General features: G+C 35.9%; 1 protein-coding gene across 2 annotated transcripts; it reads left to right on the top strand.

The window, feature by feature from the left end:
• The first annotated feature begins 12,095 nt into the window (after positions 1-12,095).
• On the top strand, positions 12,096-50,835 carry LOC145663090 (uncharacterized). 2 transcript variants are annotated; one of them, XM_081729357.1, is made up of 4 exons: positions 12,096-12,654; positions 17,069-17,286; positions 40,666-40,895; positions 49,667-50,835. In XM_081729357.1, the coding sequence occupies exons 2-4, from the start codon at positions 17,206-17,208 to the stop codon at positions 50,751-50,753; spliced, it is 1,398 nt and encodes a 465-aa protein (XP_081585483.1). In that variant the 5' UTR covers positions 12,096-12,654; positions 17,069-17,205; the 3' UTR covers positions 50,754-50,835. The 2 variants fall into 2 exon arrangements, with proteins under 2 accessions (XP_081585483.1, XP_081585484.1); XM_081729358.1 differs by having other exon boundaries at positions 12,096-12,637.
• Positions 50,836-72,089: the final 21,254 nt, after the last annotated feature.

Below are 72,089 nucleotides of genomic sequence, written 5' to 3' on the forward strand. Positions count from 1 at the left end.
CAATTTTCCCATGGACAGTTTTGGGTAAGTTACATGTAAAAATGTAACGCGTTACAAGTTACTTTACTTTTTCCTAAAATGTAACGCGTTACTTGCCCCCAAAAAGTAACTGTTACTTTACTTCGAAAGTAACGCGTTACTTTTAGGTCTGAAACTTAGAATATGTGAACAAATGTTATCACTTCAATTTTCCGTACTACTATTACTATCGCTTTTATTATTATTATTATTATTATTATTATTATTATTATTATTATTATTATTATTATTATTATTATTATTATTATTATTATTGCCCTTTCTGAATTGCTTTATGTAAATGCAAGGACACATTTTTACTTGACAGCTATAAGTTATGAATATTTTCATATAAGGTAACATTGGCTAAAATGCCATACTGCGTTACTCGTAGGGATGGGCTAGGGTAACCAGACGTATTGATTTTCGCAGTACAGTACTGTTTTTCAAAGAGCTGTCCTGCGTGTTGCGAAGATGTCAGTAGTAATGGGGTCACTTTGCCTCACTTTTTGGCCCCTGGGTCCCTGCCTCAGGACCCATGGTCCCTGGCTGGGGTCAATGACCTAGGGGTACATAGGACCACCCCCTCTAAATTTTGGCAGGGGTACCATGGCCCACCCCCTAAATTTTGGCAGGGGTACATAGGTGCACCCCCCTTAAATTTTGGAAATTGCCAAATCTAAAAATTTGGTATGGTAGCCTAGGACCATAGTACGTACCTCTATCAGTATTGGGTGTCTATGTCGTTCCCTTTCATGGGTAAAAAATTGCCAAAAAGTCAAATTTCGGGGGTTTTTTGACCTAATTTATCCCCTTGGATGAAGTGTTATTACCCTATATGGTTATATGGGCGTATACAGGGGTCCATTCCCTTTCATAAGACATGGGTATATTAATGCACCCCTTGAAAAATTTGGGAGGGGTACCTTGGCCCACCCCTTAAATTTTGGAAATTGCCAAATCTAAAAATTTGGTATGGTAGCCTAGGACCATAGTATGTACCTCTATCAGTATTGGGGGTCAATGTCGTTCCCTTTCATGGGTAAAAAATTGCCAAAAATTCACATTTCGGAGGTTTTTGACCTAATTTATCCCCTTGGATGAGGTGTTATTACCCTATATAGTTATATGGGCGTATACAGGGGTCCATTACCTTTCATAAGACATGGGTATATTAATGCACCCCTTGAAAAATTTGGGAAGGGTACCATGGCCCACCCCTTAAATTTTGGAAATTGACCAATTTAAACATTGGGTATTATAGTACAGGACCCTAATATCTATTATGATAAATTTGGGTGGTCCACCTCATTTCCTTCTAGGGGTACAAAATTGCCAAAATATAAACGTAAGCAATACGTAGTACCACGTGTTTGGTTTTGATCGATTTTATCCCCTTGGATGAGGTGTTATTACCTTATATAGTTATATGGTAATGTATAGGGGTCCATTCCCTTTCATAAGATATGGGTATATTTGTGCACTCCTTTAAAAATTTGGGAAAGGTACCTTGGCCCACCCCTTAAATTTTGGAAATTGCTCATTTTATATATATTTGGTATTATAGTATTGGACCCTAACATGTATTATAATAAATTTGGGTGGTCCACCTCGTTCCCTTTTAGAGGTACAAAATTGCCAAAATATAAACGTAAGCAAAACGTTATACCGTGTGTTTGGTTTTTGGTCGATTTTATCCCCTTTGATGAGGTGTTATTATCCTATTTAGTTATATGGTCATGTATAGGGGTCCATTACCTTTCATAAGATATGGGTATATTTGGGCACTCCTTTAAAAATTTGGGAGGGGTACTTTGGCCCACCCCTTAAATTTTGGAAATTGCTCATTTTATATATTTGGTATTATAGTATTGGACCCTAACATGTATTATAATAAATTTGGGTGGTCCACCTCGTTCCCTTCTAGGGCTACAAAATTGACAAAACTATAAACGTAAGCAAAACGTTATACCGTGTGTTTGGTTTTGACCTAATTTATCTCCTTGGATGAGGTCCTATTACCTTATATGATTATATGGTCATGTATAGGGGTCCATTACCTATCATAAGACATAGGTACATTTGTGCACCCCTTTAAATTTTTTGGAGGGGTACCTTGGCCCACCCCTTTAATTTTGGAAATTGCCCAATTTAAACATTTGGTATTATAGTATAGGACACTAATATAGATCACTATAAATTTGGGTGGTCCACCTCGTTCCCTTTTAGGGGCACAAAATTGCCAAAATTTTAGTACAACCACGTGTTTGGTATTTGGTACATTTTATCCCCCTTTGATGAGGTTCTATTACCTTATATGGTTATATGGTCATGTATAGGGGTTGATTATCTATCATAAGACATAGGTACATTGGTGCACCCCGGGAGGGGTACTTTGGCCCACCTTTTAAATTTTGGAAATTGCCCAATTTAAACATTTGGTATTATAGTACAAGACCCTAAATTATTATTATGATAAATTTGGGTGGTCCACCTCGTTCCCTTTTTAGGGGTACAAAATTGACAAAATATAAAGGTAAGCATTACGTTGTACCACGTGTTTTGGTTTTTGACCTAATTTATTCCTTTGGATGAGGTCCTATTACCTTATATGGTAATGTATAGGCTTTCATTCCCTATCATAAGACATAGGTACATTGATGCACCCCGGGAGGGGATTCGGTATCATAGTACATGACTCAACATGTATCATGATAAATTTGGGTGGTCCACATCGTTCTCTTTTAGGGGTACAAAATTGCTAAAATATAAACATAAGCAATATGTTGTACCATGTGTTTGGTTTTTGGCCCAATTTCTCCCCTTTGATGAGGTTTTATTACCTTATATGGTTATATGGTCATGTATATAGGTTCATTTCCTATCATAAGATATGGGTACATTGATGCATCCTTTAAAAATTTGGGAGGGGTATTTTGGCTCATCCACTCGGTTTTAGAAATTGTTTAATATAAGCATTTGGTGTCATAGTACAGGACTTCAATATGTACCACTATAAATTTGGATGGTCCACATCGTTCCCTTTTCATAGGTAAAGAACTACCAAAAATCAAATTTCGGAGGTTATTGACCCCTATTTAGCATGTTATATGGGTATGTACAGAGGTTTATTACCTTTATATGTTTATGTTCCCTTTTAAATTTGGGAATTATCAAATAACAAAATTCGGTAAACGTTTTCTAGGACCCATTGGTGTTCCTCTTATGGCCAAATATTCAAAATTTAAATGTTATTGACCGGCTTTATTATTGAATAAGTACAGGATTTATTACTTTTTTCATAAGACACAGGTGTATCTGTGTACCAATCTTAAATTTTGGAAGGGGTACATTTCTTATTGTCGTATCAATAATTGGTAATTGGATAGTATCTCATTCATTGGGTAAATCATTATGATCACGTGATCGGTTATTGACCTATGATGGGATTAGTAGTCCAGGACATTGGTACATTGAAACTTTGTAGGATAATTTGATAATGCGTCATTGGTTTTGATTATTCCCGCCAAATATAAACGTAAGCAAGACGTTGTACCACGTGATTGTCCTTGATGAGGTAGTGTACAGGGATTCATTTCCTTTGTTGTGGTACTTCTTAAGTTTGAGTACACACACACACTTCTAGAAAACAGTTGGTTCTACTCAGGTAAACAATTGACGGACATTATTGACCTTATTGAACATATAATGATATGATTAACTCTAAGACTTAGGTATATCAAGAGAAGTATTCTTTAAATTTGGGAATGATGATAAACAGAATTTTAACATAAGGTGCGAAATTTGAAACAATACATTGAACTTTAGTCACAGCTCATAGTCTAAGATCATTGGTGGTGATTGATTTGAAATCTGATAGCTAACCTTATTGAATCTTATGACTCATAGACGAAAGGCAATACATGCTACAACACTGGCAAAGTTATTGTTAATGCAATTTGATTGGTTGATCACTATCTTTCCTGCAATCTGATTGGTTGATCACTATCTTTCGTGCAATCTGATTGGTTGATGATTTTCAAATCTTTTTCTGCATTCAGTTTTGTTTTAACATTTAAAAAGTTTTTGAATTTTTTTTGTTTGAAACTTTGGTTTGAAATTTTTCGTTTTAAAATTTTTTCTTTGAAAATTTTCAAAATTTTGTTTGGGATTTTTTCGTTTGAAATTTTTGTTTGAAAATTTTTTTCGTTTGAAATTTTTTGTTTGAAAATTTTTGTTCGAAAATTTTGTTTAACATTTTTTTTGTTTGAAATTTTGTTTGAAATTTTTTTCGCTTCAAAATTTTGTTTGAATTTTTTCGTTTGAAATTTTTTGTTTGAATTTTTTTTCGTTTCAAAATTTTGTTTCAAAGATTTTTTGTTCTAAATTTTTGTTTCAAAGTTTGGTTTGACATTTTTAAAAGTTTGTGCACTCATTAGTAAAGAACCGGAACTGTTTAGAGCAAAAACCTCTGGCAACATTGTGGTGCAATAGTACTCGTCAGAACATGATAATGCAACGTCATCAGTTTTTTCATCATATATAAGTATCGTTCGAGTTAGTATTCATGATAACATCATCATGGCTACTTGTCTGCAGTTTCTAAACACGCGTGATGTGATGAAATCATTTACCAAGATTACTGATTTACAACAGAATGTACCTTATAGAATCTTAGCTAGCCAAATGATCCCTACAAAGTTTGGATTAAGAATCGTAGTGAAGCTTGAAAATGATAAGAATATAATTTTACCAGCAAGATATTTACCCATGGAAGCATCAAAACAAGGAGAACTGTTACGTTTCTTAAATACTGGATCTGTATCTTTATGTTACAAAGGATTCTTGGGTCGAAGTCATCAACTTGAATTTAGTACACAGCCAGATTCGTCAGCAAAATCATGAATTCAAACGTCAGCACGTCAGCTGTAGTTGTATGAATTTGGTTGGTCGGCATGACGTCAGCAACTGTGATGAAATCATGAATTCAAACGTCAGCACATTCCTTACCAATGACGTCAGCAATAACTATAAACCAGCAAATACAGTGTCATCCCACGAAATCATTTGAGCAAGTGCTTTTCAGGAGGAAAGATGTGTACTTCTAACGATAAAGAGTTCATCTTCGCAAGCTATTATCCAATAAATATATTTCAAACAAAACATGTGATGATTGGTATCAGTGCTAGAACATTTGAACCTGTGATTCGATTGGGCAAAGCAGAACAATTTGGTGTACAACTGACCTGTGAAGAATGGCAAATATTATGTTCACGAATCGACCAAATGAACGATTATTTTCATGATGAGCTAAATGTGACCATAGTCAAATCATTAGGCTCAAATCATGAAGTGGTGCTGCGTACAGTCCTCGAAGAGAAGATGGTGCTGTTACGTAAAAAGAGTACATTCCATGTCCCTCGCAATATGGTGTATCTAACGGAAACAGAATGGAACAAATTTATCAGCGTATTTCAGTGTGTGAAACATGCAGTGGAAGTGTGCAACAAAACAAGTATATTCCTGAAAAAGTACTATTTTGAAAAATGTGTTATGCATATTGTACAACAAGTATCTAGATATTGTGATGGTTGTCAACATCGTTCGTGGGTGCATACCTGTATTGATAAACAGTTTATTTCTGATCAAATGGACATTGAGTTTCCACCAATTGATATTGCATTAGACCTTAAAAGACTTCAATTGGAATTAAAATTATATGCTAAAGACAAACTAGTGCAAGAAGTTCAAAATACATTGTATCGACAATATCCAGAACCACTATCTGGTATGGATGTATGTGGAGTGTAATAAAATGATCCATTTCAATGAATTGTGTTTTTTCATTTCAAGTACAACCCCAGGTTCTGACGTGTACTATTGCACCACAATGTTGTCAAAGGTTTTTGTTCTAAACAGTTCCAGTTCTTTACTAATAAGTGCACAAACTTTTAAAATGTCAAACCAAACTTTGAAACAAAAATTTAGAACAAAAATCTTTGAAACAAAATTTTGAAACGAAAAAATTCAAACAAAAAAAATTTCAAACGAAAAAAATTCAAACAAAATTTTGAAGCGAAAAAAATTTCAAACAAAATTTTGAAACAAAAAATTTCAAACAAAAAATTTGGAAACGAAAAATTTTAAACAAAATTTTGAAACGAAAAAATTTCAAACGAAAAAATTTTGAAACAAAAAATTCAAACAAAAATTTGAAAGCAAGAATATTCAAACAAAAAGTTTCAAACAAAAAAAATTTCAAACTAAAAATTTTACGTTTCACGGTTAACCGTCAAACTTTATCCGGTTTTTAACTATTCGATTAACAAATAAACGGTTTTGATCATATTTATCAGTGAGTGCAAAATGTTGAACGAAACCAAGATTTTTAAATGTTAAACAAAACTTAAAACTGAATACAGCAAAGATTTGAAAATCATCAACCAATCAGATTGCACGAAAGATAGTGATCAACCAATCAGATTGCAGGAAAGATAGTGATCATCCAATCAAATTGCATTAACAATAACTTTGCTAGTGTCAGATTACATCACCTTATGATTAAATTTTAAACTGTTGTAGCATGTATTGCCTTTCGTCTATGAGTCATAAGATTCCATAAGGTTAGCTATCAGATTTCTAAAGCTCAAGGTCAAATCAATCACCACCAATGATCTTAGACTATGAGCTGTGACTAAAGTTCAATGTATTGTTTCAAATTTCGCACCTTATGTTAAAATTCTGTTTATCACCATTCCCAAATTTAAAGAATACTTCTCTTGATATACCTAAGTCTTAGAGTTAATCATATCATTATATGTTCAATAAGGTCAATAATGTCCGTCATTTGTTTACCTGAGTAGAACCAACTGTTTTCTAGAAGTGTGTGTGTACTCAAACTTAAGAAGTACCACAACAAAGGAAATGAATCCCTGTACACTACCTCATCAAGGACAATCACGTGGTACAACGTCTTGCTTACGTTTATATTTGGCAGGAATAATCAAAACCAATGACGCATTATCAAATTATCCTACAAAGTTTCAATGTACCAATGTCCTGGACTACTAATCCCATCATAGGTCAATAACCGATCACGTGATCATAATGATTTACCCAATGAATGAGATACTATCCAATTACCAATTATTGATATGACAATAAGAAATGTACCCCTTCCAAAATTTAAGATTGGTACACAGATACATCTGTGTCTTATGAAAAAAGTAATAAATCCTGTACTTATTCAATAATAAAGCCGGTCAATAACATTTAAATTTTGAATATTTGGCCATAAGAGGAACACCAATGGGTCCTAGAAAACGTTTACCGAATTTTGTTATTTGATAATTCCCAAATTTAAAAGGGAACATAAACATATAAAGGTAATAAACCTCTGTACATACCCATATAACATGCTAAATAGGGGTCAATAACCTCCGAAATTTGATTTTTGGTAGTTCTTTACCTATGAAAAGGGAACGATGTGGACCATCCAAATTTATAGTGGTACATATTGAAGTCCTGTACTATGACACCAAATGCTTATATTAAACAATTTCTAAAACCGAGTGGATGAGCCAAAATACCCCTCCCAAATTTTTAAAGGATGCATCAATGTACCCATATCTTATGATAGGAAATGAACCTATATACATGACCATATAACCATATAAGGTAATAAAACCTCATCAAAGGGGAGAAATTGGGCCAAAAACCAAACACATGGTACAACATATTGCTTATGTTTATATTTTAGCAATTTTGTACCCCTAAAAGAGAACGATGTGGACCACCCAAATTTATCATGATACATGTTGAGTCATGTACTATGATACCGAATCCCCTCCCGGGGTGCATCAATGTACCTATGTCTTATGATAGGGAATGAAAGCCTATACATTACCATATAAGGTAATAGGACCTCATCCAAAGGAATAAATTAGGTCAAAAACCAAAACACGTGGTACAACGTAATGCTTACGTTTATATTTTGTCAATTTTGTACCCCTAAAAAGGGAACGAGGTGGACCACCCAAATTTATCATAATAATATTAGGGTCTTGTACTATAATACCAAATGTTTAAATTGGGCAATTTCCAAAATTTAAAAGGTGGGCCAAAGTACCCCTCCCAAATTTTTAAAGGAGTGCACAAATATACCCATATCTTATGAAAGGTAATGGACCCCTATACATGACCATATAACTAAATAGGATAATAACACCTCATCAAAGGGGATAAAATCGACCAAAAACCAAACACACGGTATAACGTTTTGCTTACGTTTATATTTTGGCAATTTTGTACCTCTAAAAGGGAACGAGGTGGACCACCCAAATTTATTATAATACATGTTAGGGTCCAATACTATAATACCAAATATATAAAATGAGCAATTTCCAAAATTTAAGGGGTGGGCCAAAGTACCCCTCCCAAATTTTTAAAGGAGTGCACAAATATACCCATATCTTATGAAAGGTAATGGACCCCTATACATGACCATATAACTAAATAGGATAATAACACCTCATCAAAGGGGATAAAATCGACCAAAAACCAAACACACGGTATAACGTTTTGCTTACGTTTATATTTTGGCAATTTTGTAGCCCTAGAAGGGAACGAGGTGGACCACCCAAATTTATTATAATACATGTTAGGGTCCAATACTATAATACCAAATATATATAAAATGAGCAATTTCCAAAATTTAAGGGGTGGGCCAAAGTACCCCTCCCAAATTTTTAAAGGAGTGCACAAATATACCCATATCTTATGAAAGGGAATGGACCCCTATACATTACCATATAACTATATAAGGTAATAACACCTCATCCAAGGGGATAAAATCGATCAAAAACCAAACACGTGGTTGTACTAAAATTTGGCAATTTTGTACCCCTAGAAGGAAATGAGGTGGACCACCCAAATTTATCATAATAGATATTAGGGTCCTGTACTATAATACCCAATGTTTAAATTGGTCAATTTCCAAAATTTAAGGGGTGGGCCATGGTACCTCTCCCAAATTTTTCAAGGGGTGCATTAATATACCCATGTCTTATGAAAGGTAATGGACCCCTGTATACGCCCATATAACTATATAGGGTAATAACACCTCATCCAAGGGGATAAATTAGGTCAAAAACCTCCGAAATGTGAATTTTTGGCAATTTTTTACCCATGAAAGGGAACGACATTGACCCCCAATACTGATAGAGGTACATACTGTGGTCCTAGGCTACCATACCAAATTTTTAGATTTGGCAATTTCCAAAATTTAAGGGGTGGGCCAAGGTACCCCTCCCAAATTTTTCAAGGGGTGCATTAATATACCCATGTCTTATGAAAGGGAATGGACCCCTGTATACGCCCATATAACCATATAGGGTAATAACACCTCATCCAAGGGGATAAATTAGGTCAAAAACCCCGAAATTTGACTTTTTGGCAATTTTTTACCCATGAAAGGGAACGACATAGACACCCAATACTGATAGAGGTACATACTATGGTCCTAGGCTACCATACCAAATTTTTAGATTTGGCAATTTCCAAAATTTAAGGGGGGTGGTCCTATGTACCCCTGCCAAAATTTAGGGGGTGGGCCATGGTACCCCTGCCAAAATTTAGAGGGGGTGGTCCTATGTACCCCTAGGTCATTGACCCCGGGCCAAGGTCATTGACCTTTGACCTATGACGTCACAAAGGTCGGGGTCAAAGTCCAAAGTGAGGCAAAGTGACCCCATTACTACTATGTCTAGGAAATCGAGAAACATCCTTCTTCTTTAAAATGTCCTGCGAAATGTCCAGAGTTAATTTATTTGCAATATCTTAATGTTTCATTCTTTATTCACAATATTTTGAATCAAACACACTCTTTTCCTGAATGATGAACCGCTGTGTTTTTTAACACTCCTCAGAAGACTAGGGATGGAGAACAATCAACAAATCATTTTTTACAATACATCGCTTTTACTGAGAAGGCCTTGTTGAGATATCGGTAAAGTAGGAAAGGTTTCTTATTGAACTTATGACAGTGATGCTAACCAAGTTAAATAGAAGTTCCTTTGTGCCGGTCTAAATTTTCTTTCATTTCTTAAAATAATACCACGCTTCGAAATTTATTATTATTATTATTATTATTTAGCCAAACACGAACTTTGACTGTACGTTCATAAAATAAACCAATTTGTTATTCATCAAAGCATTTGGAGTTGTGTTTAATTCCTTTAATAATTTTGTTCAGTGCTTCTTCTTAACAAAAATGTTCATTAACTTAAGGTTAACATTAATTGAAATAATGATATGCGTATTGCTGACGCAGTAAGATATCATATACAGTACTATTATACTTGTGTCCTACTTTTCGATTGTTAGAATGTGGTCATCCTACGATGGGCACGAGTGAGTACGAGCGAGTATTCTTTGAAACTCGATTCGACTAAAAACAGACATCTTTGAACGCGATTCGAAAAATTTCCTCCAACTCGACTCGAATTCGGGTCGAGTCGAACCAAATCTGGTTTGTAGTTTCGAGTATTCTCTTCAAGTATCTTGCATAGACAATATAGGTTATCAATGATACTAGTACTACTACTAGTACAACTTTTATTATTAATAATAAATAATAATTATAATTATAATTATAACAACACTGTGTTTAAACATGAAAGAAACGCGGTCTGTGTTTGAATACTAAAAAACTAGTTGATTGCTAACCTCGGTAGTCGTGAATTCTAGGAGTCAAGGATATTGTTCACGAGCTTGTGAATTTGGGTTGAGGGTTTAGGGAGAGTATTCGGGCTCGAGCCAAACATTGTTAAAAGTTATAGGGCACTGGCCAAATATCTTCAAAACTGTTCGGCCCGGGTTTACAATTGTAAACAACTTGAGCAGCTGGGCTCACAGCTCACTCACTATGGACCCGAACCGAGAAGTGAGCCGAGCCAACAGCTCACCGAACCGTGTCAGCAAGAGCCTTCGGCCCAGGTGAGCCGAACCGAGCAGATGGTTCATCCAACCAAGCCAGCTCGAACCGATGGTTCACCCCAAGCGAGCCGGCTCGAGCCATCGGCTCAGTTATTACTTCCCAACTGAGCTTCTTATTAAAAAAGTCTCTTGTGGTCTCGATATCGAGACGAGAAGACATGCGAGCATGTTTCCTCTAGTGAGCAACATTAAAAGTATTCCATATTACTACTTAGCTTACATTTCTCATGGCTTTCGCTTTCTAGTGGAATCAGGCCATGATTTCAAAACGAGTTAAAACGTAATAATAATAATAATAATAATAATAATAATAATAATAATAATAATAATAATAATAATAATAATAATAATAATAATAATAATAATAATAATAATAAATATAAGTATTCCATACTTATAGAAATGCTTTTGACCAAGCACACAAGAAATTATATTTTGTTCATTTAGCACTATCATTCTTTTGTCACTCACAATTATTAATATTCATATAGTAAATATCTTATAATTCTTATATTTTAAAATCAATTGACAGGGCTCTGATTGCTTTTATGAGAAATAAATCTTTGGTTTTATAGATCCTACGCAGTGGCGATGATCGTGCGTCGTTTCGATCCTGTGCCGTTTCGTTCCTATGCCGTGTCGATCCTGTGCCGTTTCGGTCCTATGCCGTGTCGATCCTGTGCCGTTTCGGTCCTATGCCGTGTCGGCTCTATGCCGTTTCGATCGTACGTATTCTATGCATATAACTTGCACAGGCATAGAATCGACAGGAGTTTATAATTTGTAAGAGCAAAGATTAAACAGATAATAAAAATATTATTTTTTTAGGCACATGATTAAAAGTTAAATTATTTCAGAGCAGCGGCGTGAGAGCAAAACGGCACAGGATCGACACGGCATAGGATCGACACGGCATAGGACCGAAACGGCACAGGATCGACACGGCACAGGACCGAAACAGGTTTCTGAGCTGAATTGTCGGTCGTATGCCGTGTCGATCCTGTGCCGCATCCCCAAAAAGAGTACATAACCGGCCGGTAATCTGTGCAAGTACTTCTGGTGCGGTGAAATGTGTGGGGAGTTCTACAGTGGTTGTGATAGTGTGTTTCGTAGCTGGTTGTGCTCCAAGAGGACGGAGGTTAAGTGGGCCCAGTGATACACCTACACTACACTTACACTTTCAGTTCCATTTAAACGTACATACATTCCCTTCTTTTTATACTCTTTCTCTTTTCTATTTTCATTTTACACTTCCCACTTTCCTCTACTTTTTTGCCCTGTTCACCTTGGCTTTTCGCCCTCTTTCCCTGTCTGAACTTCTTTTCCGACTTTGACTTTGACTTTTTCCTGATTTTGACTTTTTTCCCGACTTGTGTCAATTCTTCCCGATTGTGTCCTGTATATTATTCTATTTTGTTTTCCAATCATAAATCCTCTGTTTGAGGTACACATTTGACCAATTAGCATTAGTAGCACATATGACTAGAATGCTGGTGCACCTAACTATTTGACTATAATACTTTATATACCTTGTGATAATAGTCTTATGAAGAAGAAGAAGAAAAAGAGTACATGGTTGAATCGCTTTGACTGTTAATTTCACGATCTAATATTTTTTAAATGAGTATGTATGAAAAATAAGTATGTATCTTTATCAAGTGGACGGTATAGATTTTCTTAAGTTATTTCTGTGCTGTTGATAATATAAGCAGTACCGGATTATTTCGAGATTTAGGTTAAGTTTGAATACTCTACATTTTGCTAAATTTACAGATCAGTATCACTCAGGTTAAGTTTAGGTACACTGCAGTTTACAAAATGTGTGGATTGATTTGGGTGCAGAGAGTTAACTTTACAATGTCCCTCCAGTTCGTGTCCTCACGCAGAAACGAGAAATTACACTGGGTTTAAACTTCCATAACCCAAGACTAACCAGACCCTACCTTTTGCTAATCCAACCTACCGTTTTAAAACGGCCCTACTTATCGATGCGCAACTAAAAAGTGTGGGTTTACTCGAGCAGACAGTTCTATCGAAAACAAAATTTATAGGTAAAATACGATGTGAAACACTTCGTAAAAGAAGAGTATTCGGAAAAGAAGTAATTTCGGTACTGGTGTAGTTTTGGCTCACCACATTTTGCAAGATTTACAGGTGAAATTGAATACTTTGTCTGAAAAAAGATGGCATTTATTCCGAAGTTGGGGGTCCGCTTTCGCTACGTTGTTTCGCTGTCATCTCCTTTCCCCATTTGGATGTAGTATACATGAAGTTGCATCAGTTTCCGAAGGAAGAGAACGCTCATACTTTTAGGGATTATTCATTGAGTATGTACGAACTTACAAAGGGGTAACAAAGTGACTTTTATTTATTTATCGACTGATATGAAAATAAAAAAACAACGTACCTGTACTTTATATCTGCATGTGTAGTACCCTTGTACTTTATCTATGACTATGTGTGAGTGGGGGGGGGATTTAATGCATATCGCATGTCTTGTGTACATGGATATTTCTTACTATTGCACTACGTAGAAAATTTATGGTATTTCATGTAGAAGTGGTAATAGAACACTGAAGAAACGCAGATCAGGGGGTTCTCATGTATACTATTACCCCACATTTTCTGCAATTTGTTATTAGGTTCATTAATCCGTGCTCTTCACAAACTTTTAAAAGATTTTGCGCGTTATCAACGTATTGCTTCAAAAGTGTTAAAACTGTTAGTTCATTGCCCTTGTACATTCACCATATTGATAACATAAATGCTCGTTACTTTCCCACAATGCAACTGTTTGGTTACCATGCGCCAAGTAATTCCCTCCGCTCGCCGTATAGTCCCATGTTTATAACCGCTTATATATAAAACAAATAAACAGATTTTTCGAGACCCATTTATGTTATCAAGCACATAAACGATCAAATTATCCATATCTTTCCTGTAAATTTTAAAAATTTTGCTGGAAACGGACGCCCAATTTTGGAACTTAACGCGGAAAGATATATTCATAAGGAACATATTTCTGCAGGCGACGTTTTTTTTTTTTTTTTTTTTTTTTTTTTTTTTTTTTTTTTTTTACAAAGTAATAGAGCTGTATTTTAGGTTTAGAAGTATAGGTTCACTAGTGTAAATTCATTACAAGTGCTTATGGTGGATAAAATAAGTGAATGCATATGAAAGATGACTATTAGATGTTACTTTCCGCCGGTGGTGTATTTCTGGACAGTGCACAGAAGCTGTATTTTATGTTTACAAGTTTAACGTTACTAATGTAAACCCATGATAAGTGCTATTGAAACTCGCATATTTACAAAAATCACTTCTTTTTCACTGTCCTCGCTTACGGGTATTGCACCATCGCTGACGCGCCTGCTGCCTTCGGACGCATCCCGCGCGGGTCCACCAACTTAACCTAGTGAAGCTACCCTGACTGGATTAGATAGCATTCGTGCCTTTTAGTAGCCAGCTAGTACAGGTTGGTTTGTGCTTTTGCACTGTAGTTCTTATGCCGTAAATCCGGAAAACGTATTTATATGGAAATCGAAAAAGAATTTAAATTTTCAGGAATTATATTTGGTTGCCCCCTTAAATTTAATCTATGCTAAGTGAGATATTTTCGTATCACCCAGCGCAAATGTCTTAGGAGACAATAAGAAATAAATTAGGGAAAGAACTACAATTTCTAGTTGTGCGCCAAAACTAAATCTGCACGGTAATTTCTGTCATTGGGTATCATATTGAAATATATTTTGAATGGTAGTGAACGTATTCAAAGTGTAATTTTTTACTGAAGCGGAAGACGGAGGAATACAAGAATGCGAAGAAAGTAGGAATGTACTGTTAGTGTTAGCAATGGACGTTTGCGGTGGTTGTATTGTAAACATACACTTTTATTACAAAGAATTGTGTGATAGAGAGGGTCATATTATAAATTTTGTGCAGCGTCATGGTATGTTGAAACGTAAAATCAATCGTGCGAAGTGTGGAAAAGAAGTAAAAATTCAGAACAGACTAATTTCTCCTTGCAGAAGTATATTTCTAGCTGGGAAAGTAGTGAAGCCGTTTCAAGTCAAAAATTTAAATATATAAAGTATTGCGGATATTTTATGTTTTTTCCACTATTCTTGTTTATGCGTATGCCACCCGTCGCTGACGAACCTGCTCCCTACGAACGCACCCCCTCTCTCCGCTTGGCTGCCCCTGCTCCGCTACTGCTCTGACTCGATTACATAACATTTTTAGTGGCCACCTACTCAAATTGGTTTGTCGGTTATGCACTAACTTCTCATTTAGTGCAAATAGAAACCGAAAAATGCAATACATGTGTGAAAAATTGGTAGAACCGTCTGCTCGAGTAATGCCGAAAGGGTTTTGTAAAGTTTACCCTGTGCAGGATAAGTATAGGTACCTCACTCAAAACAATTGCTGAAAAAATAATTCTGTCACTTTTTGTTTCTTGTCTCTAAAACATTTGCCGTGAACGACATAACAATACCTTTTTACGTATAGATGAAAGTCAAGTATGCTACCAGAAATAATTGTTCAAAAATTGGATATATATAGTTGCCCCTGGAAGTTGATCTAATCTATGTGGAATATTGCTTTGTCTAGCAAAAGCATTGTAGAGGATATAAAGAAAAGAAATTAGTAAATTCTCCGTTTTCCGTTCAGGTTAAGTCACACCACATTTTGCAAATTCTACAGGGAAAATGTAATGCTCCTTATTAGAAGAGTTGTTAGTAAGGAACAAATTTCGCTATGTGGCAGAATTAAATAGAGATTAATGTTACAATGCCCGCTCCAGCTTATATACTCACTCAGAAACGAGAAATTACATTCTACTAAATTTATGAAAATGGATCAAATCTTCCGTAACCTTAAGCTAACCCATTCCTACAATTACCCTATCTTATTCTACTCAGTCCTACCCTACTCTAGTATATACTTTTAAAGCGACCCTACTTGTCGATGCGCTGCTGAAGTGTGTATTGTAAAAAGTTTACCTGTAAATAGTAAGTAATATAGGCTTATTTCATGTTTACAAGTATAGGTTAAATAGTGTAATATCATTACTACTACTGGTTATTTTTTCGCAAATGGCGGCTCCAGATTAGATCCAAATGAATCTGTTTCCAGCGTTAACTTATATTGCTGTTTGTTATTATTTTAATATAAATATTTTATTTAGACTTAATCTTTCGCTTCCGTCGTCTTTATTGTATTAGTTGGCAAAATTAGTACCTTTTAACTATACCACGCACTATTCAGAAATAACAAAAGAGCGAATCCTTACCTTCTCATGTTTCCAGCCAGCACAACAAACAAAAACCTATTTCAGTGTTCTACAGGGGATTTGCTGCGGTGCCCCTTAGCAAATTTCTGTACTAGATTGACACACAAGGGATATTTATATTCATGAAATGTGACTTTCCTTTCTCAGAAAATGCAGTCTTACGTGTTACGGGAGGAGTTTCATTAATAGGCCCAGATTGATTCCACGCTGACTGACCATAATTGCAGCGTGTGCACATACGACATAAAAACCACAGCTGTCCGACAGTTCTCTTCTTAGCACACAAATATCCAGTTTTAAAAATTTTTACACGCCATTGTAGATTGTCTTCCTGGTTGTTGCTGCGTCCCCGTACTTCATCGTATATTTTCTTTTAACATGAATTGCACTTTTTGTTATGCAATATTTTTTCAAAAGAATTCCGGACTTTTGTTACACGGAGTATGTATATCACGTTGTAACATCGGAATCACAAATGAAACATTACTGCGTGTAAGCAGAATACATTTTTCAATATCATTCCACTGAGCGAACAGGAAACGAGTATGGTCACCTCATCCCTGGCTACGCCACTGTTTCCTGGGTTGCATAAAATGTGTAAATTGTTACTGAATGTTACTATCATATACTCAGTGGTGGGAAATTTCCAGTATAAAAGAGTCACTTCGGAATTCTGTTCCATTCGATATTGAGTGGTAGTTATTTTTACTTTTTTACTAAGTTAAGTTAATGTATACTTTCTGTATATTAATATTATTTCAGGTCGTTGATGGGAATGAATTACTACGAATGAAGTCTCTTAAGTTGAAGCATTGAGTGAATTCATACAGTTATCTTTCGAAGCAGAATACAAATCAAAGAGGTTATTAGGAAAGAAGAAAGCTGCTGTAAAAGGCAAGATGAGCAAGGATCAGTGTGCGACACTTCAAGATGATTCTTTGGAAAAAGATTATCCGCATATAGTGCCAAAACCTTTAGAGGTAAGTTCTTTCATATCATAAGTATTTAGACTGATCTTCATTAAGTTTTATGAATGCCAATGGCATTGTGTACTTTTCACTATTTTCTTGTCTCCTTCCTGACAAAAAGTAACGGGCTACTACTTCTCTTACCCTAGAATTTAGTTAAGATCCATGATTTTATTGTTGTTCTTATTTCAATATACAGTATTATTTTGTGTTTATTTTGGTTGGGCAGAGCTTATTGTTCCTTTTCACCAAAGCTGTATGAGTCATTCACGGTTCAAGGTATTTTTCTTCCTTCTCTTCGGAAGTTTGGTTCCTGAAAAAATAGAGAGAGAAATGAATTTATACTGCTTATCTTTCTTCATTTGACATTTTCCACCACAATTCTAGAAGTCTTTGTATTTTATTATTTGTTTCTCACTTACTTCCTTTCCATTTAGATTAAAGCCAGCCTCCAAGCTAGTTGAACCAAGTTCCCTTCCTTTTCCATGTTATCGTTCCATTTCCATGTTTTCCTTATTTTTAGGGTTTCTCCATATTTTAAAGTTAAGTGTTCTAGTGTTTCATCTTCCTTGGAACAAAGTTGGCATTTTTCGTTCACTTCTTTAAATTGTTTGAATCTTACTCCTGGTTCAAGGCTCACTGAGCCGGCTTTTAAAGGTAAAATGCTCCGAAAATCATTGTCCACATAATTTATTTTGTCATAACGCGTTTTGTATGTGAATATTCCTTTCAAACTGCTCTTTTTGACAACTTCTTCATAACAACTTTCCTGTTCTTTTTCTTTAATTGTTCTTTCAGTTTTTTCCCCCAATTTTTATTATTCTTTTCTCTGTCCCAGCGGGTAGTTTGATCAAATTTTCTTTCTTATTCCCTAACTCTCCTAAACCATTTTGTGTTCTCCCCTTTTCTCATATGTTTATTGGCTTCATGCACAATTTTAACAATATTGTTTCTTCCATACATTTTAATCTTCAAAGATATTTTACTTTACTCGTAACTTCTCTTTTTTTTTCAAATTCACTCCATACCATCTCTCCTGTTACTGTTAAATTTGCACTTTAAGGTATTGTTCTACTTCTTCAAGTATACTTCGTAAACATTCGATTTTCTCAGTCCTGTGTGTTACTATGTTTCCTCCTTGCATATTTTGATCTTCTATGATTCCACTAAAATCATAAACTTCCTTTTTTCTTCATTTATTTTTAAACTAATTTCTTCTGCTTTCCTAACTGCTGTTTCTAGCATTTCCTTATTATCCTCTATATTATTACTCATCAATGCTTCGTCGTCCGCAAATAGACTCCGAGGAATTTTTCTTATTTTTCTTTCCCTTGCAATCTTAATTCTATCCCTCTCTTTGTTTTGAACAATGCTTCTTCCACTTGTGTAGATATCTCAGGAATAGAACTAATAGTAGAGGACATCCTTGTTTCAATCTTTTTTACTGTCTATCCATTTTGATTTTATGTTTCACATTTCATATCTGTATTTGTTATCTTTATCTAATTCCTTAAGGAGCATAGTAAATTTTTTTGAGATTCCTAAGTTTCCCATTACTTGCTATAATATCTTTCTCTTGATTGTATCATACGCCTTTTCAATATCAATGAATGGTACTATAAAATCTTTCTTTCTTTGCATATTTCTATCAATTGTGTTATAATATAGATATTATCTGTTGTTCTTCAATCTGTTCTAAATCCATTTTCTAAGTCATTTAATATTTTGCTTTTCTCTAGTCAGTTCATTATACTCTCTCTCAGAATAATTGCAAAGGAATTATATACGCAAGGATTATAACTATTGTCCTATAATTTTTATGTCATGTTTTATCTTTCCCTTTTCCTTTATATACCCTCCATTCCAAAAGAAACCGAACGTTTAAAAAAAACAAAAAAGCAATGTACATTTTGGAACAAATCATTTTTATTAATCAATGTATTCCCCTTCTGCATCGATACACATATTTGCACGCTCCAACAAGTTGTCAAACGACTTCTCCATGTCCTTTATTGGAATGGTCTTTAGGACTGCGGTCGTCGCCTTCTCAATGGCATCAATCGATGCGTGCCACTTTCCTTTCATCGCCAAATGCAGTTTCGGGAACAGATAGAAATCGCACGGAGCGAGACCTGGTGAATAGGGCGGATGATGCAACCGAATAATGTGATTTTTGACCAAAAATTCAGTTACAAGTCGCGAACGATGTGATGGTGCATTATCGTCCAAAAGAGTCCAACTGCCGATTTCTTGATATTCGGGCCGAATACGACGAATTCTTGCCAGCAAACGCTTCATGACGCCCAAGTAAAACTCTCCAGTGACTGTCTGGCCGGGCGGAACAAATTCTTTGTGGATAATTCCTTTTGAATCGTAAAAACAAATCAGTATCACCTTAACTTTTGACTTCACCAAGCGACTTTTTTTGGGTGTTCCTTCATCCGGCGCTCTTCATTCAGCACTTTGCCGCTTTGTTTCGGGCTCATATTCAAAACACCACGTCTCGTCACCAGTTACAATCGATTTCAAGAAGTTTCGATCCTGCCGAGCACTTTTAACGATGTCTTTGCAATGCGCAATTCGATCAACTTTTTGGTCTTCGGTGAGTTTGTGTGGTACAAACCGCGAATTAACCTTCTTAAGGCCCAAAACTTCGGTCAAAATGCGGTATGCGGTTGTTTGAGGAATGCCTAATTCCATTTCAATAACTTTCACCGACGATTTTTTGTTATGTTTGATGAATTCACGCACTTTTTCGATGTTTTCTTCCGATAATCCAGTTCTGGGACGGCCTGATCTTTCGTCATCATCCAGCGTCTCTCTACCCGATTTGAATCGCCTGAACCACTCGTAAACTTGCGTACGGGATAGACACTCATCACCATATGCATTTTGTAGCATTTGGTGCGTTTCACTAAAAGTTTTACCCAGTTTAACACAAAACTCAATTGCAGCTCGTTGTTTGAAACTCATTTTCCGACCGATGTACACAACACACTAACAGTTGAAACGCAATAACTTTGTTGCCGTGCATCCAAATGTCATGACATTTATACCAGTTGTCAATGAGGGACTACGCCATCTACCGGTAAAATATTACAACAGATGGCACTAGTGGTACTATTTGTTTTCAAAAGTTCGGTTTCTTTCGGAATGGAGGGTGTATATTAACTTAATCTTGGTTTGCTTCCACCTTGGAGTTATGGTTCTTAATTCAAGTATATTACTCATAATATTCTTTAAACTTTCCAAAGATTTATTATCTAAGTTTACTAACATCTCATTTGACACCTCATCTATTCCTGTTGCTTTCCCTCTTCTTAGGTTTTTCCTAGCCTTCTCTATTTCCATATTTTCAATATTATATGTTAATTCCTGACTTCTTTCTTCAACACTCTTACTACTTATTTTTGCTACTTTATTTGTTTAATTTATCCGTTCTTCATACTTTTGCTTCATCGCCCAATTTGTTAAGTACGTCTCAGTTTCCGTCCTGTCTTTCAGCATTTCTCCCTTTTTTATTTATAGGGATTTTTCCTGTTTCATTTTGTTTTTGTCTAACATATCTCCAAAATCTTTTCCCTTCTTTTCCTCCTAACTTAATTTCATCTGCTATTTCTTCATTTAAACTTCTTATTTCTTTCATTTTAGCTATGTGTGCATCTTTCTTCCTATTTATATATTCGTTCCATGCTTGAATTACTTCCTCTTTCCCAATTTCTCCTTTCCTAAATTTCTTTAGTTTTAATCTATGGGTTCGACTTTTTCTTTTTCTTACATTAATTTTTGGACCTACAGTTGAAGGTGGAATTGTAATACCATGATGCATTGAAACTTCAAACCTCTCCTACCGGCAGTTGAACTCAGGATCCTGTGCATCAAAGGCGCGATAACGACCAAAGGCGCAGTTTGCATAATACTGGTTTCAATTACCTTTTACTTAAGCTGGTATTCAAACGTTAAACAACCTAAGCATAACCTCCTAAAGTGTCCATTTATTATCTAACAACTTATCACAGCCAGTATATATCACAGATTTCGGTATCACAGTACGTTTAACACATATAGTTACTGGTATCAGGATGAAAGAAAGAAAGAAAGGAAAAAAATCAATTACAGCTACTGAAAGTTTGATTAGGTTTCGCTAGGTTAACTTTTAGTTCAAATATTCTATTAGATTTCCACAGATGTTTCTTCCTTGAATAGTTATTCAATCCAAAAATAGGTCCATTTGATTTGAATAGTTAATCGCCGAAGGCTTAATTTAACTTCAATAGTTATTCGTTATAGATTTAGTTCAAAATGATCACTGAGAATTTTCGTCGTTCCAGAATTCGTAGTTACATTTAGCTGCCTAAATACTTTCCACGAAATTAACACATACTCAACTTAAACACCACAAAATCTTATACTTTTACATATAACATTACATCCATGTTAAATATTGAACAGGATTATTTATTATGTCCCCTCGAAGCGCATATCGGGACCCGGAAGTGCAAATGATTCACAACTAGTTCAGGCGTCACCAAACGAGAACAAACGGAAACAGAGGATATTCATATATCACGTAAGTCGTCTCTGTTCCAAGGCAGCGCAATACCAATACACTCACTATACGACTAAATTAAATCGGAGACACACCTGAAAGTACTAAGACGGCAACTTCCATTAAAAACCTTTTTTATTCCTTGACACTAATAATTCAATACTGAGGTTCGAAGTGAAACTAGTTATGGGCAGCGACGTAGCATTTAACCGAACGACAGTAACAGAGGTGTTTTGACCTTCGCAAAACATGAGTAGAAGGATTAACTTGGAATGTTTGTAAATATCAAATTATCAAGTAGATGGAAATTGAACTAACTTGTATATTCAAGACAGACAATCATTATTTACAAAACCCGAGCGAATATTACACATCTATTACGCAATAACTATAAAGACATTGGAACACAGAATATTCTTGCGTGATAACTAAATTCGTAAATGAGAAGATAAGACTTGTAACATTGCAATTAAAAATATATCAAAACACTGTAATCAAGTAAGGTGAATCATTTACCACAACCAGCTATATTTCGCACGAAGAAAGAGAGAGACGCGAGGAATGAAAGCGAGGTAATGGGGTGATTACGGGGTCCGGCGCTGAGCCGTCAGCCCAGGAAGGGAATTCTCCCATAGAAATGTAATTTACTCAGCCATGCTGAGACAGACCATGTATGAAGTGAAACCGAACATAGTTAATATTACGTTTAAATGAATACAATATTCTAAATATTTAAGTTGGTATTTAATTTGGATTGGCAGTCGATCTACGAATTTTTTCTAAGATATTCTTAATTGTTTTAATTTTGACAGGTTATTGTCCAATGACAACAACAGTACAACGACATAATATTCAACACGAATCCCTTTGAACTTCCTTTCCAGTAAACTTCTTTCTTAATGTTCAATCCAATATTCCGATGGATAGCTCTAAACACGCAGGAGAATAAACAGTATTTCCTGAGCTGCCGTTACACTATATTCCAGCCAAAACTGCAAGCTCCATTATCAAACCAGCCAGAAAATCCCATGCGGTCATAATATTCCTCATAATAATTTGTCTTTATCCATTCCGATCATCTTTCCAAACGATCTTTTTTGTGTGTGAACGGCGCACTGATAATTAAACTTTAAATGGCGGAAGTAAGAAACTCTCCATCGTAACGATTACTCTGGATGTTGTGCCTTTATGAAGAGATTGAGTGAATATTCAGATATAGTACCATCTTGATTTCTTGTAGTTCAATAGCATAGACTACTCTCAATACAGGGGGCGCGGTGGCTTAGTGGTAGAGCGTTCACCTCCGGTGCTTCGGGTCCCTGGTTCGATCCCAGCTCGCGCCGTGTGGACTTTGTGGTGGACAAACACCGTGCTCCTGGGGTTTTCTCGGGGTTCTCTTTCCACCCACTTTCTTCATTCCACGATTTTCATTGATTTCTCATCATTATTGTCTTCTTTAGCCTAACCGGCATAATCGTGGGACGTAAAACAAAGATTTCATTTTTACTACTCTCAATACAACTTAGGTATCGAAATCGAATACAATCGATTGTTGCTCTTTCATACTAAAGACAATTTTTGTCGAGAACATTCAAAACATTTTAATGAAGACTAAATTATGAAACATACTTATTAATCTAACACTAAATGTAAGAATTACAAAATAGAGAAGAAAAGAACAACGAAGAAAGAAAATAACATGAGTATAGAGTGCTGCCTTATTCCATACAAGATATAGCTTCATTCCTTACCCTCTCCTGCGCATTTGAATCTTCTGAGTGTTCAACTTTTTTATGATTGACAAAGTAGACAAATGGGAAATAATACTAACAACGTATAAAGAAAAGAACATCGAAAGACGAGACGCGTAGAAGAAACTTCTTGCAACGTCACCAACGAGGACAAAATAGTAATAACTGGTATCAAATTTATAGAAGACAAAGTACGTAAGTTAAAACAAATTTCAGGTAAATAAGAGAACAAGAGAAATATATATATCATTCGTAACTAGAACATTTTTCAACCGATCTGTAACGAACAAGGTACGTTACACCCAAAACAGAACGTTTTTCAACTTTCTGCGACGACTTACAAAAATCCAAAAACTTTCTGCAAGCATTTTAGTAATGGAACAGTAAAATTTTTGCATAACATTTTGAAGTGCAGGAAAGCAAGAGAGTTTTTATAGTTCGGTGTTTCTAATATTTTTTAATTTATGAAGAAATATACAGGGCAGTATAATAACTGAATAAATAACCAACCAATCAAAGAATCCCCATATATTGATTCAAAAAGAGTTATTACACTTTTTTTAATCTTAAATCATGGCAATGAACCATTTATGTCTCCTTGAATTATTCTTACAACTTTGAATATCAGCTGTTTAAACACTAATTTGTCTCCAGAAATAAGCTTGAAATGATTGTGGTATTGACTAGCATATTTCTGACATAAAGCCATTTTCAAAAATTTCCTGTTTTCGTTGTAACCAACAGGTGATACATTTATCTGGGTGTAAGCCAATATATCAATTGTGCCCATTTTTTCAAACGAAAAAAAAATCATTGGCTGCACGACTGTTAATTAGCTTTCAGAAATCGTACTGAGATAGCCATTTTCTAAGCATCACAATCACGACCACGACGGTAGCACTATCAATCAATACACAATGACTCAGCAGGCATCTTGTCAGCGGACAGCTGTCTGCTGGGATTTCAACTCGACTGCATGCACTGTAGAACTAGCGACAGTAGCGCTTGTGTTAGTGGTTGTACATATTGCTTACTCTTAAGTTGATCGGTATATCATCATGACTATCAATTGAATTGCTCTGAATCGTGTTCTATTTACGGAGAAGAAAATCTTTCTGCAACCGTAATTTATATTTACAGAATAGACAATCTGTGAGATAGTAATTTTCATCTAGATGTGAGCTAATTTTTCTACAGCCTGCATTTTCTTTCTGCCATAATTATAACATTTATAACTTCATCAATATCTATTATTTTATGCGCGCACAAAAGAAAACATACATATAAATTATCTCTCTCTCTCTCTCTCTCTCTCTCTCTCTCTATATATATATATATATATATATATATATATATATATATATATATATATATATATATATATATAACGCTATATAATCGTTTGATCTATCTTCTAATATTTCTAAGTTTTATTTCATTTTTTTGTGTTTTTTAATTTTCATATTTTGATAAAAATATTTTACTCTATACATTTTGTGGAGTATGATTTTAAATGCAAACGCTAAAATAGAACGAAGTTTCTTTTATAGCCTTTATGTTACGTTCTACACAGTATAAATATTGCTGGAAATTTTGATGTGATGAGACATGATTCTATATATATATATATTTCATTTTCTTTTTTCTTTCTCACTTCTTTTCTGTCTTAAACCAAAATTTTTCGGAAATTCAATTTAAAACTAGGAATGACAACGCTGTTTTCAATATAAGTTTGAAATGATTTTTTTCTTGCTATAATTATTTATCCCCCTTCTGTTTTCTTTCTCTTTTTCTCCCATTTCGTCTTTTTGTTTTTCTTCCCCGTTTTCTCGCCTTTCTTCTTTTCCAGGCTAACCATCCTCCTTCAATTCCTTGTGATGCAAATATTCCAGCACGGGTATATAAAATTTTCAGTTTAGAACATGCAGTTAGAAATCAAAATAATAAAATAATTTTATTCGGATTAACTTTCTAGATTCAGTTGCCAAGCGAGGAATAACGAGGAGGAAGGTTACAAGAGGATTAATGAGGTAGATGGAACATATTCTGAGGACACGGAATCTTTTGCAAAAATCGCTTCTCGTTATCTTTTACCGTTTTTCTTTTGATACCTATCGACAGGCGGACGTTGCAAGCTGTTCTATAAAACGTTCGACACTTGGGCTTAACATAGTTGTAAGTCTGATAATAATAGTAATAGCAAGGAGAAGAATCAAATATACTACTTTAGATACTAGAAGAGTAAAAAATTGACGGGTTCAAAATGAATGGATACATAGTCACAAGATAAACCCAAATTAGATTAAATCTAATCCATTCTTCTTACTCTTTATGTTATTTACGTTCTGAATTAAGTAACTACGGGTGCTAGTAACTAGTAAATACAGAACAGTATATATGTATATATATGTCATGCACGCTCATCGATATCATCGTTAAACTGTTCGTGATTGTACTTTTAGTTCAATATTCTTCAAAGGACATTCAACGAACTGCAAAAGGAAATGATGGATATTTCAAAGCTAAATTGTGATTAATTAATTAATTCTTTGTTTGTAAAACTGCTATGTAATTTCGTCTTTGAAATCGTTGCCAAGTACTGAAGTCAGCTAGCTTTCGCAATCAACGTATAAGACCATACATTGACAAATATGGTGAGTGGAGTCCAGATTTTTATGTAATATCAACCCCCGAAACATGTACATAAATATGTAACAAAAATCGCTTAATAATGTAAGAAATATGTAATATTATATAAGAATGTATAATATTACATATGTTACATATTTATGAAAACGTAACATTAACACGCGTATGAGTATGTAATATTTAAACGAATTATGAAAATAAAAAGGAAAATCTACTACACTTTATCCTGCTTAATGCAAGTCCCCCAATGAAGTAAAATGCTTGAACAGCTGAGACAGCCATACGTCACTGACATGACTGATTACAGGATAATAAAAATCAGACGCGAATGAAGGAAGATGTGAATCGGCCAGAGAGAAACAGGAAAGCCCCGAGAAAATTAATGCATACTGCATTTGTACGTCAGAAATCTCATGGTGGTGTGGTGTGGTCCGTTTCAAATTTAGAACCTTTTGCACTAAATGAATTATACGCACTATACAAATTTAAATACTAAAAGCAACTTAAGACGAAATGTATTGTTTTATATACATTTATTTCATGCAGGGAAAAGCAGTCCTATATCTTTTAAACAATACCAGCTGAACTAAGATTGAAGAATATTTCCACTAATGAACATTTTTAATTTGAAATAAAATACTTACAAAATATGTGCCAGCAGTTCAACTACGTGTTGTTGCACAATGGGTTACAAGGTACATTTCCAAATGATCAGAAGTAACATTTTGTCGGCGATCGGATAAAATATTCTTGTATGCAGAAAATGATCTCTCCACATCACATGAGGTAACAGGAGCGTATTTCAACAGGGGGATGTAGTTGGGAGAAATATCTTCAAGGGGTTCTTGTTTCACCATAGAATCTCTCATACTGCCAATAGGCTGTCGTAACCCGGGTTTCTTTCCAGCACTGCATTTAGTTTTTTCGAACTTTTTCTCCTTTATCTCCACACACACCTTGCAGCAGTCTCTTTGTATCCTCTATGATTTCCATGGATTCCGGAAGAGGCAGCCCAACAGTCTCTTAGCTTTTTAATGTTTGTAGATAGCCAACCAGAAATGCTGTCTATGTGTGCGATATCACACGCTACTTTTGAGTCATTAAATAGTTTCTGAGCAATGCCAACTGATACAGCAGACTCCGATGGAAATGAATGAACAACAGACTTATTGTTTTGAAAATGTTCATTGTAGAAACGTACTGCCTGTATCCAAGTGCCTCATCGCGTTAGCACAGGCTCCGGAGGAAGTGGCACGTCTGGCAGTTGATCTCTGTGAACTTGAACACGTTGTGGCGCCTTAACAAATATTTTTTTTTCGTATAAGAAACTAGTTGATTTACTTCGCAAAAGTTGTCTCTCATCTTTCAGCAACACGCTGAAGAGCATGGGCCATACAGGTGAAATGAATTAAGTGAGGGTAAAAGACTGTAAGTGCTCTAGCCGCTTTTAACATGTACGCTGCACTGTCTGTATAGAGAACAAGGACTTTTTCTTCGTGAACTCCTCCCGGTCACAACACTTTAAGACCGTCGTTTACAAAGCGAGCAATCGTGGAATGATTCGTGCTCCAGCAATTTACTCGCAATAAGATAGGATTTAGATGGAGCATCTTCACTTAACTTTCCAATCAGTAAATTTGCTACTAACGTCCCAAAACGTCTGTTGTTTCGTCCACAGAAATCCAAATGTATGAACTAATTATTTCTGCCCTAATGGTATTTCCAAGGAATATTTGCTGCTATCATTCCTTGGCACAAGTATTTGAAAAACTAACTCACTGAAGTATATTGATGCATTTGTGTCAAGAGTACTTGTTTTTTTTTTTTTTTTCCCAGTTCGAAAATTTTTATTTCTTGCATGAAGTGCATTTCGTACATGTTTTAACTGAGATTTCATTGAACATCCAATTTTTTTTTATCACACACTTGGCACAACACCACTCTACCGTCCGTAGTATCACTGATAGTTACCCACGACCGCAATTTCGCGGATAAAGTTGAGGCAACCGGAACCATTTCTAACTTCGACGGTCAATGCAGAACACGTGCGTTTTGCAACTGCAATACTAGAGTACTGTCCTCCTGTCATTCAGTTGAACAAGCGAAGTTCTTTGAAAGCTTAGGTTACCTACTATAATATTGCCATTGTCGCCAGCTTCTAGGAACGAACTCTTGCAGTAAATTGCTGGAAGCACACTAGCATACAGTTTTAACTTGAATTGCAGGATTTGCTTTCATCTTTTTCCCGTCCGACCTCCGGTAACAATCAAATAGACTTCATTTTAGGAATTTCGTGGCCAATCGCCTGTTAGGCACGTGATCTGTCTTCCTCCAGAATTGAGAATAAAGAGCGCTGCGAATGTACCCTGGAGGGAGGATTTTTACTTGTTTCTTCTTATATTTCTTTTGTTATCGGTGAAAATTCTGGTTAACATGGTTTGACAAATAAAAAAAAGAGAGTGAGATTTCTCTTTCGATAAAGAAAGGAAAAGATAGACATGACAAAATTGAATCTAGATGCAAGCCTTGTACAGTTGGAGAGTTTATTTATTTATTTTTTTTTTTTTAATTTTAAATTAAAATTTCAGTAAACGCAAAATTTTACTAATTATTTCTGCCCTAGTGGTATCTATAGCGTCCCTATAACGAATTTGAGATAACACTTTCGAAGAGTGGATTCGTCAGGACAGTTTTATGTAAAAAAATATGTAGAAACCATAGAAATATGTAATATTGGTCAAAATATGTAAAAATATGTAATATCAAAATTGAGTTGAAGCACCCTACAGGTGTGAATCACAAACATTTAAGGATTTGACAAACCTACATATGAAGGAAAAAATATGTAATTACATACAAATCCGGACATAAATGATGAGAAAAATGTATTTCAAAGGTACACGTCTTGACGTATTTCACCACGAATACAGGAAGTTCCATAACCTCGCCTCGAGTCGAGTAACAAAACTACTGAACTTTCTAAAAGTAAGGGTAGTAGCATCGAAGATCGACCAGGAGGATCACCTTGCTATTAGTGTGTATTGCATCGCTCATCAAGATTGCATCTATAAGCTGAAGGTGTGGACCTGTTTCATATTTGTCAATACCCAGTCATGAATCAGTGATTGGGGGGTTTCAAATAGGCATAACTGAATTAAAATTACACACATTAAAGACATACCTCACAAACCTTATTCTTTCATTTCAATAAAAAAGATAGTTCATGAATATTGGTGTACAAAATTTTCGTTATCTAGTTTATTAAGAAAGTTAGTTAGTGCTATAACATCTCTTGCATACGTCCCGTTCCATGTAAAAAGATAACTCATAGCGTAACAGCATGATAGAGGCGTTAAAAATTCTAAAGAAAACAGCGATTTAGTTTTTCTTTTATTCAATTGTCTTAATCTGGCATCGATCCCAACACCATCAGAATTAAAATAATGCATGTTCGGTTTTGTGGTCACGAGTTAAACAGAATTTATTAATGGTGTGTCTTTTCGGAACTAATTCAAAAGTAGGCGTATAACTGACGAAATAGACTCTACATTAGATCAGATACTTCAATGTGTAACACCGCCTAGGCAAAGGAAAAAAAGAAAAGAAGACACAAACATATACAGTCACTCAGGTTTCTAATACGAGAGTAGTTCTCGTAGCGAAGGTGAGCAAAGTTGAACAAACATGCAAGCAAATCCAGTTAGTGTTAATGTTCATAGAATTTACAGTACTTTGATATTAAATCCGGAAAGGATATAGTTTCATTTTTTCAGAACTTTGGGGTGATTGCTGTGAGATAAACAGATATGATGACAATAGGAAAAAGGCGTTGTTGCCAGTTATATTTAAAGATCAGAGTAGGCATTAGATTAAGACTTTTCTTGACAGAAAAAATGTAGGCGAAACATCATATAGTAAGTTGAAAAAGAAACTAATAGATGAATTTAGAAACTTCAGTTTTGTTTTAGACATAGAAGAAAGAATTAAGAGATAGGTTACAAAAAGAGGGTGAACTTATATTTAACTTTGTTTACGACATGCTAGCATTAGTAGAGATGTTTAACGAGGAGATGACAGATACTAAAAAGATAAGATTAATTGCATCAGGTCTTTTGTCATATTACGTAGACAAGATAGGGACAAAATTCTATGATGCTGTAGAAACCTTTATAGAAGATTTATTGAAGGTGAAAAAGAATAAATGTAAAATTGAAAATAGACAACAATGAGCTAGAGGGAGAGCTGAGTAGAGGGAATTCAGAAATCAATTTCGGTTCAGGAATTGATAAGTAGAATTAGAAAACCTGTAAAAGTAAGTGATTCAGACGATGGCACAGTGGTAGCTTAGGAACCAAAGAAAAATCGCATGATAGTCAAAAGTCCAAAGAAAAAGAAATTAAAGTAGAACCATCGACCAGTTCACAAACAACTAGGATAGAGAAAACCCTTGAGGAATTAAAGCTTTCGATGACAAGTCAAATGCAGGCCATTGGTAATAGTATTATTAATAATACTAATAGTCAAAAACAACAACAACAAACTAGTGTTCGTGGGGAAAAACAGAAGAATTTTCAAAATCAAAATGACAAGAACGGACAATATTGGAATAATGGTAGGAATTCCCATAACAAAGAGCAATATGGTCAAACATAGGCGTGCCCCCCAAAATATTTCTGGGGGGGACAGTACCTTTCACTCAACATTGTGGACTGAAATTTAAAGAAAGGTGAAAGCACTGCACCCCTCCCCAAATTTTCAAAATGTCACATCATGCCATGAATTGAAGTGCTATAATTTGGGATAAATCCTACCAATTATGGGTAACAAGTTCTATTCCAGCGGCACAAAAAATCCTATTTATGATGATACTGAAAAAAATTATTAAAATTAAAGGGGTTTCCAGGGCAATCACATTGACTTGTAAATTTCATTACAGTACAATGAATTTAAGGCCAGTGACAGCATATTATTCAAATTCATGTCTTCATTTATGAGTTGCATTGTTTCTCACTTTGAAACTGAAAATGGGTCTTGAAGTGTCCTGTTAAGAAGCTCCAACCCGCTTATAATACCTCTAGCCATTGTGAGCCCAAGAAACGTAGAGCATTCTTCAAAAAGCCGCAAAAGCCTAGCTACTGATCCTGAAGATGTGTTAAAATTCCTTCAGTCTTCATGTCTTCCAACGTAGAGAGATTTTTTTTTTAATGTTCACCAACTCCCGTTATTTGACTGAGTCTACAAATCCAACTAGTGAGACACAAGGGTTTAACGCAGGGATGCAAACAAGCAACAAAGTTTTACTAGCCCAAGAAAAAAGCTACTAGCCCAATCTCACATAACAGTCGTGATTTTTATGGTCTTTACTATTTAAAAATTCGCCCTCATTGATGAACCACTCGCCCCGGGCGAGTAGGCGAGTGGTTATTTGCATCCCTGGTTTAATGCTTACAAAGTTTGAGACGGGACCACTAGCATTAATTAGCCTCGATCAGAGTAGAAAATCTTTACTCACTTGAAGTGACTGCAAGAATAGTTCAGGCACCCACTGCAAAGAATTTCTCACAATTGCTAACGCATTGCAGACATCCTTAATCACAAGATTAGCACAGTGAGCTCCACAATGTACGTACAAGGCAAAATATTGCTGTTTACATATGATAGATTGAACAGCAATATTTGCATCACTTATATTTCTTTTGTCATCATAAGCTTGTCCTCTGAGTTGAGAAATGGGAAGCTGGTGTCTCACCATCGCATCCAGAATAACGTAAGCTATAAACTCACCAGAAGTTTCTGATGTACTGTAGAACCCAAGAAAACTTTCATGAGGACAGAGATCTTCATCAAATCAGGTGGCACAAGTACTTAATTGTTTTTCATCACTCACATCCATCAGACATGATAGAGAACAGAGGAGAGTTTTGAGATTTGATTTTGTTGTGAAAAGGGATTTTAGGAATGAACCAAATGGATCTAAAGATTGTGATCTTGGCCAATAATTAGTTTCTGGATCAGGGGCCACAAAATTTTTGAACGGCCCCTAAATCGAGTTTTCGTATTTTCTGCGGAATAAGCACATCATACTGGGTTAAGTAATAATTTGGGTTTGGCTACACTATATGTAGTTGTCCAGATATAAGGTCTACAAGAAAAGCTTTGATTGAAATATACTGCATCTTTTCATCCAAAAACAATTTCTTGTCCTATGATTTCCAGAACCGTTCTTGATTTTACCATCCACGAAATTGCATCTCTACATATTTCCATCTATCTACCTCTTCAATTGTGGAAAATATTCAGAGCGAAGGCTCATCAATTGCAATAAACTCCAGGACCTGCAATCATGTCCTCTAAATGCGAGTCCCGAATTTTTTTCAGGCATTACCTGGCTTTCAGCTATCCATCTAAAATTTGTCTGTTTAATTTATTTTATATTCGATTTTTCTCTGCGTTTAGCGCAGTACAGCCAGTTTATAGTATTTCGAAGTTTTGCATATACGGAATTTTTCTTTAGTCTTCTTCCAGTTGCAAAATCTTACAATAGTGAAAGCGTCTTGCACTTTTTTCAGTAAGAACCCTTTATTTTTTTCAATAACTCCATGCATTAAAAACAGAAAATGACATTACTTCTGTTTGATCAAAATCTAGCCAGGGAAATGTCTAGAACCAAGTTGCTACGAATGTCAGTGTTTGACTTTTTGGAGACTGTTGTGGAAAATTTGTAGGTAACACGAAAGCCTGATTGGGCTTCAAATATTTCAAAGGGTGGAGAGAATATGAACCACTTGCTAGACATGGAGATTGAAAGGTTTCTCCTATAGACACTGATGGTGATGGTAACCTAGTATTGAGGTTTGAATTTCCATTGTCGGTTTCAGGTAACCCATCAGGTGAACTATTATTTGAATTATTTTTTTCTTTTCTTCGAAAATGGCACTGCTTTGGTCCACGTATTGTCTTTTTTTTTTTTTCTTTTTCTTATGACAAATTATCCATTTCAAACAACGAAAATCATTAAATAGCAGCAACAGATGAAAAACTTCAGATCAACGTTATATTCACAGTGATACACACGTGGATACAGGGGTCTAAATATCATTACTGTTGGAGAAAACAGGCTGCAAAACATGTCTCCTCAAAAACAATGGCGCACGCGCGCACAGCCCAGTTGACGAATTTGAATAGTGCGTTAGAATGAACTCGCTTCAGTCATATTTCCGAAATTAAACACAATGTTGTAATCAAGTCTTCCATCGATTGTCGAGGTTCACAACAATGCTGGTATTTTTACACGAAGCCGATAGCAAGAGTCAATATATTATAAAAGGTTTCATTCCGCATTTTCTATTTTGTTTTTATAGAACTATAGTTGTAGATGGATCAGAACCAGTTTAGTTATTTAGGACAGTTTATGTTTTGCAGCTGCCGCTTTCTTGGAAGACTAAAGATAAAAGCTCACGGTAGAAATATCCGAAACTACCCATGAAAATTTAGAAAAGCACTAAGTGAGATTCGAAATATTTTGCCTTGGAAGCAAGTTATAAATCTTTCACAAAGCGGTAGCTGTGTAAAATAAAAATACGTACTAAGAACTGCGTACTTTCAATTAGAATCTACTATTTTCAGGTATAAAGGTGTGTTTCAAAACTTACTTCTCGCTGCAAGAGAAAGTATCCACTCTTTATGGTAGTTTACGTTGTAGCTAATACAGTCTCGCTATGTATTGTACTTTATTTATATACCTTGTTAATTGTTGCAGAATTTTCTTCAATGAAATTGTAATTCTTTTCCCATTCTAGGAATCATCAAATGATAATAATCGATGTTCTGGGGAAGAATCTCTGCTATACAATTTTCTGGGTGGGACAATCCCCTCCTGGAAAATTTCTGGGGGGGACGCGTCCCCCTCATCCCCCCCGGCGGGCACGCCCGTGGGTCAAAGTAGAGGGAATAAAAATCTGGACAGAGGTAGGGGGTAGGTAATATAATAATATTGGACGACAAGGTTGGAATAATTGAAATCCACAGGCTTTCCAAATGTATTACCCAAATCGCGAATCCCAAAGTTAGAAAAAAATGATAGGTCTTTGCTATGAGTATAGTAATGTTTTTGCGTGGTTTTTTAAAACGATAGGAATAGTGAAAAACTACGAACATCATATAGAATTAAGAACTAAGGTTCCTTTCCATCGTAGCCAGTATCCAATCCCTATAGCTCTGAAACCGTTGGTTCGAGAACAGCTCAATATTCTGTTAGAACGAAAAATCATTGAAAGGACCGCGTCGCCATAAAATAGTCCCATGTTATTTATAAAGAAACCAGACAATTCCATTCGGGCAGTGCTGGATATGCGCATTTTAAATAAGTACACAGTCTTTAATAGTACGTCTTTACCACCGATACATAATATTCTGTCAAACAATGGGAGGACATTTATGTTACAGCATTTGCGATATAAAATCTGCGTACCATACAATCCCTCTTAATGAAGACTAAGGATTATACTGGATTTAATATCCCAGGCGACTGAAGTTTTAAACTTCGAATTTTACCAGAGGAATATCTATCAGCGTCCGTTGTTTACACAAGAATAATGTCCATTATTTTAGCGAATGTAGCACCAGCAAACGTTTCGTTCTATATGGAAGATGTATTTATTTTTGGAAACTATTAACACCAATTGGTAGACATTTTGGGCACTGTATTTGAAAGATTGAGAAGTGAAGGTTTAAAATTCTCAGTAGAAAAGTGCAAATTTTTACAAGAAATACTTCCGCTTGGGTACATAGTTCCGTTGGTTACCAAGTCAGTAATAAAATAATAAACGCAATTAACTTTTAAATTGCCTAAACGTCTTAAATCTTTCCTTGGTCTCACAAATTACGTCCGAAGATTCTGCAAGGAATACGCTATTTTAATCCAGCCGCTACAATTGATGACTGGAAAGGAAAAAAGTTTCAGGAGAATGAACGAACATTGAAACTACGTTTTGAAATATTTTTTTATTTATTTGTTGCCTTTTCCCCAGCATTTTCAATATCTAATCTGACGAGTGACGCCATATTTTCTGCTGGGAGGTGTCACGGACGCTCATCGATATCGTTGTTAAACTTTGTCCGTGATTGTACTTTTACTTCAGTATCCTTCAAAAGACATTCAACGAACAGCGAAAGGAAATGATGGATATTTCAAAACTTAATTGTGATTGATTAATGAATTCTTTGTCTGTAAAACTGCTATGTAATTCCGTCTGTAAAATCGTTGCCAGGCATTAAATTTTGTAAAGGTATGGTGAATAGGGGCATGTATGAAATGGGGGCTGGCCATCGACATGTTAGTATAAAAGACAGTCACTTTATTCACTTATGTTGTGCGTCCAGGTAAATGGCTACGTTAATCCTCATTTAACATTGGACACATAAAAAGTGTACAGGCCAAACGGCTCGTCCCATTTAAAAAATCTTTCACTTTAGATTGATAATATATTTGGAGAAAATTTCCCCTCTTACAGTTTGTTGTAACTGATAATAACAGAGTTACCCTATGTCAGGGAACTTTGGAAACACCCTGTATATGCCATCATAAACTACACCTTCGCCTGGAGTATACGTGTCACTGTTACTTTATAATGTATGGTTATACTATGGTTGTACTGAGTTTGACGGGCAAACATACATTTATTTATTCTATCTATATATAGTGACACGTGTACAAGACCTGAAGAAGTTGTGTGGCGTGATATTTTCTCAATTAATATTGAAACAGCAAGTGGTAAGATTTTACTACTTGCAGTTGAAGTAGTAAAATCTATTATTATTTTATTCTTATAGAAATATATTCTTAGAACGCTTAATTGGTAGTAGAAAACAACTTGCTATCTATGGCAAGTTTTTACTCTATAGCTGTCACCGTTAAAACCGGAAGTGGTTGATCTACGGCACAGGAAATCGCTTTGCATAATCTATCACGGTTTTTATTTTTATTACTGCTGGTTTGATGTTGTTTCTGTAATCAACTCGATTCCAGATTTTTGATCCTCTACATGCTAAACAGATTTGCTGGTGATCCAACAAGTAATCCTTGAGCTGTTTTTGTATTCCAGACGGATGGATACACGGACAGGGTAAATATATAACAGAGTTTCGTTAAACCAATCTCCTTCACGAAATTTGTTTCTAATTGTCGGACTTTCGTCTGCAAAATTAGTTATTTCATATTTCGACCCTCGTAAAGATTCGAGAAATTTCTAGAGGGGAAAAGTTATCTGTGCGAGGGATGAAAATTAAAGCTTTAATCCATTTTAGTAACAATTTAGTAGCATGTATGTGCCCTTTAAAAAAATCTCAGATTACTTATTTCCTTGGTGTTGTCGGATATAAAAAGCAGTCAGCGACTTTCTAAAGCATGGCTTCTCCTGAAGAAAGAAAGAAAGAAGTAAATGAATCCTGAAATCAGACACTGTCAACTAACGTCATTTTTTTTTTTTTTTTCTTTTTAAATGAAAGCACCCAGTGAAATCACAACAGAAGGAAAGAACTAAACACGCACGGCTATCGAAACTCACTGTGGAAGTACTTTTCAGGTGTATTAATATCGAGGGAACTCTTTAAAATCATCCTTCTTTTGTACGCTTTTCTTCGGGTTAAAAAGAGTGTGTGTGTGTGCTTTAACTAAACAAAATTTTCTGTGTTTCCCAATTCAGTATTTTGCTGTGAAATTAACGTTGTATTAAGTAAAGGATTAGGACCTTAATATTTCAGACAGCAAGCAACAAGGTATGTTGTAACATATATAAAGAAAATAAATATAAAATTGATTTTTAACGGTGTAATGGGTAAAGTGTATTAGTATACCACAATAATGGAATGGGTAGTATAGTGGGATTATAGTTATAGTGTATGTATTGCCTGTTACATGGAGACCATTATTCAAATGATTTATGACATTTTTTTGGATGTGACAGATTGTAGAATAAAATAGATTGAATAAAAATAATAATAAGAATGCATAATGTAATTAATTAATATTTAGAATAAAAGAAGCAATTACATATAAGTTAAATGCACAAATATATTACTTTAGTAAAAGAAAGAAGCATATAATAACTACAAAAGCATGCAAATTGCTAATAGATAATTTTGACTTGTCATATGATACCATACATTAGTTATACTTTCTTTTTGAGTTTATACTTAATGTCCTGACGACAGCTACTTAGAGACTTCATGTTGAAGCTCTGAATGGAACGAAGTGAATCCGAAATGGTGGAAGCCGAATGAATGATTGTTGAATGATCCCAAAAGAATGAATTCTGGTTTATAAAATCTATCTTTTTATACTTGTAAATGTCCTTGTTTGTTACAACTAGTTGGCACTATATTTTTGAATCTTACAATTAGACCAGTTAAATAATAGTTTTCTGATAAATATTATTGTTACGTATACAAATATAAAGTGTTTTTTTTTTTTTTTTGTTTTGTTTTGTTTTGTTTTGTTTCGGAAAATCCGTGTATTTGTCCACCAGAACATTACCAGATATTTTGTTTTTAACTTTTTTTGTAAACAATAAATCAAATCACAGAAGCACATATCGAGATTAGGTAGATGTCATGTTATAGCTTATTGTGGGAAAGTTTATTTTCCAGTTTACACAACATTGGCCTCAGATATTTTTTTAATTTTGGATGCTTTAACTATTCTCTCACCTTCCATGTACCAAATATTCGCACTAAAAATATTATTTTAATTGTTTATTTTGTTCCATGTTAATAAAAAACACTTAATGCACTATTAAGTGATAAATTCATTTATTATATGATAGTTGGGAAGGCTTCACTACTCTTTATATCTTACGACCTCCCTGTCTATTACTGTGACGGACGCTATTCAGCTTAATTATTAAACCTTTGTCCGTAAATGTATTTTTAGTTAATTACTCTTCAAATGACGTTCAAAAACAGAGAAAGGAAATGTTGGGTTCTTCAGAACTCAATTGTGATTAATTAATGAAATTTTATCTGTAAAAACTGAAATCGTTTCCAAGCGCTGAAGTCATCTACCTTTCACAAGTCATTGTGTAGGTTCATGCATTGACAAATATGGTGAGAGAAGTAGATTCGTAGGTATACGTACTTAAGATTTCACCACGAGTACAGAAAGTACATGACCTCAGCTCGAGTAACGAATGAAAACTACTCGGCTTTCTGAAGACGAGAGTACTTGCGGCGTGATACTAGGAGGAGGACGTGGTTATTGAGGTGAGACCATACTTGACTGATCCACTTGTATTGGATTCTACATCAATAGTCTGAGGTATATACCTGTTTCACATTTATCAATGCTTAGTCATGAGTCAGTGCTCGGGAAGTTTTGAACAGTCACTACTAAACGTAAAATTACAAACAGTAGAAACATTCCCCCAGCTCCCTATTCTTTCATTTCAACAGAAAACAAATGTTCGTGAATATTGTAGTACAAATTATCGATGTCTAGATTTTTAAGAAAGTTGGTCATTCTTATGATTCCAATACCTCTCGCGTACATCTCATTCTATTTAGATAATAGTTAACACATACCATAACCGCATTACTTCGCGTGCGTTGTTACCAAACTCACAACTTTAAGGGACTTTTAAAAAAATCAACGCGAAATTATATTTTGGAGAAGTGTACAATAAACCATATCTGTCGTAGATAGGTTGCTGAATCGCATTGTTCGTTGTTATATATTTCACTAATTTTCTTACTCCAAAAATTTGTTATAAACGTTGTTCTTCCCATCCGAAGAAAAAGCATTTCTACTAGTATTAAGTAAAAAATTACAGAAGACAATGAAAAATATTGCAGGGAAAAATATTTGACTTAAACCTGAAGTTTTTGAATCTTTCGTAATTATAGATAATAACTATAGTTTCCACCATATTGTGACATTTAGCAATTGGGGCGTCTCCAGTTTCCCGGAGCCGATTTCGTGTAGAAGTCTAATTTTTTCTTGTTTTGTCTATTTTTCAAATAAATAAATAAAAAAAAGAAAAAAAGAAAAAAGAAACTAGACCATGATAACTATTGTGAACAGTTAAATGTATCAAACGTCTGTCCAGTTTGGTTACTAAACAGTCAGAATCATGGTATCTGATAATTACAAACATCTAAGTGACTATTGCTAACAGTTTCCACCTTCCTTAACTTACCACTATTAAGGCATAGTATTCTGCAGGATATAATCTCATAAACTGCAATTCATAGAAACTTTAATTTGAGATGATTATATATAATGTAACTTAGTGTAATTTACATGTTTCACAGTTTGATCTTTTACTTTTAGGGCGTGGCTAGAGCTTCCTTGGAGGGCAATTTCGTGTAAAATAATTTCAAATTTCAGTTTACTGTACTTTCTTAGGAATTAAACGACGGCAGTTATTGTAAATCAGGATTATAGTAAACTTTGTCCCTCCTTCATAAAAATCGTAATAAAAGTCTTGAGAATCCGATAGTTAAAAAGATTCAATGAATCATCCTTTATAGCATTGTTTTAGTAATGGGTAATTTCCCGTTAAATAAATTGTAAACGAACCTCTGTATCCTGTGAATATTTCTGGTTATTGCGTAATATCGGTTCTCCCTGGGATCCTCTTCAGCACCACTTCTGTTTGTTACACTAGCTCCTTTAGATACAATCATCTTCGAGAAAATTTAAAGGAAACAGGAAAATCCAAGCGGCAATTGAGTTTGGTTATCACTTGCACTACTCACATTCACTCACTTATAGAATTTTGTTCATCCGTGGAAATTTGAGTTAAGAATGTTAGTTTTTAATGTTATTTTTAACATTATAAAATGATCAAAAACGTGGCCGTCATTTTTAACAGGTCTGTGAATTTTACTTATTGAAAGAAAACCACTCTAACTTCTTCCTACTAAACTGTTGTCCAAAACACATAAGACTTCTTTTTATTGTATATTTTAACTTACCAGTGGAAATAACTATTAGAAATAGAATGTTGTAAATGCATACACTTAACTGTGTATTTTCCATGGCAACTTCCCGTGCACCTTGCCACTTGGCTCCAGATACAAAATACATTTACTACAGTACAGGGTTCAAACTTGTGTAATGCATGCTCATGACACTGAGAAACACTATTAAACATATTAGTAATAGAACAGCTTCAACCTTCATTTAAAAAAAAAATCATCTGACTTTCAGTCCTAAAAAATTTGGTCATCATCTGTCTGTATATAAAAATGTAACTTAGAAATGCCCCCAATAAATCTGTCTTTCGTAATTACTAAAATACCGGTTCAAGTATTTCAGATCTGCAACATTAGTGTTCCTCTACAAATCTGCAGCATGACTGACAAAACTAATTAGATGCAATCTGAGATAATAATATGTATTTGGAATTCTTGTTTGCTTATATAAACGTGTCTTCATTTTTGCAGGTTATGTGTGAAGCTGAATGTAGTGAAATGTACATGAATGAAGACGTGGGAATGCAGAAAGATTTGTCTACAGATCCGTTTCTTATATGTACACCTGAAAATACCGTACCTAAGCAAGAACCTGTAAGTGATTATTATCAAGAGAGAAAAGTTGTTAATAAGAAGGAAGAAAAAGAAGAACCTAGTAATGCTGACAGTTTTTCATTTGCAGCAGCTTTAGCAGGTCAGATGTAAGTATTAGACGCGTGATAATAAACCGGGGAATGTGAAATAAAATTGCTTATTTTTACGGTTTATTGATATAAATGAACGTGAGTTAAATCGGATGATTATTTTTTAAATCAATGATCTCAGTCAAGGTTAATATTATTTAACCCTGAAATGTCTGTTCTTTACGCTGAGAGATCACGTTTATGGAAAATATTTGAAAGGTTTATATTTGAACTCTTCCCTCTTAAGGGGGCCGCGGTGGCTCAGTGGTAGAGCGTTCACCTCTGGTGCTTGGGGTCCCGGGTTGGATCCCAGCCCCCGCCAAGTGAACCTTGTGGTGGACAAACACCGTGTGCGTAGGTTTTCTCGGGGTTCTCCCGTTTCCTCCCACTTTCTTCATTCCACCATTTTTCATTCATTACTCATCATCACCGTCTCCTTTAGCCTAACCGGCATAACCGTGGGACGTAAAACTCAAAGATTTCATTTCATTTTCTTCCCTCTTAAGATACATATTTTAATGAAAACAACATTGTAAAAGCCCAAACCGAGCGAAGTGCTATGTTTCGAAATTAGTTAAACAGTTCATCCGTCGATGGGATGTTACTTTATTGAAAGGAAGTGTGAATACAAAGTTTCGTCAATCTAATTTGATGGAATTTTTAAGCTTCTTTATTTTGTACATTTAGCACCCTTCATTCTCCCTTAGGATACACATTGTAATGGAAACAACACATAACAACACGGTACAAACTGCGTGCAAAACTTAATTTGAAACGTGGAGACAAAAAATATAGTAAGCCCCGTCTTCTTAAAAGCGGTTTTCGAAAATGGGACATAGGACAGGAATAAATGAGGAAATTGAGAAGGAACAGTTTGAATTTAGGACAGGTAAGAGCACGCAAGTTGGTATTGGCTTATTAAGAATACATATGAAGCATTTATAGAGAAAAGTAAAAAAGTGTATTTGGAATAGTAAAGAGGGAAGACGACATTTCAGTGCAAGTAGAACGATTAGATGTATGCGGTTTGCCCACATTATAGTTCCTGTTGGGAAATATGAATCGAAAATTAACAGAGTGGTAACCGTGAAGAATATGGAATTAAAGTAATTGCTAAAAAGACGAAAGCAGTGTTGATTGAAACAAGCACTGTGTATCAATAATAAAAACAATAGCATAAAAAGTAGGGCAGATGATAGACACTCATTCCTCGTTTTAACGAACGAAATGGGGCTAAATCAGTCAGAGGTTCCAAATGGTTCATAAATCCGGACATACGTTGGTTGTGTGTAACATAGGCGCCGACTTTGGGGGGGGGGGGGCAGGACACTTTTGGCCCCCCAATATTTAGAGGTGGGGTCCTCGCCTCTCCAACATAATGCGGCCGGGGAAGAATTAACAAAGAGGAGCAAGAATTTCTGTTGTAAACTTCGTCATTCCTTTAATTTAACGTTAAGAATAGCCTTCTAGGAATGAGCACGAGCCAAGTTAAAACTCGACTCGACTCGAATTCGAATCGAGTTCCGAGTCGAGTCAAACGTAATTTTCTCGAGTTGAGTTCCGAACCGAGTCGCTGTTTTTTAGGTCGGGTTTCAAGTTGAGTCGAGTTCGATAAATGGCTCGCTGGTTCAGCTCGTTTTAAAATCATGGCATGATTAGACTGGAAAGCGAAAGCCGTGAGAAATGTAAGCGATAAAGTTGAATACTTTTAGTATTGTTCACGAGAGGGGACACTGTTTGTATCTCGTTTCGTCTCGATAACGAGACGACAAAGGGTTTTATAACGAGGCCTCAAATGTCGTTAGCACCAATTTAAGTATATACTTTAGTTCTTACCATCAAGGCTGAGACCTGTACGGTCGAATTTTTGAGCCCAAACAGAGGATCAACCCGGGTAGTGATGTAAACTTGCTCGGCTGAGTTCAACGGAGCGAAATGCTCGACCCGGCATGGCTGGGATGAGCCATCGATTCGCCCCAACTGAGCTATCAGCTCTGTTCGTCTCGGTTTGGGCGAGCCATCGGCTTAGATCGACTCACCCAGGCCGACAACTCTAAGCCCGAGCCGAGCAGTTTTGAACATGTTTGGCCAGCGCCCTATACCTTTTAACAATATTTGGCCTTAGCCAAATCCTTGCTTCTCCGGAACTCAAATCCAGAATCTCGTGAACGATGGCCATGCCTCAGACTTCACGACTACCGAGATCGGCAGTCAATTAGTTTTTAGTATTCAGATAGAAACCACCTATCTCTCATGTTTATACATGGTGTTGTTATAATAATAATAATAATAATAATAATAATAATAATGATAATAATAACTTTATTTTCAGTGCCGTGAACAGCTCATTGGCAAAAATACAACACTATGTTAAGACTATTATACAATCATTTAAAACAGACCAGAAAATAATAATAATAATAATAAGTTGTAGTAACAGTAGGCCTAGTATCATTGATAATAATTACACTGTCTATGTAGGATAATTGAAGAGAGTACTTGAAACTAGATAAAATTTAGGTCCATTTGGCTCGTTCTGGCTCGACTCGACTCGAAATTCAACCTGAATTCGAGTCGAGTTTCAAAGAAAACTCGCTCGTGTCCATCCCTACAGCCTTTTTATTCGATAGAAAAGGCGGTTTTCAGACTGGTGTTGAATAGAGCACTGAAACTTCAATCAACACTCTGGCAACACTGATTTGACAAGTGAAGATCAATGCAGTGTGAATTTTGCAGCGGAGTAGCGGATCGAGATTTGGGGGGAAGGGGTCCTTCAACAAGCAGTTAATTGAAAACGATTCAATACGATGATGATATATTTATTCATTGCTTGGACCCGCCAATATTTTCTTCAAGTCGGCGCCTATGTTGTGTAATATCTACAATTACATTAAGAAAGAAACAGGAATAATATAATACACATAGTAGTCAGTGTAATATTAATCAAGCACACTATTCAATCAGACAGTGTAAAATACCTCTGCATTGTAGATTTATATTATAATATAATAAATTGAATATTTTTAGTTTAGAAATAGGATTTTCAAATTGAATAGATTGTCCCATATTTTGTCTGTTACTTCCGAAAGACCGAGGGATGATTCTTATGTTCGATACCTAGATGCTATTATTCGTTAAGTTATGAATGAGTCTGAACATGGAGTAAAAGCAAGGAAGGGAATGGCAAAATAAGAATTTAGGGAGAAAGAATGTATATTTTGTTGCTTCTAAAATAAAATGTTAAGGAAAACACTCCTAAAAGATTTCGTGCCGAATATTGTACTCCACGAAACAGTAATGTGCTCATTATGCAAAAACAGTAACAAACGCGATGAAATCTGACTGAATGGAAAATGGAGAAAATAACCAGGGTCAAGAGGATTGGCAGTGAGGAAGTGCAAGGAATACAAACTTGCGTGATGTATTTTAAAAAGGGAAGGAAAATGGTCAGAATGTGGTTTGGGCAAAAATTATATTCTGAGCGACATGATACAAGACTGGTGGAAGGAAAGAGAAAGGAAAATTACAATTAAAAAACGGTACTACAAATTACTAGTGTGCTAGCCGAGGGCTGCAGTGGACGTGACTTACTAATGCTAGCAAAATACTTAACGATGATTGCCTCATTAGAACGAGTTGTCTATAATTCGAAGTGCAGGAAACTCGGAATAATGGAATACAGGCAGTTTTCTGTGTTCAAGAAAGTATTCCAGTCCAAATAGATTATTAATTCTAAAATGAATACATCGCTTCTGTTTCTGAATTGTCTGCAGAATATATAAAGAAATGAATAAATGTATAAATTTGTAAATCTGCTCCCAAGTCAGTGGCGGCCGCTGGATTGTGGTTTCGGGTGTTGCAGTACGAACGATTGGAGACAGAAGATATAAAGTGGACTAATTGGCTAATTAGCATAACTTGAGATGCAAATGCTATGTGACATGTGAAATTAAATAAAATTCTGTTTTTTAAAAAATAAAAAAAATGCAGAACATTTTATCCGATTAATCACCTTATTTAATTAGTAAGTTCATTGTCATTTCTTTAATTAGAGCAAATCTGCCTAATACATCCTGCTTGAACTCTGGTATTCTTATTGTCAGGTCTTTTTCGATGGCAAGCATAACCAATGGTCACTATTCGAAGTGAAAAAAGAGGGACGGTATGTTTTATTACGATTTTGACTCGACATACCGGCTATCTAAATGTTGAAATACAGTGAGGGTATGTTGTCTAAAAGATTGCATCTATTTAAATAATAACTGAAAATCATTGGAGAGCTTCTATAAGTTATGGGGGGGAGGAAGACATGGAGAGACTTTGATCCCCAGCCAACAACTTTCTGAGAAAAAATATAACCCCTTATGTTGTATTAGAAAGAATTATGCACGAAAATGCTCAAAAACCGAGTTTTTATCTTAATTTCCTGCGGGAGGACTCCCGGACCCTCCACTCGACTCAAAAATATTCTAAATTCCCGGAAGATCCGCCTTCCACAGCAGACAACCCCTAAATCCACCCATGCTTAAAACACGATATTTATGTGCATTAAGACAAGAAGACACATACATACATAGGAAAGAAACAATTCAGTATGGGACATCAAAATATAAATTAGATGAACTTCTTTGAAGATATATAGGAAAAAGGTAACAAAAATGTTGGTATTGTCAACTTAGAAATTATTACAACATAAGAAATAAAATCCTTTTGCGTGCAAAGCTATTTGTCAATTACTGTGTATAAATGGATTTATTAAAAGATATTTAGCATCTACACTCCAGTAACGGTACGTCTTGATCACTGAAAAACCAGAGGCGGTATGTCATTCCACCGCATACCGTCTCACTTCAACCACTGCCAGTGGTGATAACCTTTCTTGGGATATTCAGTTCCTGATAGTGTCAATTCTTTTTGATGTGGAAAAAACCCTTTCTTCTTTTGCTGACGCCATAGGTACAGTTAATATTAATTTCAGAAGCTTTGCAGATTCACTAAATAATTTTTCTAGATTATCGCGAACAATTCATTCTAGCAAACTCAGTCCCTGATAGTGATCCGAATTCTTCTTCAGCGTAGACTGAAGAGAGTTCGTAGCAGAGATTAGTGTTATAAAAAAATATACATTGAACACACTTTATTAACAGTTTATCAAAGAAAATTTCAAATAAATTGTGGAAGTATATCTAGTGCAAACAACATTACTGTCATAAGATGTTCTGTAAATTTAAATCGGGTTTTTTTCGAAGACACTCCTGAATTGCTCTTTGCTTGTTTTGTAATGTTTGCAAAATTTATAACGCACCTAAACTAACCTATCATTTTCAAGAAAGAAAGAGAGAGAAATATCTATTCCAAATACCCAACGGAAATTGACTGCCAATATCAGGTTCTTGCTAAAGTAGCAGACCAACGATGAGATTTAATTGATATTCAAACTAGCACACGTTCGACACTAGTTCACATTATTTATTATTACATATATATCTATAACTAATTTTAGTAGAATTTTCTCAAATCATAAACTCAAAGTAAAATGATTATTTATTGTTTCAGATCCAGAATCCAATTACAAGTCAGAAATCAGAATTTTAGAAAACAAGAGTTAATATTCTTCCAAATAAATTGCATTGATAGCTTAAAAAAAAACTAAATGTTATGCAGTATAAGCCTTGTGATTACAAGATTTCACTTTTACATTTCATTTGTCAATACTTTACAGTAAACAGCTTACTATTGTAATTCTTATTTACACTATCAATAAACTTTACGTTGATATATTATCTGACTTTGGTATTTATTCCCAAAAGCTAGTCATATTTACTGTATTTATTTAGAGTATGCTTCTCGACAGCTTTCCGGAAATAACCCGGTACAAGAAATACCAAAAAAAAAAAAAAAAACTAACAGGATAGATCTTGGTTTTCAGAAGGTAATAAACGTTTGCATTATAAGTGGCCTTCTTCGGAAGTTCAGAGTTACTCTTCACTAATATATCCTATAAGACTGAATGACATTTCAGATCCGCATGATCATCATACTTGTGAACTGATCCATCAATATCATTTCAAGAAGTAGAAAGGACAAAATAGAAAGAAAAAAAAATGTTCAACGTTCCGAGGAATACAACATAATCACTCCTGTCACATTTATTTATATGTCCCAAAACACATACTGCTACACTATTATTTCCTTTCTATTTTAAGTTTACACCGGTAGCATGTACTAAACTTGGCCTACATATGTAGCCACTGGACAATACTTTTGCTCTAATAATTACTACTACTAATGAAAATGAATTATATACAAATGATATGCATGACTGAAAAAAAAACCTACGCTACGTGACAGGGTATTTAATTATATAGGGACGTTGTTTATATTCTAGTACTTTTCTTGTTATAGCCTACACATAATATATTTCTGATGGATCGACATAATAATAACAAAATATCAATTATATGCATTACATAATAAGGAGTGACAAGTCGAATTGATCCTGTGTCGTACATTCATCCTAACCTAACCTTCCAATCATAGACTTCAATAACTTAAGTGTAAATTATCTATCTTTGTAAAAATTTGTACCAGAAGCATTCTCCGAACCTAGTTTATACTGTACATAGCAAAATTTTATTTATTATCAAAGTTGTAATGGAGTTAGTATATTACAACCAAAACATTGGTTCGTATTAGTGTCAGTGGAAACACTATGGTGAAGCTACAAGATGCGTGACGCAACTCAAGATTCTATTCGCACATGTTAGTCATGATAACTTAGGTACTGATATCCACAAAATTTTAAACAGTTAATACTGATCAAGGTTTTGAAGTTCACCCAAATTATACTGCCAATCGAGTCATCAGCCGTCTGGATGGTTCAACGGAATTTAAAAAAAAAAAACTCTTGTTACCTTATTATTTATACACTGTTTACATCGCCCACATTCATCTGGTCACCGCCTCTACACAAAAGATGGAGAGAAGATCCCCAACTGGGACTGGATGCTGTCTACAGCAATAAAATCCTCTGTACCAACATCTTCGTTGATGACATGGATGACCTTTATCAGTGACGCGTCATCTAACAAGGTTTACTTATCAAAATTTGGTTTCAGAGCCTCCATTTTTGTTCAATAAACGTAGATTGTGCCGAATTATTCAAATTTTGCAATCTTTTATCAAATACAGCAATTTGTGCTGAATAATTTAGAATGTGTGCTGAATGCGTCACACCTTTTACACACTAGGTATGAAGGTAATTCATCTTTTTAATACCTGGCAAACACACACCCCAGGCTAAACACTATCTACCATATCGTAAACTGAGAATTTTTATTATAATTACCTACTTTAAATTTTAAAGACCTAACTAATTATTAACAAATATGAATATTCATCTATCTTTAATATTTCCCGAAGTAAGAAACGAAATAACTTTAATTCTCACTTACTTTCGTCAGTCCTTACCACGTCATGTTTACAGAAAACAAGCGACTATTTCACTACCTAAAGTCGCCATCTTGGCAACTTCCAACTTAACATAAAACAAATGAGAAACGAATTACGATGCTAGTATGTTGCAGCGAATTATGTTATAACGTGGTTTCGAATTTTACACTTTCACCTTTCTATTGGAGGTGAACATATTTACTGAATTTATTGGTATGTACATTTATAATGAGTATATAAATATGTAATTAAGCACGAATAAGTAATAGTTTTATACGGAAATTATAGCACCAAACGATGAGTATATAAATATGTAATTAATGCATGAAATCACATTTCTAGTTATATTTAAATTGAACGTAGTCCTACCACAAATTACGGTACGGTGCAGTTATAGAATAAACTCACCATTTCGGGATTTTCATTATGGTATTGACCTGTAATAAACAAACATTAAAATAACATTTCATTTAAACACGAACAATGCAAGTCACGTTACTCAACATCAAAACGAATGGCACTATTTTACAACACGGGGACCAAACAAACAACGAAAAATAATAATAACAACAGTAACAATGTACACGTTACCGGTAAACGGCACGTTACAATTTTATAATTTTATGTGTTCCAGATTGACAATTTAGCTATGTGAGGGTTTCTAGACAGTGATACTACAGGCGTACTATGTTTTAGTACGATGAAGTTATAAAATCTATGCATTAATTTTGGTTATCAGAATGTGAGTTTCGTTTTCATGTTAGTATTTTCTTCGTAAATTTTCTATTGTTCGCGAAGTTTTCACGTAATACATGTACAGGCATAATAACTTTCTGAAAATTTTCACGTAATACGTATACAGGCAAATTAAAGTCACTTTTATCACTTCATTAATTTTTTGTCTTCTATGTGATTTGGATTTTCTTTGAATTTTGCAAATTCCTCGTAAACTACTCGTAATAAGTTTGATTTAGTGTGCGATCATTTACTCTTTGTATGCCATTGAGTTAATACCAGTAGAAGATTTGTAATGTAAAAACTGGGTTATCCAAGACTAGGAGCAGTAGAACAGTCCATGTCGTCTAAGTGGTTGAGCATCGATTTCATGAGTGATTAAATGTATCTCTGCTCAGAAATGGTCTGGATAGTGGTTAAAACATCGGTATGGTAAGCTGGAGACCCGAATTCAAATCTTTTTCTTTCTTTGTATGTAATTTTTATATATTTGTTAAATATCTTTAGAATGGTCAAGAGCGAGGTCTGAAGAGCGCATTCCTCCAATTTTAGGTATAAATTTAGATGACTATTTACGTAATAATTATTTGTATTATTTACAGGAAGCTTTTACTTCAGAGAGGTTCTACATCAATTTTGGATAAATGCAAGAAGTCGATCGTGCCTGTGCTCGTACAAGACTATAAGAAATGTTATCGTCTTTCCAATAATAGCCAATTTAATAAGTTACAAATTGAGAAGGCAGTTTCTCAACTTAGAGCAATTAGCACAAAGAATGACAGTGTTAAGAACAGTCAGGGAGTTCGTCGTCGTCGTAAATGTGAAATTTGTGATAAGTTAGTAAGCTCACGTTACTACCTTCAACATAAAAGCAGACACACTCAAGAACGAAATCATGAATGTAAAGTTTGTATGAAACGATATAAGACTTTGCAGGATCTTAAAGAACATGCCAGACGCCATAACAAGGAAGAATTTAAGTTTGTGTGTAACATTTGTGGAAGAGAGTTCCTATCCCAAATTCTGTTGACTTATCACGAGAGAAGACACGCAGAACCCCCTTATCTTTGCAGATTTTGTAATCGAGGATTTTATGAAAAATTTACCTTTGCAAATCACGAAAATATTCATACCAAAGAGAAAATATATATCTGTGAAACATGCAATGCACATTATTTTTCGTACAGCAGTTACAGTGCCCATTTGCAAATACACAAGTCTAAAGGTTTTGTGTGTGATGTCTGTGGTCGAACCTTTGTGAGACTGTCGGATTTTAAAGAACACCAAACTATTCATAATAGGATAAACGAAGAAGTGGAACTGTATACTTGTGATGAATGTGGTAAGGGTGTAAAAACTCGCAATTCACTGGTTGAACATCAGAGAATACACACTGGGGAGAAACCGTACGTTTGTGAAGTATGTGGGAAGAGGTCTCGAACTAAACAGCTTCATTCTCAGCATTCGCTCACTCATACGGGTGAGAGGAAGTTTAATTGTAACTTATGTGGAAAATCCTTTACGCAAAGTAAGAACCTTGTAATTCATAAGAGATCCCACACAGGTAATCGACCATACAACTGTAGTCAATGTGAAAAAGCTTTTACTTCTAGATCAGCTTTACTACGACACCAGGAAAGTCATTCACATGAGCAAAAGAAAGAATTAGAAATTCTTTTATCCTGTTAAATTTGTAGCAGTGACTATCTTGCAATGCTGATAACTCCAGATTTCGATAGTAAAAATTCGCTCAGTTGACCTTCCCGTATAAGCATTTTTAATTTACACCAGGAGAACCTTAGAAAATTTGTATGCTCAAGTCACTCTTCGACGAAGCAGTGCAATTTAACAATTAAGGGTAAATTGTACAACACATAGTATGAGGGTTTCTATAGACTGGAAGACCAGTAAACAAATAACAACGCTTCAATTGCATTTAGCGAATGTCGATTCATGAAAGAACAGGGAGGAGATCCTTCCCAGTTTTCTGTGAACATGATCAAGTAGTTTGGCAGTGTATTCCTTCTGAAAAGGGCCAAGTACGCTACGGCTTGTTGAAGTTGCTGTTGATATTGCTGTGTATGTTGAAGGTGGTGAAATGAACCTCACGCTGAATAACCCATTTTTACTATGAGCCTTGGGTTCAATTCCGTAAGAAGCGTACTCTTCAGCAGACTAGCGTATTAAGGTTCGAATCCATGACTGGGCAGTATATGATATATCCTACAATTGCGATTTAATACTGAGTGATTATAAGTGCCACACATGTAACTGTAGATTCCGGGTTAGAAGCCAGTCTTCAGTCACCAATACCTGATACTAAATCTTCCCCTCAAACATGGGGAAACACACACACACACACACACTCACAGTGCAAGTATTATCTATTTTAATTCAACTTCAAACTAGGGATGGCCATATCCGGATAATTTTTTATTCGGATATCGGATAGAAACTTATCCGGATTTGCAATATCCGGATGACGGATAACAAAACGGATAACGGATAATATCCGGATAACGGATGACGGATAATATCCGGATAACGGATAATATCCGGATGACGGATAATATCCGGATGACGGATAATATCCGGATGACGGATAATATCCGGATAACGGATAATATCCGGATAACGGATAATATCCGGATAACGGATGACGGATAATATCCGGATAACGGATGACGGATAATATCCGGATAACGGATAATATCCGGATAACGGATAATATCCGGATAACGGATGACTGATAATATCCGGATAACGGATATATCCGGATGACGGATAATATCCGAATAACGGATATATTCGGATGACGGATAATATCCGAATAACGGATATATTCGGATGACGGATAATATCCGGATATCGATATATCCGGATGACGGATAATATCCGGATATCGATATATTTGGATGGCGGATAATATCCGGATAATGGATTTATCCGGATGATGGATAAAATTCAAATAACGGATAATATCCGTGTAGTAGAACATTCGGATAGCGGATAATATACGGATGAAGGATAAAGGATAATATCCGGATAACGTATATGGTTTTAAAAAGATGATATGGGAGAGGGACATATCAGTCTATTCTGCTCATGGAGGTATTAAAACCTTCGGGCAGTGAGTTTTACCTTTGAAAGGCATTGCTTCTTAAAATGTTTCCTAGTAACTTCTAATTTTCATATGTTGTTGTTGTGTGGCACGGTGGGTCAGTGGTAGAGCGCTTCCTCTGGTGCGTGAGGTCCTCATTGTTTCGATCCCCGGCCAATTAAGTTTGTAGTGGACAAGATCGTGTCCGTGGGTTTTCTCAGGGTACTCCCGTTTTGTCCCACTTTTCATTCCACGAGTTCTTCTATTATCATTCACTTGCTCTAATCATCTCCTCCCTTAGCCTAACGAGCATAATTGTGCGACGTTAAACTCAGATTTTATTTATTTTTTTCTTATATTGTTCTGAGATTTTGACAAAGAAGATGAGAAAGTATCCCGCATCTGGTATGTTCCGCACGAGTAGACTATATATAGTTTTATTTTAAGTAAACTTTTAAAACTTCCAACTCAATCAACATTTGTGTGTGGCCGTTTAACCCCGGAAACCTTATCCAAGTGTTACGAAATTTCGAATCTTTCTTTAACTTTCCGTAACAACCCCATTTTTGGGTCTACATTTCCCAGTCATAAGAATTTTAATATCAGTAAAGTTAATTCCACTCCAGAATAAAATATGTAAAAATTATTCGATTTTGATTTTTGATAAAACATTGTATCACGTATTTTAGGGCGTCAACATAATTCCCATCAGTTTATTGCAAAGACAAAAAAGGTCCAAAGTAGGTAATATCCCCTCAAATTTGGAAGCTTCCTCATTTAAATTATATGATAAAAATTTCTAATAATTCTCACTAAATTCTTCTAATTATGACAAATGATAAAGGATTCTGTTCTGATGCAGCATGCCGCATATTTTCTTTAATGCTTATCAGTCATCCCACTATTTGAGGTTAAAGTCTCTCAAAAATATAAGAGTAAACTCCCAAATTAAAATTAAAATGTTTCACGATAATTTTCATTTAAAAAAGAATACAATTTCACTTTGAAGAAATATGGAACATATAGGCGCTACTACTTCTTTTAACCTCCTGAGACCTGACCATTTATTTGTCAAGAACTTTTGATGAAATTTTGTGTATTAGGTATCAATAGACCCAATAGTACATCTTTAAAAACAATTTTATCATACTGCTTTCCTATTGATCGGTAATGGGTCGAATTGTATGCAGTACTTTGGATCTCAAATTGCTATGTATTGCTTACAATACACAAGGAAAATTTTATATTTCCCTTCGTAATATAAGCATAAAATATGTAAATCATTAAACTTTAAATTTACTTCACCATGTTTTATTTTCTGAGAAATTATTCCATCAATGCATCTGGATCAGATGCGTCCATAATCCCAATTGTCTTCTTTTTACCTTCAGCAGACAATAGAGCCACCTGTAGGTAAAAACAAAAACCAGGCTACCTTTTCTGCAGTAATTTCGACACTTCCCGAATACAATAACCGAGATTCGGGCATGTTCTTAAATATTCGTAGTCATGACAGGTGTTCGAAAAACGTATTGTATGCAATACGCAGGGTCTCAAAGGTTGTTTAAAGATTTCCATTGCATGAAGATAAAGTTAATAACGAATAACAGGATATCTTATACTTAAACATGTTCCACGAGAATTTTCGTAAAATATTTGATTTTGATGGACTATGGATTATGTTTCTGGGGCTTTAAATTCATCCTGAATGAATGTTTTTGTAAAAATCAGTGAAGAATAATAGAGTACTTCTTCTTCCCGCGATCTATACCTATGTATTATTATATAAAATAGTAGAAGTTGGTAACTTCTCTATTCAGGGCTCGAAACTTCCCGAACAGCAGGCTAAGTAGAAATGCGAGTATAGTGGAAATCTTCTATTTAACATTTCTATTTCTAATTTTACCTGCCAGTAGTTTTTTTTTTATTTTTTACGGGGTAATAACAAAGAACAGTTTGAGGTCATAACTGGAAAGAGGCAGCTTAATGATTTAATGCTTATTAACACGAATGGTCCATTATAAAAGGATTTAGTCTAACCTCATCAAAATGCGGCTCTGAAGTTCACCCAACACCCAAGCCTCTTTAAATTCAGTAGCTATGGTTAAATGTTCCCACTTTGACTTAACTTCACTCATCCTTAAACTCATGCCATCAATCGGATTCACACTGATTCAACCTCACACTCACATCTTCCTTTCGGCATCACCCTCACTCAACCTCACGTTTACATGCCAATCTGTTCTAATGCTTACTGGACCTCACATTCACAGCATCACTTCGAAAATTCACATAATGCTCACTCGCCTTTAAGTCGACAATTGATATCTCAGTCCGACATCATACTTGCTCAAGTTCACCTCATAAAAATCCGACATCACGCTGACTTCATTTCAAGGATACTTATACTTAACCTAGTACTCACATAATTATTGGGTTGCGATTGAAATAAGAGAAGGATTAACGAGTAGAGAGAGAGTTAATTTCCCCAATTTCGTTTTTCTTTATTTAAGTAATATAAAAAGAAAAAATGGAATGAAATATTTCAGTTTAGCGTTCCACAATTATGCCCTTTAGGCTTCGTTAACTTTTTTTTTTTTTTTTTTTTTTTTTTAACTGGACACTACGCATTACAGAACAAAGCTCTAATACTGAATCCCGCAGCCCAGAGAAGAGAATCAATTCATCCAGTTTTATGAAAGCATTTTAACGACAACGTTTCTTAAAAAATACCCGGTTTTCAGGAAATATCGCATATTATTTCCTTTACGCTTCTCAATGAGATTTACTGCTCATGGTTGATATCACTCAAGGGAAAGGGTACAAAGTCACTCCAACAATAAATTCATAGTAATTCACATCAATACTACTACAAATAATAATAATAATAATAATAATAATAATAATAATAATAATAATAATAATAATATTATTATTATTATTATTATTATTATTATTATTATTATTATTATTATTATTATTATTATTATTATTATTATTATTATTATTTGGAAGGTAAAGAATTACTGGTGTTTGTTGGATTCGCAGCTGGTAGATCTTGCATTTTCGTCTCATAGAGAATCGGTGCAAAAGTAGGATGGTAACCTCAATGAACAAACCAGCTAACATTTTAAAAAATCCTATCTGGTTCATCCCTTTTTTTAATATACGTGATAAAGGTTAAATTTTCCATAAAATTAAAATAATCAAAGTAAAATATATTCACTAGGGAGGACAATGTGATACCAATATCAATAATATAAAAATTATATTTTCTTTATATACCAGGGATTTCTTTTTCTGTGCTTTCGCATTTCCGCGTGCATTTATTGACCGCCGTTTTAAGTGTAAAAAGGATTAGGGAAAAGAGGGATCCCTATTTACCCTAAAATCTTGTCATTTATATGTCATGACTGGACACTGGATGAGATATTGAAGCTAAATAATGCAATACGCAATTGATGAAAGGTAAGACAATGAAAATGTCAAAAATCCGCTCGCTTGTACAATGCGGAGCGTCAGTACCTTCTTTATTTTGTATTTACCTAACCTATATATTTTTTTCAAAAAAATTGAATTGATTTGAAGATGGAAACAAGAATATATTATAAACATTCAAATACGTAATACGATCAGTAAATGACAGTATCCATAGTTCCTCCCACTTGTTTAAATTTTATCCTCGCAATCAATCAGAATGAGAACTACATTTTTATGATGATTACCGGCACCTTTCATTGCGTCAATAAAAACACTGCCTAGGATTATCCTCAGCCAGTGATATGAATTTGTATAGCGGAAAAATATATAAATAAACAAACAAATATTCAGCTTTGTATATAGACATAAGATATGAAGATGGCAGAATATAATAAGCCACTTTTTGTCCATTTTCTGCTTCTCGCTCCGGTGGTTGGTAATATGAAGGTCTATGTGGTGGAAAATGTTTATAAAAAGTCTTACCGTTATTTAAAAAAAATGCTTATTTAGCTGTGTAGATAGACTTATTTTTCGTTTTCACTGGTGTACTGAAAGTATTTTAAATTTAATGCATAAGGTTGAAATTCCCTTGAATGTTCAACTACACATCTTGTGTATGCCATCCTTTATAGAACTTATTTGTTTCATACTTTCATTCTCACTTTTAATTTCTAAATCTTAAAATTTCTACTTTTATACGCAGGAACGCCTGCAGGGCTTTCTTCCAAGGGGTGGCAAAGGATCGATTCCAAGGGAAGGGGCAAAGACTGACACCCAAGCACAGTCACGAATGCACACACATACTGCATTCACGAATGCACACGTATATGCGTTCACATAATACATTATACAACATAACATTTATTAAGCATTATCCTCATTAACTACAGTAAACAAACTATAATACAGTAGTATTAAATATAAAATATATTAAATATTATATAGTATGCGAGAAAAGATTAGTATTATTTGACATGTATTTACAAGAACTAACACCCTTCGAAAATCCCGGGAGGAAGGGGCAACTGTATATTTGATCCTCTTTGCCGGGAGCTATACCTATGTCTCTATTATAGATCTGTAGAAATAACCAATTATCTTTATGACAATTTTTATAACTGTAAGATTTTGTTCTCGCCACTTTAATGTGTTTTGCATACATTAGAGTATATGCAAATTTTCCTGCATACTACTGATTTTGGTCAGAAAACAACACTACATTTAATTTTTGAGAAGATCCCCTCATTAGGAATATAATATACTGATAGGATGTTCACACTTGCTAGAAAGCTCTGTGGTTTCACGGCATGTGAGTTTGAGATAGCACACTTTTGATACACGGAATCTGGGGTTCAATATCAGGTGGAAAGTGTTGAAATTGGAAGCATTATGACGGTTCGGATTCCACCTTAAAATTTAAGTCCATGTCTCATATAGCCTTGGGAGTCCGCGTTGGCTCAGTGGTATTTACCCCTGGTGCATTGGGTCCTTGGTTTGATTCCCGCTCGCCCCAAGTGAACTTTATGGTGGACAAACACCGTGTGCGTGGGTTTTCTCGGGCTTCTCCCGTTTCCTCCCACTTTCTTCATTCTACTATTTACTTCATTTTCATCATCACCGTCTCCTTTAGCCTAGCCGGCATAAGCGTGGGACGTAAAACAAAGATTTCATTTCATTTCATATAGCCTTGATGCTCAAACGAGCTTTAAACTCAAATCCAACCAACCTAATAAACTAACTTGTCTCAATTTTAGATTTGCAAGTCTTACTGTTGAAAGGGAAGTGAATAGGAAGAAGTCTTTTTTAAGATAGAAGCCTCAAATTAGTAGAAAGAAAACAGAGAAGGAAATTTGGAAGTAAATATTACGAGAAGAGCAATTTAATGAAGTTATTTTTTTAATTAGGTTCAACTGTTTCCAAGAATTTTGATTGAGATTTGGCAATAACGCACAGGATGCAAAAGGGATGTCAAAATCGTTTCGTGTGACTGCAGAATCACATTAAAGAACAAAGTAATGGTTTATAAAACAGTGGTTATGTCAGCAATGATATACGGAGCAAAAACTTGATTAAGAAAGAAGGCACAGGAAAACAAACAGAATGTTACCGAAATAAAAATGTTGTGGTGAACATGTGATGGAATAAGAAGAGAGAGACTGATGAATGATAGAGTAAGAGGAGCAACCAAATTTATATACATATCTAAGAAGATCCAGGAAAATAGATTGCATTAGAATGGCTAACTAATGAAAAGAACAAATGACTATGTAGTTAGAGGAGCGATGGCAAGTGGATAGAAAGAGAGGTAAAGAGACACTAAGAATGAAATGAATGGACATGATTAAGAATTACTTCTGGTGGGAGGATTCCGGGACAGACTTTATAGAGAAAACTTAAGAGAAACGTCGAAAAGATTGAGAGAAAGAATACTAACTTAATTAAAACTTTATAACACAGGCTTCTCGCAAGTTTACGATTTGTATGGACTAATAGCTACAACATTTATTTTTGCAATATAGTCTGAGATTAGACTCTCATTAGAACAAGATCCAAACTCCGATCTATCGAGTACTTTGAATCGGATCCCATAATAAAGATTTAGCTGGAATCAATGGCGCACGCAAGGAAGGTTCGAGGTTTAATTCCTCTTGAGTAAGATGTAATGCAGGAATTTACATTATTAGCGTTTAACGAAAAAAAAAAATGTCGAAAGATGAGAAGTCTACTAATCGGCAGATCTCATTAAACGGAACAAAATGATATGGGTGAGTGTAAATCCTCATGCGTAGTTTCCGATAAAGCCGAGAAAACTAATTTGTTTCTAAACCTACAAATGCATGTTGTATAGAAACAGTAATCTATTAAGAAGTTCAGCTCTAGGTTACGATGTATTTGAAAGCGTATGTGTGAAAATATTAACTGTACCTATATCAACGGCTCGGCTACCATTGAGAGATCTTACAGCAGAACAACACCACTCAGAAAGCGACTTGGAGTCTCATCATCGGACTACAATGCATGAGGATTTGTGTTGAAGGAGAAAATGATTGTAAGTAAAGGATTTTTAATTGAGTTTCTTGAACAATATGCACCTAAAAGGTAGAGACGGATCAGTAAGGTTTAAATAAGGAGAGCCTTTGCTACAATTATTGCATAATTTTTTTTTATAAGCAAAACAGTGCTACATTTAATAATCTGGTACAGACGTAAATCGTCTGGTATTAAATCTAATATGATCAGACATTTGCAATAAAATGTAGATAATCATATAACTTCTAGATATAATAAGTTGTAAATAGTTTCATGACTCATTACTCTAATTCGAAAAAAATGAAACGAAATCTTTGAGTTTTACGTCCCACAGTTATGCCGGTTAGGCACAAGGAGACGGTGATGATGAGTAATGAATGGAATGGTGGAATGAAGAAAGAGGGAGGAAACGGGAGGACCCCGAGAAAACCCACACACGGTGTTTGTCCACCACGAAGTTCACTTAACAGGGGCTGGGATCGAACCCGGGACCCCTAGCACCAGAGGTGAGATAAATGAACAAAAATCTCGCTTGACCTGAAAGGAAATGAGTTTGAGTGCATTAACTCCTCTCCTTGATCAAACCCTGAGAACGTGACTAGGGATGCGTTCGAGTCGAGTCGAGTCGAGATTTAAGCCTGTCTCGACTCGTCTCGAGAAAATGTTGTCTCGACTCGAAAATATGTTGCTGTCTCGACTCGACAGTCTCTGTCTCGACTCGACTCGAATTCGAGTCGAGACGTCTCGAAATTCGAGTCGAGACGTCTCGAAATTCGAGTCGAGACAAAATATACGAGTTAAAATATACACACATATCAGCCAGACCATTATGACTACCTACCTAATCGTTAGTATGTCCACCTTTTGGCACGAATAACAACGGCAACGCGTCTTGGCATGGTCGCAATATTCCTCGGTGGGTCGCTGGAGAGAGTTGGCACCACATATGCACACACAGGTCATCTAATTCCCGAAAATTCCGGGGAGGGGGTGATGCGCCCTCACGTCACGTTCAATTACATCCCAGATGTGATTGATTGGGTTCAGATCCGGAGAGTTTGGGGGCCAGCACATCACTTGGAACTCGCTCCTGTGTTACTCGAACCACTCCATCACACTCCTGGCCATGTGACATGGTGCATTATCTTGTCGAAAAATGCCACTACCGATGGGAAACATGGCCGTCATGAAGGGGTGTACGTAGTCTGCAAGCAGCGTGCGACGCCTCGGCCGTCATGGTGCCTTACTCGAGCTGCACTAGATACATGGATGCTCACCTGAATGTTCCCCAGATAATAATTAAGCCCCAGCCAGTTTGTCTCCGTCCCGCAGTACAGATGTCAAGGAGCTGTTCCCTTTGAACACGAGGGATTCGCAACCTCACATCGTCATGATGAAGATGACGTCGGGATTCATCAGACAATGCAACGCTCTGCCATTGTGCCAAGGTCTAGTGGCGATGGTCACGTGTTCATTTCAGTTATAGTTGCCGATTTCGTGGTGTTAACATTCGCCATCATTAGGAGTGTTCGATGCACTGTGTGTTCAGACTAGTGTTGTGAAGGCCTGTGAAAAAAACGAATTTTTTTTAAAGTTTTTTTTTACGGTTTTCCCGAGCTGGGAAAAAAACGGAAAATTTGGGTATTATCAGAATCATCATTTTTGTTAATCACAGAATCATTTTAGTTAATATGTTAAATCAAACATATATTTCATAGAGATATCTTCATTGTTCTATGTAAAATTCCGGAAATTTTGAAACCATTAGAAAAAATCATTGGTTCGGAAATATTGGCAAAAACAGGAAAATATAGTTTAAAAACTATTTGTTGGCCTGATGCTAGTAATCTTACTTGCTGTAACATGTCTGCAGCATATACAGTGGGAAGTCGAAAATCCGAATTAATTGGGACCACAGGTATTCGGATTTTCAAATTGTTCGGATTTTCGAAAATGACCAAGAAAATGCCATTTAGGCTTACATGTACTGTACGGTATGTTCTATCGATACAGTGGTTATTCAGTACATACAGTAATTACAATACCGTACGTAAGGCTACTTACGATTAATGTTTCTGAAGAACTTGCTTGTACTCTAAATAGCACTGTTCTTGTAAGTCACACTTAAAACTTATAGGCCTAAGAAAAAATAAAAATAAAAAAAACCTGATAAACAATTACATATAAATGAACTTACGTAAAAACACTGACTTCACATAACGTCGATTGACATGCTATTGTTTGTTTAACGCTAGCGTTAAGAGAAAATGTAAAAAGCTTCTAGGGACCGCGTTCGGATTTTTTACGTTAGGATTATAAGCGTCCTACTGTATATGAAATGTATTTCGTTAACGGAAAAATACTTAAAGCAACAGGTTTTAATTCTACTTTACACACATATACCGCACAAGTGAGTAAATTTGAGCAGCGAGAAATATATTAAGTGAAACTTCTGTTAGTTATTATTACAGACTAGCAGAATATCCGTTCTTCGCAAGAGGAGAATACGTTTCATTTTGAACACAAAGGGCACCAAAACTGTCACCAATGAACTTGTGGAGCCCCAAAACTATGAATTTGACATCAATATCGATAATTTTCAATTATCTTTACATGTCACCATCCTCCTTAGAGTACTAATGCTCAAAAAAATTAGGGGTTCAGCTGAAATATCACACAAGACCTTAAGATAGTGTATGAATAAGCTTGGGTTTGACTCATATATATCATACAAGAAGAAATGCTTTAAGATACACTAGAAAAATAGGGCACATACTGGTGTTGGGGTACGGAAAACCTTGTTCACATTGTTCATGACACAAGACTGTTATGTGTGCACCTCTCGAACAACATTGATTGTTCCTTAATATGTCATATGATCACTTCGAATAGCCAACACAGCCTCGCACCTGCGTGGCATGGATTCAATCAGATTATCGATGAGTTCTTGGGGGATATTGTGCCACTCATCCAGAAAAGCGACTTCCAGCTCTGGAATGGTTGTTGGATTTACTGGCCTAGCGGAAATTCGTCTGCCAAGCATATCCCAGACATGCTCAACTGGAATGAGATCCGGAGAGCATGCTGGCCACTTCATCCGAGCGATACCCTCAGCATTCAGCATCTCAACCCCTAACCGAGCTCTGTGAGGACGAGTATTGTCATCCATGGAAAGGAACGAATCACCAATGGCACCAGCATAAGGAAGAACAAGAGTTTTCATGATTTCATCCCTATATCTCAGAGCCGTCAAAGAGCCATTTCGGATGATGTGGAGCTCAGTACGCCCACCAATGCTGATTCCTGCCCACACCATCAGTCCACCACCATGATACTGGGATCTTTCTCGCACAAAAATGGGATTGAGTCGTGTTCCACACTCTCTGCAGATGAAAACACGTCGATTATCAGGCTCTACACTGAATCGAGACTCGTCAGAGAACAAAACATTGCCCCATTCATTGCGTCCCCGCCCACGATGTTCCTCCGCCTACGCTCTTCGATCAACACGGTGTCATGCAGTTAATGGGATACACACCATAGGCCTACGTGCGTAGAGACCACATTCTTGAAGGCGATTGCGGACCGTTTGAGTGGATGTTGTGCGTCCTGTTATTGTTCGGAAGGCTTGCGGAAGCAGAGTTGTATTCTGACGCCGGTTTCGACGGGCTGTTAACAAGAGATAACGATCGTCTCTGGCTTTGGTTGCTAGTGGAAGGCCCTGTCCTTGTCTTCTTCGAACACTTCCAGTTGTTTGAAATCGATTCCACACACTTTGAAATCGGAAAATCACACTTTGTGCCACTCCTATGGCATGTGCCACCTCCCGCCGTGACTGACCAGCTTCCAACCTGCCGACACTTCGCCATGCAAACGATTCTGGCAAATCACGTTGTTGCGCAATTTCACTACGTAGATTTGTGACGCACTAAACACAATGAGAAAAAAGGTATCCTGGAGCTGAAATGTGTTGGCAGCGCCACACTACAAAATGATATCTGGTAGCGCCACGTCACTGATCACGTGCAAGATACAGTGTTCTCACATTATTCGTAAGAAGTTTTACATGTGTTTTCATCTGATTCCCTAATGTTTTGATCAGTATATATATATATATATATATATATATATATATATATATATATATATATATTAGCTAAATAGCTAAATATACCCATTCTTCGTATAGAAGTCAAGGCCTGTGGAAGTATTACCCTCATTTCCGCGACTGCGAAAACTATGGATCTGAAACTAAATCGATCATTTTGCATTACTTTTAGATGTCTCGGTATCCTACGCTCCCCCCTCCCGCTGACTCCCGGCTCGCATACTGCATTTGCTGAATTTGCAAGTGACCACTAATAAAAGTGTCACCATTGATCTCAGCAACCGCGAAAACTATAGATTTGACACTAATATCGGTCATTTTGGATTACTTTTACTTATCTCGGTATCTGTTTATTCGCGTGTTTGAAAAAAAGAGATATCATTACTAGTAAAATTAACCTAATAGAAACATATTTATTTTTATCAATTTTTCCGGAAAATCGAAAAAACTTTTTTTTAAAAAAACAGGTTCAAAAAATTCCGGAAAATTGACAAGACTAGTTCAGACACACTTGTACTTTGCCCAGCATTAAACTATGATCTTAGTTCCGACGGAGTTCGCTGCCTGTTCTGTTTTACCAGTCTGCCCAGCCTACGACGTTCGACATCTGTAATGAGGTGAGGGGCGCCCAACCCCTCGACATTTGGACGTCTTTTCCCCTTGGTTTCGCCACTTGTTGAAGACAATCACCACAGCACTCCTCGAACACCTGACAAGTCCTGCAGTTTCCGAAATTCTCGTGCTGAGTGTTTCTGAGCGAGTACTTTCTTCAAAATAATATTAAAAATTATAGAAAAATTTTCGAGACATTCGAGTCGAGTCGAGATTTTTACCAGCTGTCTCGACTCGACTCGAGTCTCGACTCGAAAATTCGAGTCGAGAAATACGTTTGACTCGACTCGTCTCGAATTTTACAAAGTGTGTCTCGACTCGAATTCGAGTCGAGTCGAGTCGAGATTCGAGACATGTCTCGACTCGTGCGCATCCCTAAACGTGACTCATTGGAATCATTATACAGCACATACCATTCGTTCTCACTGAACTTTAGCTGTATGAGTAAACCGAGAACAAAAGTCTAGATGAATTCTGGTGTCTGTAGCTTTAGTTTCATACTAGCCTTTGGTTAGCTGGTGGCTCCGCCCCCAGAGCCCAGACTCCACGTTTGCTCGGCCTACGGCCTCGAATTTCTTGTGTATCAGCTTTTGCATCAAGAGTGAATTTCGTGTATTTGCTCTTTAATTACATTTCCTGAATTTGATCCACCTGAGGATTTCGCCCACTGACTCGGCCTACAGCCTCGCACCTGTTAAACCCACAATTCTATCAAATTCAAATTTCTTTTCATATTTTAACTATCTAAAAGATAAGATTTTGTATCCGAAGAAAATGTCCATTTCAATAATATGGGGATTTCTTCGCCCCTATTTAGACCCCTTAAAAACTAAAAATATTTAATTTTGGCATTTTCCTGTGGGTTAGTCTTGGAAGGCTACAATCATGCCAAATTTCATCATTGTAATCCTGCTGGAAGTGTCTAAATATTTTGGGGTGTAGAAGATGTCCCATAGAAATAACATTGAGAATATTTTTTAGTTCCCCATAAAACAACTCTACAGTTGGAAATTTGTATTTTTGACGCTTTACTTAGTTAACGCTAAGGAAAATGTACAAGCACATCGATTTTCAAGTATCTATTCCAAGTATCTAAAACATGAGATTATAGATCCCAAAAAGGGCTCATTTACATAACATGGGGGATTTCTTCATTCCCTTTTAGATCCCCTAAAATTTAAAAATATTCGTTTTTGGCAATTTTCCTGTGAGTTAGTCCCGAAAAGCTACAATCATGAAAACTTTCAACTTTCCACGTCAACTGGAAGTACCCCTCTATTTTATGTCAGTTCATGTAGTTTTGTTTATAGTTAGGATTAGGTTAGGATTTTTTGTTAAAGGCGGATACAAAACATCGGATACAAAACTAAATAACTTTGTTCCGACTTTAATTAGGTCATTTCTACCTCAAGAAACTGAAATAAATCTTTTCAGTTTTACGTCCCATTCATATACCGTGTATAATATATATGATGATGATGAGAATGAATACAATGGTGGAATGAAGAAAGTGGGAGGGAACGGGACAACCCAGGGAACACTCAAGAACACGATGTTTGTCCACCATAAAGCCTATTTGGCGCGAGATGGGATCAAACCAGAGTCCTCATGCACCAAAGATTTTATTTTATTCTATCTATACATATTTCTGGGCATTACTGGTATCTATGGCTATAAACCCGTAACATATTAGAGATCACATCTTTCGGCAAGCATAGTATCAGGGAAAGGAGGGAAGCGACCTGGGACCTGTACGTTAGGTATCATCCCGGCATTTGCCTGGTGTGAATGAGGAAAACCCCATTCAGGATGGTTGGCCGGGAAAAGTTGTTACGTCTTTTCGATCGAGTGTCCCCACTGGAATCGAACCTCGGACCACTGCACCAAAGATTAGGATTTTATCACTTTCTAAAAGTTAACTGATTAATCGAACATTCCTCAGTAACTTTATTTCTGTAATTACCTCTATTGTACCTAATTTCACGCGGCAGGGACACGAATACACGAATGTCGAAGACAGTTAAAATTTTACATATGCTTTCCCATCTGGAATCGAACCCAAGACTATGTGAACCATCACGCACTAGACTAGCAACTCGGGGTCCCATTTTCTCCACAAAAGTGTTCCATAGTCATAAATGTGCTCACTTATGAAAAGAAAGTTTACCAACGAAAGGAATTTACTCCAGATAAAATCTACGACTTCCATCCAACTCTCAGATGACATCAAAGTGTCCCAATTCAATACAAAAGCTGTGAACTAAGCACCACCCATAACATTTCTTTCATTTGCGAAGATTTTGTTTGGCGATAAAATGACACAAATCCACCACCCGCTGGAATTACTCGCTCTCCCCTCGCTCTCGCTATAGTGGTTGAAGGGACTGGGCGGTATGATCAGTCACATAAACTCTTGTTCTGCATTTGTAGTTTTACAACTCCTCATAGAGCTGGAAATGATTCATAAGGTCAAACAGGTTTCAAATGTTTCTTCGGATGTATTTGGTCTAGGAATTAATTCGTGCGGTTGGTACGCACACATTGAAGCTGTAGTACAAACACAAAATACATAAATACCTTAAGAAAAATATTGTCCATCGCTAGCCACCACTTTCGCCCATCTGTCAGGCAATGTACGGATTCCGTGGCGAAAGAAGTCCTCATCCTTGGAAGCGATCCAGTCAGAGACCCATGTTTCGATATCTTCTGAAGAAGTAAACCGCTGTCCAATCAAATCGTTGTTCATGCAATCGAACAAGTAGTAGTCCGAAGGAGCAACGTCTGGTGAATACGGCGGGTGGGGTAAAACTTCCCATCCGACATTTTCTAAATAGGTTTTGACCGGTTTTGCGACATGTGGGCGAGCGTTATCATGTTGAACAATAAGTTTATCATGTCTGTTCTCCCATTCTGGTCGTGTTCTGGCCAGAGCTTGCTTCAAACGCATTAATTGTCGTCGATAACGTTCTCCATTCATAGTTTCACCCGGTTGCAGCAGCTCATAGTACACCACACCTTTCATATCCCACCATATGCACAGCATAACCTTTGCACAGTGAATATCTCGTTTTGGTTGTGATGGACCTGGTTCACCTGGTTTCACCCAGGCCTTTTTTCGTTTAGGGTTCTCGTAATGGATCCACTTCTCATCACCCGTAATAATTCGATGCAGAAACCCCTTTCTGCTCTGTCGTTGAAGCAGCAATTCGCAAATGGTTTTTCGTCTTTCAACGTCTCTGTCTTTCAATTCATGTGGAACCCAATGTGACATCTTTTGAATCATTCCCATGGCTTTCAAGCGTTTGGAGACTGTTGTTTGATCAACGCCTAATGCTGCTGCAAGTTGTTCCTGCGTTTGACACGAATCCTGCTCGAGCAATGCTGTCAATTCTTCGTCTTGAAATTTTTTTGGCTGTCCAGCTCGCTCTTGGTCTGCCAAGCCGAAATCACCACTTCTAAACCGTGCAAACCACTTCTGACACGTTCGCTCAGCTAGAGCATGGTCACCATACACTTCCACCAAAATACGATGACTTTCAGTCGCACTTTTCTGCATGTTAAAGTAATGCAGCAGGACACCCCGCAAAAACCTTTATCAGGCACAAAATTGCACCATGTTCACTTAACTACAAACTGGTGTTGTTGACGCTTTAATCCACTGCCCTATACTACGAACGATACGCGATGACAGGGGTTTGCAACACATGTGTGGATACACGGAACTGTGGGACGCTCCGTTCGTTGCGCCATCTCTTGTCCACCCGCATGAATTAATTCCTAGACCATAGCAACAGCGGATGTATGGAGAACGAACACGGTTCGTCGCAACAGAGCTCAGTTCAATTCCCGATAGGGACTCATGTAATTCGGAATGCACGTAATAAACTAATAGGATCTAATACTACTACTACTATTACTATTACTACTACTACTACTACTACTACTACTACTACTAATAATAATAATAATAATAATAATAATAACAATAATAATAATAATTTGGTTTTACTATATACCTGTATTCCTAATTCTAATTTCCAATCTATCCAACACCTATTGGAGGCCGCGTTGGCTCAATGGTAGAGAGCTCACCTCTGTTGCGTGGGGTCTCTGACTCGATCCCAGATCTCATCAAGTGAGCTTTGTGTTCGACAGGCACTATGTGCGTGGACTGTCTATGAATTATGTTTGCTCCTACTTCTTGCATTCCAGTATTTCTTTTGTTATCATTCCCATCTGCCTTTTCTTTGCATAGGAGCATGAAGGTGGAACGTTAAACTCGAAGTGAATATTTGTACTTCACGTGCTTTTTTGCTTTTAGTTGTAGTTTTTAGATACATGTGGGAAAAGAACTGACCACTCTATCAACGCTCTGTGGCCCTTCCCTCTTTCCTAGTCGTTAGAAAGTGTGCCTCGTATGAAGAATAAAACTTCCTGTGAAAAAATAACTGGAACGCAAATTACGGTGGTTCATATCGTATCTGAAATTTTAGGTCCAAATGTAATACTGTATAATCTCTGTACACGGTACTGAAAAGACACGCTAAAGTTCAACTAGCAACAATCTCTCATCTACGGTGATAGTGACTCCACCAAACGACTTTAAGAGAGCCCACCTCAGAGCAACCTAGAGGCGGATCTAAAAGGCAAAAACTGGGGAGGGGAGGCAGCGAGAACCCAGCTTATGACATGTATATCATGAGCTTATTATAAACTTTCAAAAATATATAAACAATAAACAATAGCTTGATAATTTTTGCTTGATTATTTTTTCAAAAACTGGGGCTAGGCTCCCGGCCCCGGGATAGATCCGCCACTGGAGCAACATACTCAGACAGGAAATATTATCTATATTTACTTAAAAATGTGTTTAAAGATTTGCTCTGAATATCCAACCCAATAGGATAAAACACCCTCTATAGCCTAAATACAGACACATAAAAGTCAAACTCTACAGGCTGTTCTGTTCAGATGGATATTAAATATTTGCCATCACGTTCAATGCTAACATCACGCTCACAATTTACAACAAAGTGCGAGAAATGTTTTGTTTCGATTCTCGTCTCGAGAAGATTGATACCTATTTTTTAAGTTCGAGACGAGATGAGAAACATAATTAATCTCGAGGGGAACTCGCATTCACCCACGTCCTACATCTCAAACACTGCTTTATTGTTACATGATTCATAGCATAAAACTAAAAATTGGTAAAGTGATTGCACGAACACCATGAAGATCATTTATCAATGTTTAAAGATGCACAAGTCTTATACAACTAACTAACTATAAGAAAAGGATAGTATTGAGATTATTTCAGGTTAGATGAAGTGGGACACATGTCTGCAATCAGGGACAGCGCTCCACTGTTTCTCTGGGTGGGCCAGATGTAGGCCATAGAACAGTAGTGATAACCTAGCTTGTTTCGACGATTAACTAACTAACTCTATGGCCTATGGAACCCGGAGGTTCAAAACCGCATTCACAAAAGCTCTCCACTGACTTTTATCCTTAGCCAATTGGATCCAATTTCTACTTTGTATTCCTGTCTCTGCGAAATCCATCTTAATATTGTCCTCCCATCTGCGCCTAGGTCTTCCTAATGGTCGTTTTCCGATTGGTCTTTGAGACAAGACTTTGAAAGCGTTTCTACTTTCTTCCATTCTAGCTACATGACCTGCCCACCTAAGCCTCCTAGACTTGACGACCCTAACAATGTTGGGTAAACCGTATAAATTATGTAGTTCCTCGTTATGAAGTTTTCGCCATTCCCCATTCCCGTTCCTCTTGGGTCCGAGTATTCGTCTCAGGATCTTGTTCACAAATGCTTTCAGTCTATGTTCTTCCCTCAGAGTAAGCGACCATGTTTCGCAACCATACAGAACAGCGGGCACGATTATCGTTTTATATATTTTAACCTTCAAATTCCTCGATAGAATTCGCGACGACAAGAGATTTTGAACTGAATAGTAACACGAATTTCCTGATGCTTTTAGTCGACATTTAATTTCTTCGTGAATATCATTTTTGTCTGTTAATATTGATCCTAGATATTTGAAAGTATCCACTTTAGCAAAAAGTATTATTTAATATTTTAACGTATTCATAATTTGCTGTACATAAACATTCATAAGTCTTACATAATATACTTTAATAATAAATATGGCTTAAATGTTGTTACGTACATACATGTACTCTTCCTGAACGTGAACCTCTCTGACACGGAAAGATTCTGATAACTTCTAGATGAAATTAAGAAACAAAATCAGGCCATAGAATTTAGTTGAGTTTGAGTTTAACGTCGCTTTCACCAGCGAGGGTATACGAGATGGAACCTACTTATTAACATGGAATCCGAACCACATGAACTCCCGCCGGGAATCTAACCCTGATTTCCCACGCGAAAGGTGTGTACGCTAACCGTTAGTCACGAATGAACTTGATAAAGTTTATGTATAAGTTTACAAGAACGAGAAAAGTTTATCTAGCATCGAGACTAGATGAGAAAAAATGTTTGAGAGTCGAGACAATACGACACTTTCACCAGACAAGACGAGAAAATCGTGCCAATACTTCTAATTTTATACTTACCTAATTAATCCGCCATTACACTTACTCGACCTCACATGCATTGTCATAATATCATTTCGAGATTACGCTTACTTAGCGTCATGATTACAATATAACTAGAAAATCACACTCATAACACCCTTTCGAGCGACTTTACACTTACTCATCCTTACACTCACATCAATTCGACAATCGACATAACGCTTACAACACCTTTTCGACCACACGATCACTTAACTTCATACTCACAACATTAACATCTATCACATTCGACCTCACACTTAGAACATCCTTTCGACATTACTCACACGACTTTATACTTACATCATGATCTAGACATCACGCTCAATAAACTCACGATCAGTTCGTGAGGTTGAGGTCACGTGCCCTTGGTATCAACGCTATTTGTATTATTAGATGACATATTTACGAATAGACAATATGTTTGTTAATTGATGGTGCTCATAAATGAGACGAGACAAAATATTTTCTTGTCTTCTCTTCTCGTCTCGAGACCCATTATAGAACTGTTGTCTAGTCTCGATTTTCGGAATTTTTTCTCGTCTGGTCTCGATTTTTCTTGTCTCGTTTTGTAATTTATGTAGAAAATGTATGCTCTGTTGGTTTCTTAATTTAATAAAGAATTGATCAATAGCCTTTCGCTGCGCAAGAACTCCTCAAGAGTGAAATGTAACAACATTTAAATATGTTTATTATTACAGTATATTGTATACTGACTTGCATATCTTCAAACATTTATTAATGCTCTTCATTTTGTTCGTATAATCACCTCATAAACTTATAGTTTCTATACTACGAATCATGTAACAATGAACATTGTTTGAGACCTAAAACTTGGACGAACTATTATAGCCCACGAAACTACAGAAAATTTACGACTCGTCTCAAATTTAAAAATCTATTCCACTAAGTCACTTCATAATCATTCACTTTCATTAATAATGTTTTACTGTACAGGCTACACGGCATAACAGTGAGTTGTAAACAGATATATTTCATTTTTCACTTACAATTGATTAAATACATGTTTTGTTTCCTTTTTTCCTACAACTTTTAAGCTAGGAATGGGCACGAGCGAGTTCGAGCGAGTTTTCTTTGAAACTCGACTCGACTCGAAACAGACATCTTTTACCTCGACTCGAGAACTCGGCTCGAAAAATTTCCTTCAACTCGACTCGAATTTTGCTCGAGTTTCGAGTCGGGTCGAGCCAAATCGAGCCAAATCCTGTATGTAGTTTCAAGTACCCTCTTGAATTATTACATATAGACAATATAATTATTATCAATGTTACTACTTCTACTACAATTATTATTATTATTATTATTATTATTATTATTATTATTATTATTAGAACACCGTGTATAAACATGAAAGATAGGCAGTTTGTATCTGAATACGAAGAACTAGTTGACTGCAACCTAGGTAGTCGTGAAGTCTAGGAGGCAAGAACGTTGTTCATGAGGTTGGAATTTGAATCCCGGGGGAGCAAGTATTGGGGCTCGAGCCAAAATTTGTTAAAACTTATAGGGCGCCGGCCAAACATGTTCAAAACTACTCGGCCCGGGTTTGTCAACGGCTCGAACGGCTAGGCTCATAGCTCATTCGCTATGGAGCCGAACCGAGAAGTAGGGATGCGCATGAGTCGAGACATGTCTCGAATTTCGACTCGAATTCGAGTCGAGACAAACTTCTTTCTCGACTCGAATTTCTCAGTCGAGACACGAGTCGAGTCGAGACTACTCGTAAAAATCTTGATTCGACTCGAATGTCTCGAAAATCTTTGCTTATTTTTAAAATTATTTCGAAGTAACTAATCACACAGAAACAGGTATTTTCCTTGAAACCAATACCATACCAGCATTTATTACTTCGAAAAGGTACAAGTATTTTTAAAGTTAATAGTTAACCTTTCGCCAGCGGGCTTTAATTTTCTTCTCATTTCAGTTAATTAAAACTAATAATTATATGTCATGATATCTGATAGACTTTAAATATGCTAACAACACTTAAGTAACTATCCAGATATTTAATGTGTATAAAACTGTTGCGCTGAAGTGAACTTCGTAAATTGTCTAAGTGAGCAATTGGCAGTCTATAATAATTTAT

This window comes from Thermobia domestica, chromosome 10 (assembly GCF_964235325.1).
Source record: "Thermobia domestica chromosome 10, izTheDome1.hap1.1, whole genome shotgun sequence".
Classification (NCBI taxonomy): Eukaryota; Metazoa; Arthropoda; class Insecta; order Zygentoma; family Lepismatidae; genus Thermobia; species Thermobia domestica.

What these genes read in the sequence shown, in the direction of transcription:
- LOC145663090 (XM_081729357.1), top strand. Translation starts at nt 17,206, where the DNA reads ATGAGCAAGGATCAGTGTGCGACACTTCAAGATGATTCTTTGGAAAAA. An exon ending in TAGTGCCAAAACCTTTAGAG is followed by an intron (nt 17,287 to 40,665) that starts GTAAGTTCTTTC and finishes TCATTTTTGCAG; the next exon opens with GTTATGTGTGAAGCTGAATG. An exon ending in GCAGCTTTAGCAGGTCAGAT is followed by an intron (nt 40,896 to 49,666) that starts GTAAGTATTAGA and finishes TATTATTTACAG; the next exon opens with GAAGCTTTTACTTCAGAGAG.